Source organism: Hibiscus syriacus, unplaced genomic scaffold, assembly GCF_006381635.1.
Source record: "Hibiscus syriacus cultivar Baekdansim isolate YM2019G1 unplaced genomic scaffold, ASM638163v2 tig00116970_pilon, whole genome shotgun sequence".
Classification (NCBI taxonomy): Eukaryota; Viridiplantae; Streptophyta; class Magnoliopsida; order Malvales; family Malvaceae; genus Hibiscus; species Hibiscus syriacus.
In genome coordinates, this window is record NW_024063494.1 from 2,029,234 (window position 1) to 2,101,322 (window position 72,089).

The window sequence follows — 72,089 nt, forward strand, 5'->3', positions numbered from 1 at the left end:
TATCCCTTTGTTATATTTTCCTGTTTTGTCTTTCTCTGCCGTAAAGCAAAGGCATCCAATGCCAATTGGAATCTCTTTTTCTGAATAGCATTTTATAATTGGTGTCATTTGTCTCATAATCATGCATAAAATAGGAATTTACAAACTGTTTATCATAATTTAAATTAATAGATTTAAATAAAATAATTTAGTGAAATGAACCCAATTTCATAAATGTTCACAATTTGACCCCTTTGAATCTCTCATTTGATCTACTGTTTTGATTTCAGCAAATTCCAATCCACATGAAAAATAATTGATTATACAAAGTGATTGAAGCTGGATCAAAGCCATAAACATTGGAAGTAAACACAAAAGAAAAAGAATTCAAGAGACAACAACACTGAAAATGAGCCAAACTCCCTCCCCTTTCTTGTACTCGACGACGACGACAAAAATTTCCTTACACAAGAATGAAGAAATCAGGCTGTACAAACAATCTGCAGGACATGCTAAAACACCGACACGAAACAGACCAAGGTATTCTAGACTCGTGTCTTATTGAAAAGAATTTACAGATGGAGATTTCCTATTTATTCGTGTGTTGTTCTTCTAGTTGGAAGGAATACTTATCGTAAGATTGCAGTTGCTGCACCACCATTGGGATTCATCAAGATGGAGAAACATGAAGAAGATGTATTCACATTCTTAAGCTCGTCACATGGTTCTGGAAAGACAGACTCGGAATAGCCAGAAACATTCGAGCACGTCCAAGGAGTGGAACTGGTGGGACTGATTGATAGAGATACATTTAATATACATATTGAGTTGAATGGAGAATGTTTGATACCCGTGAAATTTCCTGCAAAATTGATCTTTCGGCCTGTGATGTTCTGCAGCGTGATCTTCTTGATACGGGAATGCATCAGGATCGAATTTCTCATCCGGATGGGTACCGTAATCACCAATGGCAACAAATGCTGTGTTGACGTTAAGCAAATCAGCATCTGATATGATGATCTTTGATGTAACCACCTCTACCCTGGTTGTTCTAAACTCGATACCACTGAACGAGTTGTAGAGGTAGACATGTTCCACTTGGACATTGGCAATGCCTCCAGACATTTCACTACCAAAGGCAATGGACGCACCAGCAGATGACTGAAGGTAGACCGATCGGATGTGGACATTTGTGGTAGGTCTACCATAGGCAATGCCATATTCATCCCAGCCACTCTTGAGGGCAATTGCATCATGACCCGTACTAATGTTGCAGTCCTCAATGCAAACACTATCAGAAGAATCTGAAAGCAGAATGATAAGAAAATGATTCAGTAATCTTTTGGAAAAGAAACTAAACAAATCCTATAGCAACTTGTAAGTAAAGGCAGATGCGAATAATGAAAGAAGATGACAATAGGTAAATATTTAAATGCAGCCTAGGTTCTCAAAATGAACAAAATCAGATATTCAACATCGCAAACCTGGGACTATGCCAACGGTATATGGTGATCTTGGTGGAGCATAGGCTGTTATGTTGTGTATATGTACATTGCTGCATAAAGTCCAAACAGATAGAATTTGAATTTTAACCTCATCCATTCATTTACAGATAAAAAAAAAGTTAAAAAAAAAACGAGCTCAACAAGCAGAAATGTATTAAAAACGAACCTGCAATAGACTGGATGAATGTTATACGCAGGGGCATTCAGGAAAGTAATGTTTGAAATATGTACATCCTTGGAGGATACAAATTCCACAAGGTGAGGGCGAGTATAATTTAAAGAATGAGATGTGAACCATTCCCACCAAACCGAGCCCTGCCCGTCTATGGTTCCATTATCACCTAATGCAAGAGGAAAGCATGAGTTTATCTTTAGACAACCAAGACAGCATGAGCGGAAATGAAGTTAAGGGCACCTTACCGGTTATTACGACATCACGCAACATATACCCAACCAAACTTCGATATCGCCCTCCTGGAAGTTCAATTCCTCGACCATATGATGGTAAGGGTTCAACAATACCCCAACGAGATGGATCCTTAACAAGCAAGAAAAGCAAGTCTTCAAAGAAATTGAAGCTAAAAATTGCGCCTAGCAACACGTATTATTGCTATCAGACAATCACCCGTAAATCAAGTGAATCGAGTAATGGACAAAGAAACAGGAGCAAAATAAATACCAGAGATCCAAGAATGACAGCACCCTTTTCCAAGAATAGGGTGAGATGGCTAGTAAGATTGAAGCTTCCTGTAAGCCATCGTCCCGGAGGCACGTAAAGTTGGGCGCCGCCCTTGTCGGCGAAAGACTTGAGATAGAAAATAGCATTTTGAAAGGCAACAGTATTCAAAGTTTTGCCATCTCCGACAGCACCGAATTCCAAGATGGACACTATGGGGTCTCGGTTGCAATTCCAGCTTATTATCACACCTAAGATTGCTTCCTCCTCCATTGACTTTGATCACATTGCACAATGCCAGCAGCACCAGCAACGCCACCTACGACGCCATGAAAATACACACAGTGAAGCTAGAGAAATATCCAATCAAAACATGAAAAGAAGAATAAATTTCAAATTGAAAGGATGCAAGAAAGCCTCGAGAAATATCGATATGACGTATCGAAATTGTGTAAAAACATCACAAAAAGTACAATACTAGAAGCACAAAAACAAACATAGTTATGCCCTTGTAATGAAGTAATGCCAAAAAGATAAACATTGGACACATTACCATTAAAACAAATTCCCAAACAAATCAAGCTAATTAAGGATGAAAATGACTAAATCTAAACTTTGACTAAAATTAAGGAATTACCAGGAAATTAAGCAACCATTAATTGGGAAAACTAATTAAACATCTTAAATGTCAATGTCAAAGAAAGGATCTCATTACTCTAAATGCAGGGATGATGGGGAAGTCTATAGTTTTAGAATCCAATGAAACTAAAAGCCTAAAATTCAAAGAGACTAAACATCAAATAACAGGAAGGCAATCCACATATGCATATATATGTAAGTTGAATATCACCATTGATGATGAGTAAATCCAATAACACAAACAACCCAGAAATGCAGTCAGTTCTGTTCATAAAAATAGATTTTTAAACAATTCAGTTTAAGCAAATATTTAATTTCCTTTTTAAATCCAAAGAAGCAAAACCCATAAATCAATCAAAGAAACATACTTACTGGCATCTTCATATGTCGAAGTCTTCGGCAATAGATTACCAGACAGGCAAAGTAGCAAAAAAAAAATCAAAGGAAAAATTGATACAGCAAAACCCTAATATAAATAAAAAGAAAGGAAAAAATGGAAGGAAGGAGGAGGAGAAAAGAACAGGACTTCCCTGTAAGCATATTAATTATGAGCCTTAATTATATTTATATTATATGACAAAATTCTAGGAATTCCTTTTCTTTTAATGAATTTTAACTAATTAGGAGCTAATTTACTTAATATAATTACATTTTGTTATATAATACTTAACGTGAACTAATAATATTAAGAAAAATAACAGAAATTAGTTTTTTTAATTTGATGAATAGAAATAACCTATCAAATAGGGTTCTCTTTTTTTTTCTTAACTTAAAATTCTCTCAATATTTTTGTATTGTTTTCTTCATTCCTTTTGATTTTTGTTTAATCGATGATATCACTAATCTTAATATTAATTGTCGTTCATCGATGATATTATTTTTCTAAATTTATCTTTATGACACGTTTTTTTACTTTTGTTTAAAAAACATAATTTACTTGTGATAGAATCATGTCTAAATCAATAATCCAAGGAATTCAAAAATTTAAAATTTAATTAACTTTTAAAAAGTTTGAGGACATTAAGTCCATTTAAGCCAAAAAAAATCATATATGATAACATATTAAAATATTTAATTTTTATATTAAATATTAACTTTTAATTATCATATTAATAAAAATTTAATTCCACACAATTTTCATGTATTCTTAATTTATTTAAAAATAGACGAATATTTTACAAAAACAAATAGAAATAACAACCATAAAGCAAGTGGTTAAAACCATAACTAATATATATAATATTATCAAATTAAATTTAAAATCTTAAGACTTTTTGAATTTTTAGCTTTGACAATGAGATGATGATAAGAAAATATATGTTAGAAAGACTCTCAATTTTTTAATAATGAAAATTCAAATACTTTTATAAATGTTATGTTTAGGGATGGAAACGGGCGGGTAGGGTGCGAATACCCCCTCCCATCCCCATACCCACCTAATATTTTCAATCCACCACCCGCCCACCACCCATGATGGGTACAAATTTTCAAATCCACACCCGCTCACACGGTTACATTTTCAAATATATCCCCACACTCATTACCCACTAGCGACATACCCATCTAGACCCACCTGACAGCAAACTAATGGGATGTTGGAGTTGGTTCCAGACAATTCGTGATGGGTAGCAGCGCATGCTTCAATTTGTCAGATGAGTGGCTCTACGAATGTTATGGAGACAGATTGTAGGGAGCATGTAGTCACAAAGCTGGATTGTTGAGTTGCTTTCATGTTAATGCTCATAGTGCGCCTAATATGAGTTTTGAGGAGCTAAAGAACATGGAAACTGCTGCTTTTGATGTTAATGCATATAGTACGGCTAATTTGTGTTTGGATGGACAGCATGGGCTAAAGAACATGGAAAGTGACGTGGTTAGTGGGATTATGAGTTTAATCAAAGAGCCGAATATTTCCCTAATTAAAGACCAGATTAAAGACTAAATATCCTTAATATTTTGTTAAATTATATGTTATATTTACAATATTAAAATTTATAATTAGTCTCTAAAATTACACCTAATTCATAATGGTCCAAAATTTAATAGATATTTAGCTGAGTGGGCGGATGGGGCGGGTAATGTCTCAAACCCATTACCCGCCCACACCACGACGGATACCACTTTATAAATCCACACCCGCCCACTACCCGCTAAAATTATACCCATCCCCGCTCCAATTGGAACGGATGCGGTACGGAATCTACGAACTGTACTGTTTGCCATCCCTAGTTATGTTCAAACTTGAGACCTATAGATATAACAACCACCCTTTAACTACTTAAATCGCTTAATTCATTCTTATTATATATATTGATTAATCTGGGGTAAATAGAACGTAATATCTATTCCAAATAACTCACAACCATTTGACATTGAATACTCACACTCCTAGTATTCTTGGAGCTCGAACCCAGACATCAAAGAATAACAATAATTCTTTTATTACCGAGGTCGCTTGATTGTTACTTATATATTTTAATTCAAAGGGTTAGGGATAAAATAAGAAGTAAAAATGGATCAAAGAGAATAAATGAGACACACCTTTAAAATTTTAATTCAATATATATTTTAAATATTTTTTATATTTTTAATTAATAACTTATTTTTACTTCTTAAAATTTTATAAATTTATTTTTTAGTAAGATTTTAAAAATTCGCTATCTTAACCTCACATTTTGCTTCTGTTCCGACACGGGGGAGTTTTGTTTTTGTTTTGTGAGAGTGTGTTGGAAGAACGACACGTAAGGGGAGGACAGAATTTGGGTGAAATGGTGGGTGAAAGAGTGCATGGCACGTGGTGGACTGCTAGGGCAGAGAATGTGGGTCCCATGTTCCAATCATAGCGGCAATTGCTAACCTGGTGTGGCGTTAGTCATATGACAGATAAAACTAAAACATAAAAAATACGTATGAAATATATTATACGTATACATATACATTTTCATATATACATATGGATTTCATATTTTTTGGTGAATTATACGTATACATTTATCGACGAGTTAAATATTCGCCTATATTTAGGGTAAAACTTTTAATTTTACCTTTTTATATCTTCAAATAAATGACAAAAACGATTAATATTTTTTATTTTTTATTGTTAACCTAACTATTTTAAAATTATACAAAATTAAAAAAAATACCATATAAATGAATTATCCTTTATTAAGTATGATTAAGTGTTATCTAAAAAATTTCTAAACCGTATTCACTTTAATCTAAATAATAATTATATGTATTGGTAACAACAAATTGGATTTATCGGTCATAAGTATTTCACTTCTTCTGATTTGGGATGATAACCACAGTCAGTGAGAGAATAATTGTTGATGGGTGTCTATCATGAGGAGGAAGAAAGATTGGCCGTGGTAATAAACATTCCTCCCCATTCCAATATTGATGAAGGTATATATCGTAATCTTTAGTACGTATATAAGTCATAGGGTTATTATGACTACTGTTAGGTCCGCATATTAAGTGGATCTTATAGTCAAATTTTAAATTTCATCTTAACGTACGTATCATATAGACATATCTAAAGTTTTATCTATATATCATAATTGATTGTCTGTCCAGCCAAAATTTAGATATCTCTAGAGACCGTATTAAAAAATATAATAACATGAATAAAATAATTTTGAATTTTATAAACTGAAACGATCAAATTCTATTAAATTAATCATAGATGTGGTTGTAATATATGTTTGTGTATATAATAAGATGGAAATTACAGCTCATCAGTGATATATTCTCAACCATGAAAATTGAACGCCAGTTAATGGAAACAAACAAAATAGGGCCTAACCTGGCTTTGGCTACATCCTTTTATATGCATCAACAATGTGGAATTTACTTCACCATCCAAGCTTGGATTTTTCTCTTTTAGGGCACATCAATTACATAAAAACAATACAAGCATTTATTTATTATAATCCAACTTCAAGTTTCAAGTTTAACTCGATTCATTCATAATAGTAAATCAAATATATATATATATATATATATGATTTAATTACATAATAAAAACTTATAGTTTACATAGATTTAAAACCGTTGAATGAGATAAAATAGACATTAGGAATAACAGTAGTAATTACAGATATTTATAATAGGAAACAAACACCTGAGATTAACCCATATGGGTAGGATTCAATTACATAATGTAATTTTTTTTTAATTTATATTGATTTAAATAATGGATTAGTGAAAATAGACTGTTGAGATTAACTCGTTATTTTTTAGTGAATATCTTATTATTTCATACTGTAATCTTAACTGTCTATTTTAGTCATCTAACTATCAAATTTATATAAACTAAAAAAATTACATTATGTAATTTATTTATATATATATATATATATCAAAATTTATTTGTGACAAATGGATTTATTCAATTGAACTAAAAATTATTTATTTATTACATTAAATGAAATGAAATGTATTAGAAGCAATGTGAATGGACAATGTGCAAACTAATAAGTCAATTTAAAAAATGATTAGGACCATTAAATTAAGATACAATTAGAAATAAAATAAGAACAAAAGTTGTAATATTTGAAAAAAATATATTAAACATTCTTTGTTTGAAAATGATACTTTACTTAACATGAGAGACAGCCTGTCTTAACTCCTCAAAGAATTCTTTAAGCTTGTTGGAAGTTTGAACAACTCTTTTAAAATGGTCCATTTAAGACAGCTAATATATGAAAATGACATTACCAAAAACATATTCACAATTGTTCCAACTATTTGAATTAAAATTATATGATTTAATATTTTAACATGATTAAATATAAATTAATAGTCTGGTTTTTCAACAAAAAAATAAATAATAACATGATATTTTAAAATTTATTTATTTTAGACATAATGTCAAAAAAAGGCTTCCAACGTTTGATTAAATAATTATTTTAATTCCTATTATTTTTGAAATATTTTGGCCCAAGCATATCATTTTAGGACAAAAGACTCCTATTTAGAGTGTAGATTTTTTAGTAACTAACGACTTTTATCCATGAAAAAATCCTTTTATCTTAAAATAAAATATTAAGTACCAAAATGCTTTAAAAATTAAAGATCATGAAAGCAATCATTACCCTAAACAAACTAAATAAATGAAGATGGGTGGATTTGGACCTCAAAAAGAGCTAAGAAGCATATATGCAACCCAATCAAATTTTATTAATTTATTCATATGAATCGTGGATTGGATAGCAATATTGTTGGACCAACATCATGAACATGACTTGTTGGGTTTTCCTTTTGATATTGAAATTGATGTTCAAACCTTAACCACATATCAAATTCCAAATTATAACATGTGAGAAACGACAATACAAGACCAGTGACCAAGTTTCACTACTCCCATTAACAAAGTGTGACAAAAAATACCCATCACAAATATTTCACAAATTTAATCTGTTTAAATTATAATTTAAATTTGAATTGCATACTATTTATACAAAATTTTTACAACAAATTATAGATCGATCCATTACATCTACAATCGCAATGTTTATCCAATGTTTGCAGAAGATTTGTCTGTAGAATATTTGCTTGGTCATTAATACGGTTAGGCCTACAGAAAAGGAATGGACAATGTTCCCAAGTTCTCCACCATGCAGTTGCTTTGCACCTTCGTCCGTGGATTACCATTGCAGAAGCAATTGATGAGCGTGATGAGTTCAGTTTGACACTGTCATAAAGTAAAAACAAATTTGTGCTCCGATTCGACCCGAAAGGAACTCAAAACTACCTTCGGATTGTTGAGTTAGGCTCGCGCTTGAAACTGAGCTTCTAATCCCAGGTTATGCTCAAACTTCTTACGACTAGAGCTCAAGTTGATAATGTCCCTAACCCTAATCATGGACAGGATTCAAAGCATGCCAGACGTAAGCTTATAGTATGATAATCCAAATCTTTGAATATCATTCCTGTATCCGACATTCACCTTTGAATCCAAATAACATTCTCTTTCGAGTACCTTCCATAAACGTAAAGGTTGGGATAAAAGGGAAAGGTCAACCAAAATTGTCATAATTGGAAAAAAAGACCAATAAAACAATTCAAGAAGCATCTCCATTTAATAAAACATCGGGTTTTCCCAAAATTCTGTTATTTATAACTAATTTTTTTAACATATACAAAAAACAAGTTTTGGATACTAACTACTACAGAGAAAACAAAACAGAATAACATACAAAGTTTACCGATCTTCACCATTTCGTTCACTTGTTTGCCTTCTCCTTCTTAACCCCCTGCAAAAATAAAGGGAAATCTGAATTAGAGCTGTTGAAAGAAAGATAAGAGCAAAGCAGCAACAATATTATGCATCTTACTCGGCCTGTTGGTTTGCAGGCGCAGGTACAGGTGCTGCCTTCGCAATAGGTCCCTGTATGATGAAAAAAACCAAGATTCAGTCTCAAAGAACCAACTACAGAATAAGAAAAGGGAGGTATAAAACTCATGAAGTGTGGGTGGCAAAGCGAGTATTCCAGGTCAAAATATAGCTTAGCTAGTGAAAGCTTCCAAATTTGGAAAACAATGTTTTTCTATAAGGTAGCTTTTTTATTCAACATAGATTGGTTGCAGACATTTGTTGAAACCAGGGAAAGTAACAATCAATCAAGTGAATACCACATTGAACTTCAAAAGCTTCAGAAACCATGATTCTTTCTCACATGACAATATCGACAAATGAATCAAAACACATGTTTATGTTACCTGTGCAAGGCGTTCCTCTCTTCTGGCCAACTTTCTCTCCCTGCTAGCCTTATTCTTAGCATGCTTTGCGAATACTTTCCATCAAGACACGCTTGTTCTTAAACACATTACCCTTGACCTTCATGTACATGTCATGGTACATTGCATATCAATCTTCTTGGATTCCCTGTACATACAAAGCAAACTCCTCAGAACACGCATTCTCCTCATCCAAAGGACCTTTGTTGGCAACCTTGCCTCTTGGGTACCCTTCCTTTTATCTGAAAGTATTTTAATAGATATCATTATATCTTGCTCATACTGAACTTTGAGGAACAATAGAACAGTAATCATGTATCAAACACTCTGACTAAAAGTTATCGAACTCAGATTAATCATATACCATATCCAGAGTGGCGGCCCTTCCTCTTGGCTTCCTTCATCCTACGTGCACGGGATTGAGAGTGAATCTTTGTAGGCTTCCTGATGATAAACCATCCTTCACTAGTGTCCTAACGTTCTGCCCTGCAACCAGTGATAAAATTATCAACATACATTTCAATTGGAAGAAAGAGGGGAAAAATAACAGCTTGATCTAAACATAACAGGAAAAAAAAATCCATGAAGTTGTTCACAACAAGGTAGAACGCAATCCAAAACAATACAAAATGGTAGCCTGGTTCAATTAAAGATTCATCGGTAGAAGCACAAATGAGACTCATTCTCATATGCTATTCGAGTTCAGCTCAACCATTGTTGTAGCCAGCTCAAACTATGCAAGACAAATTCTAGAATCCCAATGCTTGACTCGAGTAGATCAGAAGCCTAATTGAGCTTTTTTAGATATACATTTGTTTATTGTAAATCAGTATCAAAACTGTTCATCCAACTCAAACTTGAGCATAAATAATTAAGTTTGGAGTAGAGCATGCGAGTTGAGATCTAAGAACTTTGTCACTAAATCTGCTTTCCTAGTAATATTAGAGTGAAATTATAAAAGCATAGGGATCAAAGGACTTAATCCCACATTTGAGCAAAGTAGAGTAACAAAACCAGAATTGACCATTACACCTAAACTTTGTTACTAAATCTGCTTTCCTAGTAATAGATTAAAATACAGAAACCAAATCTATCAGTCCCTTTCTAAGAAACCAAACAAGCACTAAACAATCATAGACGAACAGTAACATCGAGAATACACACGATAAAAGAATATTCGAATAACGGATTTGGATTGAATATTGAGAAATAAATTGAATAACGGATAATAAACTGGAGAGGAAGCAACGTACTGGAGTTGGACATGGAGATCTCATTGATTTCATTAGGATCCAGCCAGACCTTGCCACGGCCGCACTTGAGAACGGTAGCGGCGAGCCGCTTCTGGAGCTTCAAAGACACCATCGATGTTTTCCCCCTTTCCTTCTCCCTCGCTTACGTGTCCGAGTTTAAAGAAAAAACACGAGGGTTTTGGAGAAGGACGGTGGAGAAGGATTTTATTACGACGTATAGAAAAAACATATATTTAGGGTTAGGGCTTTTTGGGTGTTTGAAAATAATCAAAATTGGGGTTTGGCCCAATTTATAGTTGTTGGATAATAATATGGGTTTTGCTAAAAATCAGCCTAAATTATTAACTCTTTCAGTTACCATTGTCGGTAAATCGTTGTTCTTCATCGATATTCATTAGTGATAAGATTAATATTAAGACTTGTATTTCACTCTTTTCTCTCTATTTGGATTGGTTTTCCTTGGAACCTGGTCAAATTCTACAAAAATTCATCTAAATGTTTAGCATTTTAATACTTTGATTTCTTATGACTATTGTTTGAAGAGGCTAGTTTCGAGATATATTATTATTCTTTCTGAAAGAAAATTTCTCGCAATTTAAATTTTGAACAAACATCTCAAATCCATCAAATTTGAGAAAGTTCCTAAAACCTAACAAAATGATGGGATTTTATATTTAATTTCATTAATTTAGAGAGTTTTTGAAAATATCTAAACCAACAAAATGAGGAAGATGATACAATGAATTTATTAGTATTTAAAATGATCAGAAAAAAATTAAATAATGACGATTTCCAACAACAATTAAGAAAAGTTAATTATTGACTTCCGCATCGGCACACATCAACATCAAATTATCACATCATCTAATTATTAAAGTATTAACAACTCAATACTTACATTAAAGTTAAAATTAAAATTCAGTGTTAAAATTGAAGCATTTTAAAGTTTAATAATAAAATTGATATACATTCTAAAGTTCAATTACATTTTAGGGTAAAGTATACAAATAATTTTCCGACTATAGGATATTATTTTATTGAGTCACTCAACTATTAAAAGTTACATGTCGTAACCGTCTTTCGGTTGGGCCCCGGAATTGGGCTTCGACTTGAAAAATGTGGATTGGAGTCGCCACCGACCATTTTAAAACGAATTTAGGTGGGTCGGACACCATCTTACATGATCTGCGTTTTACCAGAAATGTGTCGGGTTCGGGAGTCGGTTACGGTCAAGGAAGGATTAGCACCCTTGAACCGCCCTTTCGGTACCAATTAATTTGTCGGTTGTCTTAGTTGCAAAAATTCGAAATTTAAATTAAAATTTAACAGACCCGATTCAAATTACTTACAATTGATTGATTTGAATGCCCTTAAAAGATAAAAACGTTTGACTCGTAGCGGAGTATAAAATCGAATTAGGATAGCAAGTGTGCAAACGTGAGAATAATAAATAAAACAAGAAAAAATGAAAAAAAAAACACGTAAAAAATAATTAAAAAAATAAAAATAAACAAAATGAATAAAATGTTAAAAAACAAAGACACAGATAAAGAGAAAATATTAATGGAGTAAAAAAAATAAAAAGGTAAAAAAATTAAAAGAAATAAAAATAATGTGTACATATAAAGTAGTATTTACTAAAACAAATAAAAATAATAAATATATAATACTAAGTAAAACAAATAAAAAATAAAGATATACATGATATTAAGAAAAAAAATAAAATAAAGTAAAAATATAATATATATAAATAAATAAAAACAAAAATAGAATATTGAGAAAATATATATATAAAAACGTATAAAATATAATATTAAGAAAATATATATATATATAGTAAATGAAGAAAAATTAATACATATATATATATATAATGATATAAGATATATAATAAAAATATATATATAAAAAAAAGGAATATAAAAATATATATAATTAAAAATATATATAGGGGACGAAATTAATATAAAAGTAAATTAAAGGGTAAATTTCAAGGTAAATTAAAGATTAAGATTGACTTAGGGAGAATATTAAATACTTTTAAAAAATGAACAAGCCTCGGGAGTAGATCTAGGTTCGAAACTTCGAAACCCCACCCATTTTTTGTCATCGGCGCAACCCACGCTTTGGGTTATTCAAACCAAATCTCAAGAAAAATAACATGTACATGCGAGAAATGAACGAATCAATGTAAAAAAAGATGCTACCTTTTATTCCTTTTCGAATCGTTTACAATAGCTTTGCCTTTGTATTTTTTCGTGCGTTCCTCTGTATCTTGTATGTAAATGTGTGTTACAAATGGGGAGGATTACATGTATTTATAGTAAAAAAAACTAACTATTTTTAGAATCCTATTAACAATAGAATCCTAATGCAACTAGACTTCTTGCTCGGTTGTTGCACGTTTGTTGGTGTGGTTGTTGCTTTAAAAGATATGGTGGTGGAAGAGTCCTCTTAGGAGATGAACTCTTGCCAGTTCTATCTTTTAAGAAAATGAGTGTCTACAGTTGCCCCTCTTTGTCATTTTTCGTGGAACGAAAAATAGGACAAAGATAAAAAGACACAAATTTTCGTTCAGTGGAGTTGAAGAATAACTGCCTGTCGAATTGAGTTGCGGATGGCTTCCGTCGCGAAATCGAGTCCATCTTGAAATGATTTGAATCAGAATGTGGCTTCTCGTTGTAGTCCACTTTGGTCTCTTCTCGGTTTAAAGACCTTGGCTAAAAATTCGACTGGAAAGTAATCCATTGACTCTATAATGTGGTTGATATGCTCTCGAGCTGAATGAAACCGAACTCGAAAGGTCTTCGTTGACAGATAGCTTTTTTCGACTTAAACTATGCTGACGGAAAAAAGGCTTCTTGCTACTAAGGCACGGCTAACTCAGATCTTCTTCTCGGCTTGAAAACCTTGATTGTAGCCAGACAATAGTGTGATTGAGGTGTCATCGAGCTGAATGGAATCGAACACGACAATTTTCGTTGACAGATAGCCCTTCTTGCCTTGAGATATGCTGTAAATTTGATTTACCTCTGAGTTGAATTTAATCGAACTCGAAGGTCTTTGGTGATAGATAACCCTTCTTTGAGTTGGATATCCTTCGTCATGAAGTTGAAATCCAATATAGAGATGGATGTTACTTGTGTGTACGATTCCTCTTCGTCGTGAAGTTGAAACCGCGGGTGGCCCCTTCGTCGTGAAGTTGGTAATTGGATATCCTTCATCGTGAAGTTGAAATCCAAGTGGGTAGTATTGTTCCGAGTCCAATATCCTTCGTCGTGAAGTTGAAATTGGCTCTGGAACTGGGAAATTGTTTGTTGACAGCCAACCGCCCCTTCGCTGTGAAGTTGAGCTTGTGTTGTCTCGAGTTCAATATCATTCGCTGTGAAGTTGAAATTGACTTTGAATGAAACTAAAAAGTTGTTTGTTGACAATCAGTCGCCCCTTCGTTGTGAAGTTGAGCTTGTGTTGTCTTGAGTCTAATATTCCTCGCTGTGAAGTTAAAATTGGCTCTGAAACTGGGAATCCCCTTCGTCGTGAAGTTGAGCCTCAAATGGCACGATATCCTCCATCGTGGAGTTAAAATCGTGGATGTGCGGGTACGATATCCTCCGTCGTGGAGTTAAAATTGCGGATGGCTCCTTCGTTGTGAAGTTGAGCCTTGACTTGAATATCCTTCGTCTTGAAGTAGAAATCCAAGTATTGTATGTTGCAGATGGACACGATTCCCTTTGCCGTGAAGTTGAAACCGTGGATGACCCCTTTATTGTGAAGTTTGGCTTCGAGTTAGATATTCTCCGTCGTGAAGTTGAAATCTAATCTCGAGCAAATTGTGTCGCTTTGAGTTCAATATCCTTCGCCGCTAAGTTGAAATTGACTCTAGCTAAAACCTGAAAAAGTTATGCATATATATGATGCTATGGATGCAATGCTCTTAGGTGTGCCTAAAATGCATATGCAACATTTATCTTGGGGCTCTGGAGAGAAATCTCGATCTCTGGTTGCCTGTCTGGAATTTTGATTCTTAAATCTTCAAGTTCTGATCCCTGATCTTGAATTATTCAAATGTTCAAATCTGATGTGAACATTCTATTTTTGATTTGAGAAATGCTTCTCGACCATCTCAAGTATGTGTCTGAGGTGAGTGTAACGGTTCAGATAATGCTTCAAGAGAAGTTGTCTCGAAAAGATAGAATTCGTTTTATGGGAAACGATCTCAAAGATATCTGTTGTTTCATGAAAACAGTCTCAATGGAAACAAAATTTTGTTTTAAGGGAAATAAATTTGAAGATTTTGTGTTTCAAGAGAAACTGTCTCAAGGGAGACAAAATTTGTTTTAGGGGAAATAAATTCAAAGATTTTGTTTCAAGGGAAACTGTCTTAAGAGAGACGAAATTTGTTTCAAGAGAAACTGTCTCAAGAGAGACGAAATTTATTTCAAGGGAAATGTTTTCAATGTTTATGTTTCAAGAGAAACTGTCTCAAGGGAGACAAAATTTTGTTTCAAGGGAAACTATCTCAAGCGAGATAAAATCTTCTTTTTAAAAACAGTCTTGAGTGAAATGAAATGCCTTCTTTCGAGTGAAACAGTCTCAAGTGAGACAAATTATATTTTAAGAAAATTAATCTCAAGTGAGATAATCATCTGCATTAAATGAGACTGTCTCAAGCGATACAAAATTTATATTGGAAATATTGAATCTGAAGATGAATGTCGATCTTTCAATCTGTCGAGTTGGTTGAAGTGTGACTTCTTGCTGCTGAGTTAAGAAACCACCATCAATTTTTACAAACTCTTTTGAATCAAGTATCTTTCGCCTTGAAGTTGAAACTTGACTCTAAAGCTACAGAACTTATGCATGTGAAAAAATGATAAATATGATGCTCTAAAATGTATGCATAATGAATGAGTTCTTGTTTTATTCCTTGGACATAGTCTCATTTTTTTCCTGTTGGTTCCTACATGTGGAGGAAAAGCCTTCGGAAGATCTGATCGTTCGCATCAGGATTTTGAATCCCCGGAGATGCCCAATATTCAATGTTGAATCTCCAAAGCCCCAACATTAAAAGTGTCCCTATTGTTCCTCATTTCTTGCTTCAACATTAATTCTAAGAATGAGATTACTGTCTGAGAGCCACATGTCATTTACCAAGATCCACTCTAGAGAGATTATCTTGATTGAAAAAATGTTTCTCTTTTATTTTCAAAGTTCTGAAAATATCAATTAAAAGAGTTTCGAAAAATGTTTAATCAGAAGTTTTGAAAATATTACCCCTTTCACGGTTTTATAATTGATACGAATCATAAAACTAGAGTTCATTGGATATCAAAGAATTAATTACAATGTTAATCCTTCAATAAATTATAGCTATTTGACACGTGCCAAGATCAAAGCTATTTTTTGGAAATGGTTAAGTAAGGAAAGGATAAAAAGTCTCAGGTTATTGTGTTTGGTCAAAGGTTTGGCATTTTTTGTTTATTTGATGCTCAAAGGTTTGATGGGGTACCTTGTATGCTCCTCTACTAGAAGTGTTCTCCGACTCCCAACTTTCATGGTCATGCTCGGATTGTGCGATGCCTTATCAAGGAATTTGTGCGATCGCCTCAATTGCCCAATTTTCGTATTCGAGCTGCCTTTTCAGGTTTTCAACTCGAATCATCCTTTGGTTTCAAGACATCATTCGTAATTTACGTATTGAACCCCCCTTTGTTATTTTTCTCTATCATACATTAATTACATTGTTTTTTGCAAATAACGATTAGTCCTGATGGGCGGGATGAAATCTGAAGATAATCTATTCTGTTTAGAAATCCATGTATGATTAGAAGGGACTTTTAAGGCACGTAACGTAGGTCATGGTTCATGGTTATGAAAGAAATAGATAAAAGTCTCAGACAAGTGTTTAAAGGTGATTGAACCAAGGATCAATTCATTCTGATGTCTTCAATCATATCTTGCTCAATTTGAATCTGCTCGTATGTGTGTCTCTCTTGATGCTCTATGATCTTCGAGTGGAGTGATTCAGTAATTCATAAATGATTGTGTTTGATCAATCTCATTTGATGCTTTATGATCTTCGAGTGAAGTGGTTCAGTGATTTGATCAATCTCATAGTTTGAATCTCGATGCGTCGTTTGAATCGGGAGAATCTTTGCATATGCATATTGTCTTCTTTTTTCTTCAATTTTCCTTTGTTTTTTCTCTTTTTATTTTCTCTTTGCTTTTTTTCTCTTTTTTCTCTTTTTGTTCCGATTGAATCTTTACACTTGGCATTTGGTTCACCTTTCGGTATCTCATCTGAATCAATGTCTTCACTCATACGAGCAGATTTTCTCCACCTTGCCCCCAGTGTGGAGGGTAATCCTTGGTTAGGGTTGAATCAGAAGAAAAATACTATAGGCTCAAAAGGAGACACAAGGGATATATATTTTCTCCTGTTGTGAAGGGATGAAGAAAGAAAGCCGTTCATCATTTCATACATGGAAGTCCTCACAGAAGAGGTATCCTCAGGGGGATAGATTTTCAGGATTAATTTTATTCACATGAGAACAGTGTAATTAATGCATGGTAGAATTATTTCGAGTGAATTCTTCTTTATGTTTCTTGCCCCCAACATGTCTCAATGTTCAGGCTCCCTGCGAGATGCCCAAGTTGTGTCTTAGAAGAATGCTCATGTTCAAATGAACAACTTAATGCCTTGGGTTTTAATGATATAAAAATGTCAATTTTGAGTCTAAAAAGACAATGATGTGACTTTATTAACTCAAAGAAAGGTATGGGTATATCAAAAAGATAAAGGCATTGCTAAAAACTTTCAAAGGGAGGTAATGTCAAAATTGGTCTTTTTGGTAATGACCATGAGTTATTTTGGGTAAAGAATCAAGGTTTTATTTTAGGGTTTGAGACAGGATAAGAAAGGTCTAACCTTGTCATGTGTCAAAAATCCAATTCTTGAAGAATTAAAGAATCATTAATTCATTTAATATTCGAAAAACTAAAGATTAAGATTTGTTTAATTGCTCCACCTTAGAAGTAACATAAATTCAATCGTTTAAAAGATTAAGCGAACATGAAAGATCAAGACGTGTTCAAACAAAACAATCCTCTAAGTGCAAATGATATATGCAATACCCCTTCTTCGGCTATCCATGCCTCTGAACCCATCAAGTTTTGGATCTCGCGCTTCAGCGCCTTATAGTTCTCAAAGAAATATTTGGAGCATCCTATGTGGCAACTGCAAACAACTTCAACATTGTAGCCCTTAGGATATGTGGACTATTTCTCAGATCATCTTGACAGGCTTAGTCGTACAACCAGCTAATCGAGCTCATTCGTTATGATTTCAGTTTTTCTTTTGATGTTACAATTTTGCTTCCATGTGATGTCATGTGGTTAAAACCACTTCATCGAATTTTCCATGAAGAAATTTCATGTTTATGAAAATGCTTAAAAATGAAATATATATGCAAAATGCAAAAATGCATGAAATGTTCAAGGCATTAATCCAAAAACAGTATGTTATTGTCAATAACCTTTATTGGGACAAAGTGTTTATCTTTTAAGAGACAATAAACATATTTAAAGGTACAACCGGACTAAATCCTCTAGACCCGGAACAGGTTGACTAGTCATTTGCTTCGTCTTTCACCGGTTGAATAACCTGTTAAACTACTCTGGCCTCTCTGGATGAACCGTGAAAATGTTGAGTTATTTTTTGTACTAGTTCCCAAAAAGTGTCGAATGACTGCATCTCTGGCTTTCATCCTTTGCTGAATCGGAAATTCCATTGAAATCCTCCATCAAAGGGATTATCCGAAGTTCATTTGCTTGTTTCTTGAATTTGTCGACTGTGACTTGCCATCTTATTCTTGTTGTCTTTGAATGGACTCTCGAGGTCAGTAACCTTTTTTCTCATCTTGCCTGCCACCTTTGTCAACCCATTTTTGAAAAGTTAACTTTTGATGTACTTGATTGTGGGCATCATGTCTTCTTGATCGAATGTGACACATAGTTATCTTGCAAATTGTCCTCATTTTCTTTCTGAGTCTTTTCTGACCATAGTCGGACCCCTGCATTTTTCATCTCTTGTATTACAACCCCTTTGTCCATTAATGCAAATTATTTATGGTTAACAAACACATTTTTGTGTGTGGATCAACACCTCTTTTGAATGATGCAGATGATGAAAATAAAATAAAAGAGAGAAAAATTGAAAAGAGTTAGTAAGGTAAAGATAATAATAATGAAAAAAAATGTACTACCCCACATGATATCTACCCTACATGCTTTAATTCCTACCGGACATGATCTCTATCCGCATGCTAATTCCACAAATCCTAAGCATATTTATCTAGTTCGCATGCTTTGAACAGAAAGTAAAGCATGAAACAAAGCAACCTAGGGTTTGGAATGAGGTTTTGGGGTGGGCACTAATTCTCTATAGCCTCCCGGTTTAGGTTCTAAAAACAGGCCCCGAGTTCTCCTTGCGTTGCCCCCTTGGGCTTACCAGACCTTAGTCTTAAGCCCATTACAAAGCTTATGTGGACTAAGTTAAACTCGAGATGAATCATTCCCTTATTCTCGCACGGTGAATAAATTCACACGAAGACATAAGGTATATGAATCCCGAAGGCTACTTGCTAGGCCCGCACGGTGAATAAATTCACACGAAGGCGTCGCTTTCACCCCCACTTAAAAGGGTTCGGAGCTCGGGTATAGAGCTAGAGATAGAAACTTTTTCAAAAATCTGAAATAATTGAAAAAATGTCAGGACAATTATTTACTTAAAAAAATAATCAAAGATAAATAATTGGAATCGAATAAATAAATTAAAATTTAAACTTGTAATTTTCGCTAAAAAAAAGACAACCGAAAATTAATTTCGGCCTGACTCACTTACCTGTCCCCAGTGGAGTCGCCAAGTTATCGTAATCGTCTTTCGGTTGGGCCCCGAAATTGGGCTTCGACTTGAAAAATGTGGATTGGAGTCGCCACCGACCATTTTAAAATGAATTTAGGTGGGTCGGACACCATCTTACTTGATCTGCGTTTTTACTAGAAATGTGTCGGGTTCGGGAGTCGGTTACGGTCAAGGAAGGATTAGCACCCTTGAACCGCCTTTTTGGTACAAATTAATTTGTCGGTTGTCTTAGTTGCGAAAATTCAAAATTTAAATTAAAATTTAACAGACCCGATTCAAATTACTTACAATTGATTGATTTGAATACCCTTAAAAGATAAAAACGTTTGACTCGTAGCGGAGTATAAAATCGAATTAGGATAACAAGTGTGCAAACGTGAGAATAATAAATAAAACAAGAAAAAATGGAAAATAACAAAACACGTAAAAAATAATTAAAAAAATAAAAATAAACAAAATGAATAAAATGTTAAAAAACAAAGACACAGATAAAGGTAAAATATTAATGGAGTAAAAAAATAAAAAAGGTAAAAGAAATTAAAAATGAATAAAAATAATGTGTACATATAAAGTAGTATTTACTAAAACAAATAAAAATAATAAATATATAATACTAAGTAAAACAAATAAAAAATAAAGATATACATAATATTAAGAAAAAAAATAAAATAAAGTAAAAATATAATATATATAAATAAATAAAAACAAAAATAGAATATTAAGAAAATATATATATAAAAACATATAAAATATAATATTAAGAAAAAATATATATACATAGTAAATGAAGAAAAATTAATGCATCTATTATATATATAATGATATAAGATATAATATAAAAATAATAATATAAATAAAAAAAGGAATATAGTAAATAAATAAAAAAATATAATTAAAAATATATATATGGGACGAAATTAATATAAAACTAAAATTAAAGGATAAATTTCAAGGTAAATTAAAGATTAAGATTGACTTAGGGGGAATATTAAATACTTTAAAAAATGAACAAGCCTCGGGAGTAGATCTAGGTTCGAAACTTCGAAACCCCACCCATTTTTAGTCATCGGCGCAACCCACGCTTTGGGTTATTCAACCCAAATCTCAAGAAAAATAACATGCACATGCGAGAAATGAACGAATCAATGTAAAAAAAGATGTTACCTTTTATTTCCTTTTCGAATCGTTTACAATAGCTTTGCCTTTGTATTTTTTTGTGCTTTCCTCTGTATCTTGTATGTAAATCGTGTGTTACAAATGGGGAGGATTACATGTATTTATAGTGAAAAAACTAATTATTTTAGAATCCATTAATAATAGAATCCTAATGCAACTAGACTTCTTGCTCGGTTGTTGCACGTTTGTTGGTGTGGTTGTTGCTTTAAAAGATATAGTGGTGGAAGAGTCATCTTAGGAGATGAACTCTTGCCAGTTCTATCTTTTAAGAAAATGAGTGTCTACAATACAAAATGATCCCTAGACTATATGGAGTTATTTTATTGAGTCAATCGACTATTAAAAGTTACAAAATGGTCACTCGACTATTCATTATATTCTAATCTCATAGTTTTTAATTAAAAAAATTAACGGTCGTATGAGTTGGACGTGAACGTCCAAATCAGATTGTCGTTGATTTTTTAACGAAAAAGGACTAGTTTGAAACATAATGAATAGTCGGGTGATCATTTTGTAACTTTTAATAGTCTGGTGAGTCAACAAAGCAATATCCTATAATCGAGGATCATTTGTGTACTTTATCCTATACTTTAATTAATGTATCCAATAATTAGACACTCGAATAATTTGGTATTAAATATACTTAAAATAATTGGATTAAACCCTATGTCGTCGTCGTCACCATATTTTGTATTCTTGTTTTAAACACAAAAATACAAGTTGACATAAGTTATGATTGAAGTAGGATTCAATTTGAGCAATAATTTTAACAATTCTTAGACAAATCTTAGAGTGATTATTAATATTATTTTATTATAATGTGTAATCTTTAGAAAAGATATGTGAACCAAATCCTAGTATTATGCAATGAACATTCCATCCAGATGTTTTGAAAATATATATAATTATAATATTTAATTTATTTTTCCTTTGCAATTTGGATTTTACTCTTTATTGGGGGAAAAATAAATAATGTAACCTTCAAGTGGCATTCCTAGGTTGCTTTTGGGGGTCCATGATGAAAACAAGTTGTGCCCAAATTAACTCCCCAAAAGTATAGTTTGTACTCACCCATTATGATTTGATGACCCCCAAAAGTATAGTTGTACTCGTCCATTATGATTTGATGACCTCTAATTTTTTTAATACATAATTAAATTTTGAATTTAGAAAATTAATCTCTTTTTTTACTTTCAAAATATATTTATTTTTCAGTGTAGATTTTTTATTGGTCTTCTTCTAGGTTTGTGATTCTACATGATTTATTGACTGGTTGCTTTCTCGATGTCTAGTTTCTTTGTATATGATGTTCCTTTGGTGTTCGAATATCTATGTCGGATGAGATTTTAGTTAAAGGGATAACGATTTTTCATTCATTCATTTTGGTTATTCTTCAGGTTTTCTCATCTATGTTTGGTGCTCGACGGCGTTGGAGTGCTCTGTTTCTATACGTCGTTGTCTAAATTGTTTATGCTTTTGCTTATCACCTTTTTTTTATACAAGAAAATTTAGGTCAAGGGCCCCTGTTCATGGTCATGGTATACTTAAGATCCAATTGAGATTTACATGGGAACTTACAGATTGTCCACCAAGAGTGACGGTGGTAAGATTCTAACTTGCATTACAAGCTCAAATTCCATAATCTCAACCCCTTGTACCAATACTTGTTGTCGTCGATTATCGTTATATTTTACATATGATAGTCATATTGTATTTATTCAGTATGTATTTGGCAAGATGATGTTGACAATGCTTTTGACGAATGAATATATCATAGTCCTACTTTCAATTTTTTTTATATGGTCATTTGAGTGACATGAATTATTGTTAAGATTTCAGTATTAATATGTCATTTCATATGTGAGTGATGGTAATAAATGAATTTAAGAGTTTAATTGGGTTTTTCATAAAGTTTAAAAATTATATAATTTTTTTTCTCCCGGTTTCTTAAGGTTTATTCTGATTAATGGGACGTGTTGCACTACTAGATTTGATGGGTGAATCTCCCAACGAGGATTTTCTACATACACAAGACCTCGAATTTGAGACATGCTTAAATGATATATCAAGTTGTATCACTTAAACCAAACTTCATTGATAAAATTTATATAATCTTTAAGAAAAATAAAATTTATTTAAAATATTTTAAAAAATTATTAAATTTTTAAAAAAAATTCATTTTCACATGGACTGTCATATTAACACTATAAACATACTATAGTAGCATTGTGGATCGATACAATCGATTAATTTTCGTCAATTAAAATATATCTTTTATTAATTTAAAGATTTAATTTAATAAAAAAAATTCAAGGTTGAATTGATCTCCCCCCCAAAGTTAAAGACCCCAAAAACCATTAACCCACCCATACTAATTCTTAACTAATACAAGTGTATTAAGCGTTTCAAATTATCATTTCGATTTTAAATTCATCCATAAATTCTAAGACATTATATTTAGTGATGAACATGGGTCGAGTTTCCGGTCAACCAATCCGACTTGGAAATTATACATCCTCCACCCGATCACCGAATTGACTTTTTGAGATAAAATCCGCATCTGACTCAATTCGACCATAAATAATATATTATTAAAAATTTATTTTTATTCAATAAAAATAAGGATTAATTGAAAATAATAATAAACCCTAAATATATAAGGTAAAATTATATCTTTTCGGGTCGGGTGAGATTGGATATTTTTCACCCTAACCCGACCGAACATAACATCTAAAAAACCCGACGTGATCGGATGGAGTCTCGTGCCCATCCCTAATTATAATTAAGTGTTTAAAGTATTAATCATATTCCCTTCAGTTTATCTATAAAATAAATGAAGGTAGTTTAAATCTAACGTGAAGTATATTTAAATATATCGTCAAATTCTAAAATGAGGGTACTTTCCACATGGATAACTTATGTTAAAAACAGAATAAAACTTTTGAAAGATAAATTATTTTTAACACGACAAATTCAAAATATCCACGTAATAAGTAAAAATATTTTAAACATATTTTGTGCTAAATTCATTATATGAAATCAATTAATATTATTTTAACTTAATATGAATGTTTTTAAGTTCAAATGGTTGTTGAACCATTACTCATATATAAACCAAATTAAATTAAGCCGGACATTAACCTAACTTATATGAGTTAATTTCATCATAACGTCCTCAAATTATGATCTTTTTTTTCCAAATTAATCCCTAAACTTTTAAATGTTCTATCTTCATCCTAAACTATGATTATCATTCTAAATTATCCTCAAACTTTGACCATTTTATTTTCATCCCCAAACTATGTCATTTATTCTAAGTTAGCCTTCAAACTTTGTCAACATTTAAATTTCATCCCAAATATGTATATACTAAAGTTCCATTTTAATGAAATTGTTAGGCCAAACTATATTATTATATGTTTGAAAAAAATATCGTTTAGGTTAAACTATGGTTAAACTAATTACATATTTGGATGAATTTGGGGATAAAAATTAAAAGATTTAAAAGTTTGGGGCCAATATAGAATGAGTGTCATAGTTGAGGATATATTAGAACGTTCAAAGTTTAAGGACTAATTTAGAAAAGTATCATAGTTTGAGGATGAAATTTTTAAATATTCAAAAGTTTATAGATCAGTTTAAAATGAGGATCCTGGTTTGAGAAACTCAAACTATATTATAATCTCTTTCAATCATGAATGATTTGTACACTTTTTTACAAATAAAGACAAAAATTGAGGGATTGTTATTTGAAATTTGGAATGTTTCGAAATATATAAAATATTTAGTTATTCAAAGTTTCCATGACGCACCATTACATTTGGTTCATGCATCTGCCCTATGAGCCCCCAATTTTAAATTGCTTTCCCACCTATAAATTCTCATTCCATTATTTATATATTGTCAGATGATGGAAAAAATTCATGTTATCTCGTACTGATTAAATTGTAAATTTATAATATTCGTTTACTTAAATTGGATTATTATCTATTCAATATAGTACAAAGGTATAATGCCAAAAAATAATCCCAACATTTATAAAAAATATTATTTGGTTCATATTCTTTTTTTTGGAGCATTTTGGCCCCAACGTTCACTTTGAAACAAAAAGCCCCCTATATAGATGTAAAACTATTAGTTAACACACGATTAATGTTTAAAAAAAATATGAGTCAATTTTAACTTAAAATGAACGTTGAGGGTTAAAATGTCCCAAAAAATGAATAAGAGAAGTGATTATTCTGTCAAATTTTAGGGGTCTTTTTGCCCTAAAATGAAAACATTAGGGCCAAAATGCTCTCAAAAATAGAATAGGGGGCAAAATGACCATTTTGGTAAATGGTGGGGGTAATTTTGACATAAGCCATATACAAATTATATATAGATTCTACCAAGTGCTAAGTAGTTTGATATCGCTTAAGGAGGTCTCGAGTTTAAAGCTTTATATATGGAGAAAATCACCGCCAAGAAACTCACCCACTAAAACTAGATGTACGACTCAAATCGATCTAAATGAATCATAAAAAGTCCCTGAAAAACCCGGAGGGTAAAGAAAAAAATTATATAGATTCTTGTCAGATATTTCCTACTTCAAATTATTTTGTGTGCATGAGATGTTTAAAATTATTCTAAGTTAAATTTCGTTTATATTATAGTTTTCTTTGACCGCTTTTAAAAAGTTAATATATTGAAGGAGGGGTACTAAACTAAATTATATTATTTTAGTTAATTATAAGTAAATTTTATTGAACAATTGATCATGGCATTTCACTATAATTAAAGAGATAATCTGATTAAATAATATCAAAATGTTATTTGTAAAATTAAATGATAACTATAAGTGGGTTCTTTAGTGCACGAACTATCGTGATTTCTGTAGTAAACTAATATTTTTATTCTTTGAGGTATCAAATTCGAGCATAAACACATGGTTTTCAGAACTGGATTCAAAGACCGACCGTGCTATCGGTTCCCTAGTTCAACGGTCGAAACCGGTCAGACTAGTAATGAACCGATTGAATCGGCCGGTCCGGTCCGATTTTCAAAACACTAATAAAAATGTTAGTGATATAAACGTTTAATGTTAAATTGTTGAGAGTACTTTGTAAATATATTACCTTATACTTACCTTAGTTTAATAAAAATAAATAAATTTCTAATCATTGATAACATATACACACAAGCCAAATATAAATGTTCGAATCTAAAACCTTTAAGAAAAAAACAAAACTCCCTTTAATCATAAAGACTATTGAATGATTTAATTATTGTTTGTATATTAAGAGTATAACAAATAATTCAATTGAACGTATATATTCCGCCATATGAATTAAGTAGTTGAGTAACTATGCGATGGTCTAGTTTAATTGTAATGACGGAAGGTTAACGAAGGTCATATATTAAAGACCAGACAAATTAAGGAAAGACACAAACAATAATTGCTTTGTTTTATTTTCTTTCTTTCTTTTTGGTGTGTTGATGGTATCGTTGAAACTCGAAAAAGAAGCATCGAGCAACTTGCGATATCACTTGTCTTTCCTCTAGGTGCATGCATGCTCTTTGTTTCGAGTTACATCTTTTACTTTCCTATGCCAAAAGCATATATAAGTAATATTTGGTCTGTGCTTTCGGTATTAACGAATTTAGAATTTTTTTTATATGAACACATATATATGATAATAAATTTTTAAATAAAATTTTAAAATAAATACAAATAATTAAATTTATAATTTTATGCACTATTGAATTCACATATATAATCACGTTGGTTCTATGCAGCATCATTTTCATTTTTGTAATTTGGATTTTTTTGAATCTTAGAGTACTTAGATCAAGTACCGAAGGGTCATATTCCTTAACTTTAAGGAAAATAAAAATCTATTAAATATTTAAGTAAAGTATACAAATAGTCCCCTGACTATAAAACATTACTTTGTTAGGTCTCTCGAATATAAAAGTTACAAATTTGTTAATAATATTTATATATCTAAACTCATCATTTTTTGCTAAAAAATCAACGACAATCTGAGCTAGACATTAATCTGGTGACTGTGATATAATAAAATATGATCCTGAAATCATTTGGGTTATATTTTGTAGATTGTCTCTCCATTTATATTATGTTGTCGAGCTAATGCTTATAATATTATGTTGTCGAGTCAATGTTTAAAAGCGACAGACATGTCAATAGATATTAATATGTTGATTTTATCGCATTTCGAGCTTAGACAATAGATATCATTAATATGTGATTTTATCGCATTTCGAGCTTAGAAGACTGTAATTTTTTTAATGTAAAAGGACGAATTTGAAATATATAAATAGTCGGATGATATTTATAACTTTAGTAGTCGGAAACTCAACAAAACAACATTCTATAGTTGTGGAACTATTTTGTAACTTTAATAGTCGCGATTTAACAAACCAATGTTTTATAATCGGTGAACCATTTATATTTACCCTAAATATTATAATGAAAAAATAAAGAGAACAACTTAAATTAAATAAGATATGAATTAATAGAAACTAAAATTGTCGACCAAAAATACATGTAGATGTCCATGTATACATGCATCCATGTACTATAATTATGACATTAAATTAAATTTTATTTATTTGTATGTATTAAATTGAATAAAATCATATTTTATTTAATTATTTTTATGTTTTAACGAAAATATATTTTTTACAAACTCTATTAATGCATGATTCAAACATTAAACTCATAAACATATCATAATATTTTCTTATAAACACTCATACATATACATATACATATACATATACATATACATATACATATACATACATATACATATACATATACATATAACATATACATATACATATACATATATACATATACATATCATATACATATTACATATAAATATACATATCATATACATATACATATACATATACATTACATATACATATACATATACTATACATACATTACATATACATATACATATACATATCATATACATATACATATACCTATACATATACATACTATACATATATACATATACTATACATATACATATACATATACATATACATATGCATATACATACATATACATACATATACATATACATATACATATACATATACATATACATTACATATACATATACATATACATATACATATACATATATATACATATATACATATACATATAACATATACATATACATATACATATACATCATACATATACATATACATATACATATACATATACATATACATATACATATACATATACATATACATACTATACATATACATATACATATACATATACATATATATCATATACATATATATACATTACATATACATATATACATATACATATACATATACATATACATATACATATACATATAATACATATACATATACATATACATATACATTACATATACATATACATATAATATATATACATACATATACTAACATATACATATACATATAACATATACATATACATATACATATAACATATACATATACATATACATATACTATACATATAATAAACATATACATAACATACATAAGACACATGATTAAAACTGTAATTAACACATAACATTGAAATAAATATGTTATCATTAAAATTTTCTTAGCATGATAGACAAGCTAGTGCTGTGCTGTACTGTGTCACGAGGTCATCAAGCGTCCAAATCTCCAGTGAGTCAGTCCCACCGTTTCCACTCGCTGAGTCATAGTGATCTCATTATCATGCTCTAAGCCAGGAAAGATTCCAAGCTCGAGATTTGCTCTTTCAGCTCCAACTCACTCTCCACTATAATCGGCCTAAAAACTTCACTTCCATACCCAAACCCATATGATAAGCTGTGGTGGTGGCGGTGGTGGTGGCGGCGGTGGTGAGTTGGTGGTTCTCTCGAAACTTGGCTGAGTGAACTCAGGACCCATGTCCTTTCTTAGCAGGTGGCTGAGTGAGGGCGGGTGGTGCTTCTTCGGCTGGAGCTTGAGGGAAGTTGAGCTTGGCTTTGTCCCCACGAATGCGCTTAGCGGCTTCATCGTAGGCTCGAGCCGCTTCTTCGGCTGTGTTATAGGTACCGAGCCAAACTCGGACGCCTTTGTGAGGGTCTCGAATCTCAGCTGCCCATTTACCCCATGGTCTTTGCCTGATTCCCCTGTAAACGCTCTTTCCGAGTTCGCAGAGTCTTCTCAACTTTTTCGGTGACTCTGCCTGTCTTTCTGAGTCACCTCGCTTTGCTCTACTCAGCAATCACCCCAAAGAAAATCAAAATATTAATCAAAATAATATTCATGGATCAATTTTTTTCATCATGCATGAACTTGAAGGCTGAATATTGTAGCTTATGCTCGACAAAAGGTCTAATTAAGAAACTAGTATCTTCCCTTATTTGTTCATGATTAGTCCTTATATTTCATATCATTGATAAATATATGAACTGAAAGACGATTTTGCAATTCTCTGCAGACTAATTTTTGAATTACGATTTAATGAAGAGGTTAACATGTAAAATAACACCAAATTCTAACAACTCAAGTAGTGCAATTAACTTTTAAATCTTCGGTAAAGTAAAGGGATGGAAGCCAGAATTAAGCCTTTTATGTTTGTTCTTGACTGTAACGAGTTAAGCTAAGAATATCTCAGCTTCAAAGTTCATGCAAGAACAAGAACAAAACACACACAGACAATTTTTTTGTGTGTGAAGAAAAACCAGACCTTTGTTAAGTTGATTGTCTTTAGGATCGATCCGCTTATTGTGTTGTTGCTGGTGCTGCGAAGTGATGTTGAAAGGGTTTTTGCCATTGTTGTCCAAACCTAGGAGGTCAGAGAAGTCAAGTTCAGACCAAAGATCATCGCGGTCAGATTCCGGCCATGATTCACGGCAACAAAATCGGAATAATTGCACCTCCACATTTTTTTTGGTGGGTTGTCTAAAAAAAGTTTCAACTCAAAAGCTTTGCTTTTGGGGTCTCCGATTTATAAACTTGACGGTTACAATACAAACCTATATATGAAAGAAACCGACAAAGTATATACATACACATATATGTATATATATTTTAAAACAAATATGAAATATAAAAAAATAAATATATAAATTTAAGAATTAATTTTAACTTTTAACTTGTATATATGAATTATCTAATCTTATTAATATTATACCATTATAAATATTTTTTATCGGTCTAAGATGATTATAAAGTAGTATATCATAATATTCTTAACAAACAATAATAAGAAATACACACTACAGATATAATTATACGAATTTAAAATCATAGAGAAAAACACTCTTTTAACTACCATGAGTTTTATAAAAAAATCAAAAAAAGTATTTTACATATGCATATTATTATTTATTATTATTAAATGAAACTTATAAATAATGCACTTTGGTCTTTGGTGGGGTATAAGATGATGACGTGGCAGACAGTGATTGGAGGAGGAAATGAGGGCGGGCTTCGCTTTCGTGTAACGTACGTCAAAATAGGTCCAAAATATAACGGCCGTGTGAGAGTCATTTGGAGTGGGATGTTGTCTAATGTCCCTAAATTTCCCACTTATTTACAATATTGCCATTTTTATTTATTTAAACTTATTTTAAGTCCATTTTTAAAAACACAAAAAACAGATATAATGCTTCTTTTTATATTATTATTAATTTAGGACAAATATAAGGTAATATCTATTCAAAAGATTTTTAATCATTTGATATTAAATACTCGTACTCTTAACATACATGATGCTCAAATCCGATACCTCTCAAAAAATAATTACAATTATTTAACCACTAAAATCATTAATTCTTACAAGTATAATTACCTTAAATAACAATGGAGTTTCAATTTTGAGATTTTAAGTTTAAATTTACTAAATAGTGCAATTTTGTTTCCAGTTAAGTTTATGACTATTTGATATAAAAGATAAATAGATGTGTAAAAATAAAAAAAAAAAAAAATAATTATAAATCTTAATAATTTGATTAATAAATTTTCCATTCATTATTTATCATATTTCGTATCAAATAAGTTATGCGTTGGCATCTGAGTATTTTATTTTCATTTTTTAAAAAATTAATCATACTTTTAGAAAGTTTTTGATTGATAACAGCGGGAAATAAGAAATTTTCAGTTACATTAAAAGAATAAAAACAGGGATTGTCTCAGGAAAGGTAAGTTAATATACGATTAATATACGGCGTTACCGGATATATTAAAAGATATTTAATAAATTTAGTTTAGCGCTACCGGAAATGTTGACTAATAATAAGTAGGTCTAAGTCATGAAGAAATATTAAAAAATTGTGCAACCGACAAACTTAACTTGTCGGTTCGTGTCGATCCAAATTAAAAATGTGTCGATCCAAAACGATATAACATGTAAAACTATGACAAAACCTGTATTGAATGATAAAAAACCGGTAAGCGCTACGGATACATTTAAAGTGTCGTACTTAATATAAGGATCGACATTTCGTGAATTTAAAAGAGAAACGGAAATGTTGACTAATAATAATGTAGTAGGTCTAAGTCATGAAGAAATATTAAAAAATTGTGCAACCGACAAACTTAACTTGTCGGTTCGTGTCGATCCAAATTAAAAATGTGTCGATCCAAAAACGATATAACATGTAAAACTATGACAAAACCTGTATTGAAATGATAAAACCGGTAAAGCGCTACCGGATACATTTAAAGTGTCGGTACTTTAATATAAGGATCGACATTTCGTGAATTTAAAAGAGAAACAGTTTTAAATCCTATAAAGTGTCGATACTTTTAAAAAATGTATCGATTCAAAACGATATACCAGGTAAAAATATGATAAAACCGATAAAAATATGATAAAACCGGTAACAAAATGATAAAGCCGGTAAAACGTTACCAGATATATTGAAAGTGTCGATACTTTATATAAGGATCGACACTTTGTGAATTTAAAAGAGAAGCAGTTTAGCGCCTATAATGTGTCGATACTTTAAAAAAATATATCGATTCACAACGATATAACAGGTAAAAATATGATAAAACCAGTATTAAAATGATAAACCGGTAAAATGATACCGGATATATTGAAAGTGTCGATTTTGTAAGTACGTGTAATAAATTATCGACACTTTCAAAGAAATAGGTAATTATCCTTTCGAAAGTATCGACCTGACATAAAAGTATCGACACTTTTGTATTTGTATTAAATATAAATAAAATATCCGATGAAAATAAATGCCATATCTAAATATCCTCTAAAAATCGATAGAACGGACGAGTTTTTGAAATCGAAGCGTAATTGTTGTTGCATTTCAGAAGGCGTTTCTAAAGCGAAGTTTGTTTGTTGTTGATGCAGTCGAATCGAAAAGTATGTTGTCAAAACCCTAGTTTTTTATTATTACAGTAATCGCGAATAAGTTTTTTATGTGTTGTTTGGGGTTTTGGAGTAAAGAAGCATTTGGGACCGATTGCAAGTAGAAAGTGATATTGAAGGTAAAATATAAATGTCGATACTTTTATTAAATATTATAGGTAGAAAATGATATTATAAGTTGTATAAATGTGCCGACACATTTTGGTGTGGCCATTCAAATCTTTTGAAGAAAACCGTTTTGTAACAGACATGATTGCGGCATGTATGTGATGATGTGGATGGAATCGATCGGTTCTACAGGGGCAACTGGTGATTTTGTAAGTGGAAAGAAAAATTCGTTTGTGGTAAAATTGTTAAAAGTCGTAGATTGAATGTTGTAGTTTACAATACTTAACGTTATGACAATTTGAATATAGGTTGTTGGAGAGTGGAATCGATCGCGAATATTAAACGATCTCGTAAGCCACAATCAAAATCAACGAAGACAGGAGATAACAAAAGCTGCCATGATACATAAGAATAACAAAAGGATGCAATGATGTAAATGTAGGGTTAATTTTGTATAAGATTTATAATTTTGTATACGATTTATAATTTTGTATGTGAATATAATTATGAATGAGATGAGAAAGTTAGCAGTATGTTGTTGTACATGTTTCTTATACAAATTAAGGGTCATGTTGATACTTAAAGTAAAAGACAAATTTACATATGGCAAACATGGTGTAACCATAAAGTGTCGATCCATATAAAAAGTGTCGATCTCATAAACATCGAAACCCAAAAGTAATGTAATAGGTAATTTTTCAATCTATTCGGTACAAGTATACGGTTTATGAGAATATGTCTAAATAATGTATCGACTTTTGTAGTTTGTGTCGATATTTTGGTCCAGAATGAATGGCAAATAGGTGCAACCATAAAGTGTCGATCCATATATAAAAAGTGTCGATCCCATAAACATCGAAACCCAAAAGTATAATGTAATGTGTAATTTTTCAATCTAACCGGTACAAGTATACCGGTTTTATGAGAGAATAGGTCTAAATAATATGTCGACACTTTTGTAGTTTGTGTCGATATTTTTGGTACAAAATGAATGGCAAACAGGGTGCAACAATAAAGTGTCGATCCATATATAAAAAGTGTCGATCCCATAAACATCGAAACCCATAAGTATAATGTAATAGGTAATTTTCAATATAACTGGTACAAGTATACCGTTTATGAGAGAATAGGTCTAAATAATGTGTCGACACTTTTTTAGTTTGTGTCGATATTTTTGGTCCAGAATGAATGGCAAACAGGGTGCAACAATAAAGTGTCGATCCATATATAAAAAGTGTCGATCCCATAAACATCGAAACCCATAAGTATAATGTAATAGGTAATTTCAATCTAACCGGTACAAGTATACCGGTTTTATGAGAGAATTGGTATATAATATGTATGGACACTGTTTAATGTTTTGTCGATACTAATTTAAATATCAAGTGTTTTTCCATCGTTCATTTATATAGTACTCTAAATCGAAAACCCTAAACATAAAGGCAAGCAGGCAGAAGATAACTCTTCCTCTCCGAAGAATACTAGCGTATCATAACAGTGACGATCAGATATTCAGGTAAATTTATCGATATTTTATGGGTTTGATTGATTTCTATACTGGAGTTTTTTCCTGAATGTGTTGTGTTCTATTGTAATAGCATCCAACCAAAATGGCTCCAAAACGTCAGCGTCAGAAGCGCGGTCTTTCTCAAAGCTCTTCTCAACCCAGTTCTTCTCAATCATAACTCCTTCTAAAACAAACGATTCTTCTGAGGAAATCAGGTCCTTCAAAACTCTGAACTTTAGATCCGATATGGAGAAACAAAGATGGCAGACGAGTTTTAAAATAAGGAAGATTCGTCCCGAACGTGTCATTGACCTGGGTTTCTTGTTTGATGATAAATATGCATTTAGTTTTAAATCCATATTTACATCTTGGGGTGGCTTGAATTCCTTGGTGTAGAACCAAGATATTATCCCAACCTAGTTAGAGTCTTCTACAACAATGCTTCCTTACAGCACGAGCCTAATAAGACTAATATAATAGGAATTAATACACATCATGGGGAAGGATATATATATCTCTGGAAACTATTGCGGAGGGTTTAGGTGTAGCGAATAAAGGGGATTCAAATGAAAATGGTGTAGATTGGTCTACAATTAAACGGGTTGCTAGAAATAGCCCAATTCACCTCGATGTAGAGTCGAGAGTGTTTAACAAAATGCTCAAATGGTATATCCGGCCTAGTGGGGGAAAACATTCAACGCTTTGAGACAACGATTATTGATGGATAGCAAAGTATAAATCCAAATCCAAAACGGCTCCAAACATTGCAAAACTCATATTTAATACAATTGTATATATGGTCACAAAGGGAGCAACAATTTCAACTACACTACCATATGGATGTGTCATCACCCATCTGTTGAAGAAGAAGGAAGTTGATTTTTCGCATGACGCCCTTGTTCGATTAACCCGCAAGATTGACATGGTATTTATTAAAAAAGCGGGATATGATTTTGTTGAAAAACTCGGTTGGAAGCGTGTCAAGGAGGTCGTATTAGATCAAGAGAGGGAGGAAATGGACCCCGTTGGCCATGAAGAAGAGCAACCAAGTGGAGACGCAATGATGGAAGAAGCTCCAGTTGCAGATGATGTCACAATTAAGACCGTGATGGAATACATGGTCAATTTTCGGGAGCATATTGATTCCCTTGTGAGTGGAATGCGATTCGATATTTCATCATTGCAACATGAAGTCTCCATGTTGCGTGACGAATTACGTTAACGACATCAAACGAGTTAGGTAATTCATTATTTATGTTTCTAAACATTTACACGTTCTGAACTGTATTTTATTTTCTTTTAACAGATGTGGACAACCAAGCGGTCAATGAAGATGAAGCTGACGATGAAGATGACGATGATGATGATCCAAACAAGTATATCGTGTCTGCAACGCCGCCTTCAAGAAAACTTTTAATTTTTGATCTCAATGGTCTCCTTGCCTACATCCCAAGACTGCCTGCAGGTTTTAATTATATTCTTTTGTATCCATTATTTTAACATATAAGCGTAGAACTTTAATCTCATTTTCTTCATGTTGTAGATGTTGTCCTCAGAATATGATTATTTGAATTTATGCAATTTTGTATCGACAATTTTGTTGTTGCCCTTTGGTCTTCAAAGATGAGGTTAGAACATGTTTGGAGCAATTGAATTACTGTAGTCAAAATCGTTAATATACATTTGAATGTTAACATTCAAACTTGATTACAATCTCAGGCATAACGTCGACCGTGTACTTGAGAAACTACCTTTATTTTCTGAGCATTTTCTATTCGTGTGGGTAAGATGAATATCATTACAGTTTGTTGACTTTTCGTTGTCTATGATTCCTACATATTTATGTTCGACTGTTTGTGAACATGATCAAGAAAAATGTAAAACATACGATACTGTTACCTACTGTTACATACTGTAAAGATCTCAATGATGTTTGGAACGCGTGTCCAGATTTTAACGAGCTAAATACACTTTTGGTCGATGATTCAGCAGAAAAATGATTTATAATCCGGTAAGTTGCATTTATGCAATATGTTTTTCCAGTTGAACAGGTGTTCAGACATTGATTATTTTAACAACTTATGTGTTTATATAGAAATACAATTACATATGTCCACATACCTTTGATGCTGCTTCCCATTCGAACGACAATGCTCTAGGTATGACACAAATTTATTCATGCTTATGCGAATTTAGTTTATTGTTAGCAAAATTGCCTCTAATGTTCCGGACTTCGTTAGAAATAACCCTATTTCATCGGATTAATTCGTTTGTCGGTACATTATTTGAACATTCTTGTGTATGTATATTTTGTGTGATTATATTGTGTGTATTTTCATAATTATTCCATATTTGCTTCTCTGTATACATATACATTTGAGGATTGTTGAAATATCAATACTAGTTATTAATGTATTTTACATCTGCTTGCAATGTATCGAAACACATTACTATATCATGTTTCCATGATATCCACAACAAAATTTTCAGACTTTTTAATATTGTGTCGGTACTTTATGTCCAGAATGGAAGAAAAATGTGTCGATACCTTTTCAAAAAGTGCGATTGAAAAAACATCAGAACCAGAATTATAATGTAATAGATAATTTTGTAATATAACGGTATAAATATACCTGTTTATGAGCGAATAGGTCTACAACCTATATCGACACTTTTAATATTGTGTCGGTACTTTATGTCCAGATTGGAAAGAAAAATGTGTCGTACCTTGTCAAAAAGTGTCAACATTTACACATCGGAACCCAGAATTATAATGTAATAGATAATTTGTAATATAACCGGTATAAATATACTGGTTTTATGAGCGAATAGGTCTACAACCTATATCGACACTTTTTAATATGTGTCGGTACTTTATGTCCAGATTGAAAGAAAAATGTATTGATACCTTGTCAAAAAGTGTCGACATTTACACATCGGAACCAAGAATTATAATGTAATAGATAATTTTGTAATATAACCGGTATAAATATACCGGTTTTATGAGCGAATAGGTCTACAACCTATATCAACACTTTTTAATATTGTGTCGGTACTTTATGTCCAGATTAGAAGAAAAATGTGTCGACATATATATTACATATTTATTATTATCTTTGGTTAATATTATTAAATTTAAATACTAAATAATATTTTATAAAATATCAAAACAATCAAATAATTTTTTGTGTAAATGAAATTATTAAATTAATATTGTAGGTAGAAAAACATGAAACACTATTAAAAAAAATTGAAACATAAAATTACATAACTTTAAAAAAGTATCATTTTTATAAAAAAGTATGGACACTTTCAATATAATAGGTAAAAATATGATGTAATAGGTAGCACTTATATAATGTAATAGGTAGCGTTTATATAATGTAATAGGTAGTGCTTATATTGTAAAGTATTTATCCTTTTTATAAAAGTGTCCATACTTTTTTCACTGTGGAAAACATTAATTTAAGGTTATCTTTTGAGGTGAGTTTTAAGATATTAATTTAGTAATTATAGGCGTCTAATGATTATTTTTTACGTTACGATATATATTATTATTAAATTAAAAACAATAAACATATATATTACATATTTATTATTATCTTTGGTTAATATTGTTAAATTAAATTCTAAATATTATTTTATAAAATATCAAACAATCAAATAATTTTTTGTGCAAATGAAATTATTAAATTAATATTGTAAGTGGAAAACATGAAACACTATTAAAAAAAATTGAAACATAAATTACATAACTTTAAAAAAAGTATCGATCATTTTTATAAAAAGTATGGACACTTTCAACATATTATAATATAATAGGTAAATTACAATGCTATCGGTAAAATATACGGTTTACTTATAAAATAGGTCAATATAAGCGCTACCTATTACATTATATAAGCGCTACCTAATATGTTATTGTACTTTAATATTTTCGGTTAAATAATATAACATAACCGGTTTAAATTTTAACCGGTCACTTGTTTAACCGATCACACCGTATATTAGTTGTTTTTTAGGCGCCGCAGAACTACCCATAAGAAACATCATTTGATAGGTCTGCTGATTCCAGTGCAATAAAAGCATTTGTAAAGGCAAGAATCTGGGAGCCTGTCCATGGATTAGGGTTTTGATCTAAAAATGTGGTCAATGGACTAAATTTCAGTTACACAAAATACAATCGAATTCATAATCGAAACACATTAGAATGGAGACAAAAATAGTTTTGGTCATCTTGAATTACATGTTCAATCATTCTAGATTTGAATTGGCCGAGTTTAAGTTCGAATTTGAATTAATCTAATCAGGTTTTCAGGCGACATATCTAGTTCATCGAGTTGATAAAACAGTTATACTCATCCGTCGAACTTGAGTCGAATATGTTATCGACTTATGGTTCAACCGATCAATCCAATCTAGGTTTTCCCATCATGAAAATGTAGGTTCTCAACATGACCATTTGACAGTTTTGTCAACGCAATCAAGCACACAACTAAGCTACATTATCCAAACTCAATATCCTCTGAAGAATTGTATATAAATATACTCGTATCCGACACTTAATGGTCCATATAGCATTCAAACGCAAAGGAACCAGTTGTTTATAGACAGTCTCTTGACTGATTTTGAGGCAACGATGTTGACAAAACAAGCATTGGAAAACAGATTGATCACCATCAAACAAGATATATGTGAAAAACCTTCGCCTCAACTAACAACTTACGGAAGGGAAGATGATGTTGTTGATGGTGATAGTGGACTGGTTGTTCCTTGCCGTAGTCTCAAAAAGATTATCGACTGCGTCCTCGAATTCTGCTGCTCGATGGCTGAACCGGACCTGTATATTGTGGCCTATGGATGACTTTCCCATCAACAAACAAATCCCCTGATAATCAATCACACATAAAGTTTTACGGATCAAAATTTGTAGAACATAAAGGGGATACAATAGCAATAGCACCAAACCATCAAGCTTTAAACTCTCAAATTCGGAAACAACCCACCCCCGTAATCTTTGTTCGGAACATCGAGATACGAATCGGGAAAAACCCAGAGTACACGAGGTAATCCTATACACAAGCAGAGTGTCAATTAGAAACAAAATCCCAATTGTATAAAAAGGATTGATTATTTTAACAATTTAGTATAAAAAGTCTAACATTTGGGAGCTTTAAAACCCTAAAACAACTAAAGAAAACATCATACAACAATGAAAATCAATGTTAATTCTTACTTTTAACGAAAACCCTAAACCACTAATAAATGGAATTACCTTTAACTTTATAAGACAACTCCTCAGAAATCAAAGCACCGAACCCAGTATACCTCGTCGTACAAACAGAGTATATCCTCTTCTTCGCTTCCTCTTCACTGCGGCATCAAAAAACAAGCAAAAATAAGAAAACCCAATTCTCAAATTTTGAAACCCCACCAAAGATTAATGAAATTTAAAGGATTTTTTAACCTGCCGACAAGAGAAGCAAGAGTTTTGACATAGGCATCGATCATTTCTTCTTCAGAAGAGTTTGGGTCTTCTGTGAATTCCAAAACAATAAGCCAATGCTCATAATCGCAGCCATCGAGAAGGATGGTTTCCTTTGGCGGTCGGTTGCTCCAGTTCGGAGATGGATCGTCAAGGGAGTGTAACAGGATCCGGATGTCCTGGTACGGGTCAGGATTTTGAGTGCATCGGGGATTAAAACTGGGGAGTTTTTGAGGAGAACAAATGTGAGGCGAGAACGAGAAGAGAGAGAAGAGGAATAAAGAGGGGAAGGAGGAGAAGAGAGATTGCGGCTTAGGAGGGTTGATAGATACTAAAAATTATTCCCATATGGAATGGGTTGGGTTGGGTTGTGTGTTTGGGATGGTTGGTTTGAGTATAAGGGGAGATAAGATAGTAGGTTAGAGTAATTTTCGTGGAATACTTCTGATAATTATGAATTATTTACAGTGAGACTTAATCTCACAACCACAAGGTTAAGTGTTTTGTGTTCTACCAACTGAGCTGGACAAATAATTTTTCACACTATTACTAATTAGGTTGATATTAGGGATCGATATGAATAGGGTTTCGTTAACCCGATTCTATTGGAAAATTATGCATTATTTATCCGACTTGTCTTGAAAAATATATATCATTCATCTGACTCAAATTTAATCTGACTTTTTGAGATAAAATCCGAACTTGATCTGATCCAATTTAAAATAATATATTTATTAAAAAATTATTTTTATTGAATAAAAATAAGAATTTAATTGAAAAAATAATAATAGATGGGCATTATCATAATTATCTTTAAATATATAATGTAAAATTATATTTTTTTTTCGGGTCGAATCCCATGCCCATCTCTAGGTGATATCCTAACTAAATATTTTGGAGTCTAATTTTTTTTTGGATAAAATACACAAATGAAAGTATTATTTTGTTAAATCACTATACCATTAAAAGTTATAAATATACTTTTTAAAAAGGATTAATTATAAAATAAGTGTTTAAACTATACCGTTTTCACGAATAGGTGCCTATAATTTTTTTTGAATAATCTTGGTGCCCAACATTACAAACATTACCACTTTAGGTGTTCGGACTATAACTGTCGTTAGTTTTCTCCGATAAGTGACACGTTCTACATTATGGTAATTTTATTTTTTTAAAATTAAATTTATTATAATATTTATAAAAATCCCTAATTTCTCTTAAATTAAAAAACCCAAAATTCATAAAAATCCTAAATCCTAACCCTAACTCATCGCTACCCTTTTCGACCATGACAATCACCTTCGACTTAGTCCCTGCCATTGTCATAGTTATATGCCACCGTAGGTGTTGTTGATTGGCCTTCAGAATCACGTGGGATCGCGATTTTCATCATAAGGTTCGTGGGGTACAAAACGTCGATCGACCGCGATTTCATAGGAGTATTTGTAACACCCTGAATTTAAGTCAAGGATTAAATTACGAAATATTAAAGTTTGGAATTCAAATTAAAAATGAATTAAGAAAAGTTATGGACTAATGGCTTTAAGTGTAATTTACCCATTCTTGTTGGAAATTTGAATTCTGGCAAAAAAAATGGAAAATGGAAATGATTAAGTTTGCATATAATGAGGTTTAAAACCATAACCTAAAGGATATCTAACCCGATCCCTTACCAACTAAGCTATATCACTATTGAGATAAATAGTAATACTAATGAGTAAATTACAATGGTAACTGAATTTTACTCTATTCTATTTCATTCACTTTAATTTAAATTTTTTCAGTTTTCTCACTGAACTTAATACATTGAGTTTTTTTTTGTCATTCACTGTTAAATAGTTAACGGCATTAAAATATGTTGTTATATAGATGCAAAACGATGCCGTTTTTATAAAAATTTTGTTTTTTTAAAACAACATCGTTTTTAATATCGTTAACTATTTAACGGCAGGTTGATCAAAATAGGAGATAGAATAAAGTTTAATGACCAAAAAATCCAATATATTAAGTTTAGTGAGGAAATTAAAATTTTTTAAAGTTTAGTGAGCAAAATAGGAGAAAGAGTAAAGTTCAGTGATGATTTTTTTAATTTATCCTAATAATAATATAAGACCCTAAAAGCCCCAACATTTTTTGCAAACTTTGTCTTGAGAATTCTAACTCACCTTCTTTTCTAAAACTTCAACCATTCTCCACGGCCAAACTCCATCACTGTTAGTTTGTGATCGTCATCGACAATGCTAGTATGATCGTCTCTTCACTATGACCAAAACATCATCCTCCACTCTCGGTGAAATCATGCCAAACGTCGTAGAAATTGCCCTAAAGGATCTCCCGAAAATCAAGCATCTACTCATTATTTTTTCAACGATTTGTCTTCGTCTAGTAGAGCGTTTGAGTCACCTTTGGCATCAACGAGTTCCCCTTGTCATCCTGATTCAGTTGGTGTAGTCACTATTGTCGTTATCATTTTCGTTGAGGAGCGTGGGTTATGGTGTTCAACTGTTGGAGGAAGTGGGTTTTCGTCGTTCTCCGCTGCTTCTCGTCGTAAACCAAGCATACAAAGTTATTTAAAATCGCACGATCTTCGAATCTGGAAATTTTGGTCGCTGTTTGACCACCGAAGCCGCCACATGTGCTGCTTTCTGTGCGTGGGCTTTGTCTGGGGGTTTGGTGCCTCGAATATAAAGTATGGTAGGTTGACAGCTTGCAGGATATTAGGCGAGAGTCGATTGTATTGGTTGCATTTCATGATAGTTTGTGTGTGTGTGTGGAGTATAAATAGGGTGTTTTGCCTTTGTAGTATTCTTGATTTTTTTCCTTGTCTTTTGTTGGTATTATTTCTAGGTTCTAAATACAGTCTTGGCTGTATTTTTTTTTTCGTTTGAGAGATGTTTCAGATGAAAGATAAGGGGGTAATAGTGACTCTAATAAAGGGATTTTTTGGGAGTTTTTATCTTGCCTTATTATTTTTATTTAGGTGCATACCTTATTTAGATTTCCTTATAAGTCTTTCTATATTATTGGATTTTATATTAAATAAAATATTTTCTGAAAAAATATGTGTGATTACAAAAAATTCAATCACGTCAAAATATAATAAATTTTAATAATTCATGTAATTTGATCTTTAATTCTCTTACTATGACCAAAAGAAATAAAAGTATAAGGGCATAGATTATTTTCTTGAAGTGTTTGAGATTCTCTCTTTACCTATTTGGAAAGATATGCCAAACGTTTATTTTCATGGTCTTTTACTTGGGCTGCCCATCCCTTCTTTAAGAGGTAGGGTTTAAGGATTTTGTAAGTTAGGAATCAAATGTTTTTGTAAAATGAACTCATTAAAAGAAACTATTTGTTTTTATTTTATGATTTTTTTTCTAGGACAATATGATTTTATTAATAATCATAAGCCATCACCAAATTGAATGCCTCGTCAAAAACCTCCCTAGACGTAAATGGAGGAAAAGAGTACATTCAATCTGGTAAAACAAGAACAAAACTAAAACTAAACAACCCTTAATCGAAACAAACCCACCCTAAGAAAAAAACAATTATAGTACATTTTCCTCCCATCGTCTTCCATACCTATTGAAATTCTTTTGAGTAGCTTTTTTTTTCTATTTTCTGTGACTGAGATTTGTTTTTCCTCAATTTCCATTATAGATCCATTTTTTTTCAAGAATCATGCGTTTTTTCTTAAATTGAAATCTTGGATCTTTATAAGAAAAACAAGCATTCCAAGTGGAAGAATTGTTAAGGATTCCATTTCTGTGTATCTATTAACTTCCCCAAAGCCAGATCTACAATAGAAAGGGTTTAGCTTTACGAAAGGAGGAACATTTGGCTATGGTGAAAAGAGTTATGAGCTTCTTCAAAGAGTAAAAACTCATCTACATCTGCATCTGATCTGTCAGATTTTCCCAGATTTGCATCTCCCTATAGCTGTTTCGTCTCATTTTCCCCTTGTCGTAACCGGTTTTTGTCCGGGCACGAAATATTTATTTGGCGGGAAAATTGATGTGAATAAATGGTTTTGAAAATAAATAACTTGGGAGTCGCCATTGGCCTTTTGGGTTAGGTAGGTCGAATACCTAAAAATTATCTTTTAACAGAGTTTTTAAGAAAACATCAGTTAAAAGATGAACTGATCTGCGTTTATAACCAAAAATTCGTTCTTTTTAATAATAAAAAGAGATTCGTGGTCGGTTACGTTTAGGGAAGGATTAGCACCCCTACAACGCCCAAAAATTGGTACTTTTTAATTATAAATTGTCTCTATTATTAGAAATTTAAAAATTCAAAATATATTTAATTTATTATCCTATTATTTCAAAATTATAATTATGAGAAAAAATAATTTATATATATTTATAAATAAAATGTTTATTTATTTAGAAATATCAGAAAAGGACTTCTAGGTGTCTTAAGACAGCTCTTTTCTTCGATATTAATAACTATTAATATAATAATTTAAATAAAATTAAATTATAATTTTATATAATATTTAAAATACCAGAATAGGACATCCAGTTGTATTAAGACTGCCCTTTTCCTCGATATTGAAAAATAAATATTAAAATAATTTATGGAAAAAAAATAATAAAAAAATATTTAAATATATAAACAAGTAAAATTAAAACAGTAAAAATACAATTAGAACTATATATCTAAAAGCAGTAAAATAAATGAAAATATTTAAAATTAGTGACTAAATTATAATAAAATTAAAATTAAAAACCTAATTCAATATTAATTATTTAAAATTTCAGGGATTAAACATGCTATTTTCCTTATTTATTAATTTGGTGACTAATTTAAAACTATATAAAATTCGAATATCATATTAAAATAAATTAAAATATATATACTCGGGATTAAAATATTATTTATTAAAATTAAAGGACTAAATATGATATTTATCTTAAATATATTATTAATACGGTTAATGGCTAAAATATAAATAAATAAAATGTAGAGACCAAATTAAAAGGATCAAAAATTTGATTCAGTGACTAAAAGGTAAAGATTACAAATTAAAGGGATGGCGGACGAGATTAATCTTTTTGTTAATTACGGACAGATCCCTCCCCAAAACGGCGTCGTTTGGGGAGGGCTATTTAAGCCCATTCATAGCTGGCCCGAAGGGCCAGCAGCTCATTCTTCTCTTCTTCTTCTCTCAAAAACGAGAGAAGAAGCTCTCTCTTCCTTCTCTCTTAATTCCCTCACCGGAGGGAATTCCGGCGCCGATAGCCACCGTCAACCTCACCGCCGGCCACCGCCTCCGGTGGCCGAAAAATAAAACTTTATATCATAACGTAGATCGGATCGTCCTAATGACGATTCCGGTATTTGTTTACCTTAAAAAGCTCTCAATCGGAGCAAATCTTCAAAAATACCTTCGGTTTTCGAAGGTTTGTTGTGGAGCGTGGAGGCGCGTGGTTACTCCGGTGGTGGTGTGGCTTTCCTCGGTAAGGTTTCTTTCGATTTTTATCTCGTTATTTTGGTGTTTGATGGTGGTTGGATTGCTTGCTGTTGATGTTGTTGTCTCCTGTTGCTCTCTGTGGCTGTCCTCCTTTCGTTTTCTATTTTTTTTTTCTGTTTTGTTTGTTGTCGTCCTCTGTTGCTCTCTGTGGCTGTCCTCCTTTCGTTTTCTATTTTTTTTTCTGTTTTGTTTGTTGTCGTCCTCTGTTGCTCTCTGTGGCTGTCCTCTTTCTTTCTTGCAGGTGGGGTGGCTTTTATAGCCACCACCGAGGCTCTCGTTGGACCGGTTCCAGAGATGAAAGGCCGGTGAGTCACCATAGCTATGGTGGTGACTCACCATAGGGCTCAACGTGGGTAGCTTCGTGACGTTCTGGAGTGTCGGCAGCAGCTGTTGGACCACCTGGACTCATCGGAGGCGGCTGGAAGCATCTAGAAACGGCTGGCTGCTAGGGTTAGAAACCTTAGGGTTTCCCATCTGGATCCCTTTTGGGCCGTTGGATCTTGCCAGATCCAACGGCTGATGATGTTGACGGCGGCTGGCCTTCTGGGATCTTGGAAACAGCTGGGGACTAGGGTTTGAAAACCCTAGATGAAACCCTAAATCAGTTTAGGGTTTCCATTTGGGGTATGGGTCGATTCTGGTTGGGCCTGGGATTTGGGCTTGTAAACGGGCTTCTAGTTTTGTAATTATTTATTAAATAATAATAATATATAATATTAATAATAATAATAAATAATAATAATAATTATTATAATAATACTAATACTAATAATAATAATAATACTAATAATAATAATAATTTTAATAATAATAATTTTAAATGAAAAAAAATTGATGTCTACAGCTGCCCCTCTTGCTCATCCTTGTGTTAACAAGAATAGAGCAAAGACGAAAAAGACAATAATTTTTTCATTTGGCTTTTGTTTGAGCAGGATGGAAATGTTGAAAACATCATGCACTGAAGGACTTACAGATGACCCGAAGGCTTTTGTAAATATCAAAAAGTTCCCGAAGGCTTTTTGGAAACATCATGCACTGAAGGGCTTACAGATGACCCGAAGGTTTTGAAAACATCAAAAAGCTCCCGAAGGCTTTTTGGAAACATCATGCACTGAAGGACTTACAGATGACCCGAAGGCTTTGAAAACATCAAAAAGCTCCCGAAGGCTTTTTGGAAACATCATGCACTGAAGGGCTTACAGATGACCCGAAGGCTTTGAAAACATCAAAAAGCTCCCGAAGGCTTTTTGGAAACATCATGCACTGAAGGACTTACAGATGACCGAAGGCTTTGAAAACATCAAAAAGCTCCCGAAGGCTTTTTGGAAACATCATGCACTGAAGGGCTTACAGATGACCCGAAGGCTTTTGTAAACATCAAAAAGCTCCCGAAGGCTTTTTGGAAACATCATGCACTGAAGGGCTTACAGATGACCGAAGGCTTTTGTAAATATCAAAAAGTTCCCGAAGGCTTTTTGGAAACATCATGCACTGAAGGGCTTACAGATGACCCGAAGGCTTTTGTAAATATCAAAAAGTTCCCGAAGGCTTTTTGGAAACATCATGCACTGAAGGGCTTACAGATGACCCGAAGGCTTTGAAAACATCAAAAAGCTCCTGAAGGCTTTTAGGAAACATCATGCACTGAAGGGCTTACAGATGACCCGAAGGCTTTGAAAACATCAAAAAGCTCCCGAAGGCTTTTTGGAAACATCATGCACTGAAGGACTTACAGATGACCCGAAGGTTTTGAAAACATCAAAAAGCTCCCGAAGGCTTTTTGGAAACATCATGCACTGAAGGACTTACAGATGACCCGAAGGCTTTGAAAACATCAAAAAGCTCCCGAAGGCTTTTAGGAAACATCATGCACTGAAGGACTTACAGATGACCCTAAGGCTTTTGTAAATATCAAAAAGCTCCCGAAGGCTTTTTTGGAAATATCATGCACTGAAGGGCTTACAGATGTGGGAAATAGTTTACTAAGTAAGAAACTATAAAAATTATTTTCTTACTTTTCAACAATTTCATTTTTAGAAAAGATTGAATGAGAAACTATGGAAATCGTTTTCTCATCATTTTTCAAAATAACATGTTGATTGGGTAACATGCCCCAATCTCAAGATAATTTTCATTCATGTGGATTGCATTTATCACTTCTTCAAATGTTTGCATGATTCCTATATTTGCGGTTTTGAATACCTTCTTCTTATAAGGTATTTCTTACCATAAATCTTCTTGTTCTTCCGAAGATCTGTAAAACTTCATGTTTGAATGCACTCAGATGTATCAATGTAATACATTGTCTATTGTGTAAATGATATTCTTATGAATGCATGAATGTTGATGCAATCTTCATTTGACTTCAAAGTGGTGAACTTGGTCTTCCTCTAGTTCATCATTTATTGCCAGGGTTACCTCTGGATATCAATGTAGCAACTTATGCTATCAAGCTTGCATTTCTGTAGAATCATCTGATCAACTTGTATCTTTGCTGTCTTCTTTGCTTCATGAAGGTCTCAGAAGAAATGTTTCATTTGTGGAACTCTTGCCGTAGTCAGAACTATGACCTTGATGTCCCATTTTGTCTTGGATAAAACCAACTTTATTTGCTTGGACTTGTGTGTAAATCCCATAAAGCTTTCATCTTTAAAAAGAGAATCTATCATCTTTGAAGAGTGTAGATGTAGATATGCCTGACTCAGCAGGGATTAATTAGGAGAGTAGAGTATGTTCTTATTTAACTCTTGAAACATCACAAGGAAGATTTATTCCAATTCCTTTCATGTCTCCACATATAATCAGATCTCGAATAAGGCAACTTGGACTAATATCATGTCGAGATACTTAACAACAACATGTAGTTCAACCTTATTTGACCCCATTAGTTTCTTGTTTAAAATTTCAACTTTCCTTGGAAAGAAATCTTCATTATATCTCACTTCTAATCTTGGGGTTGAAAAAGACAAACTTCATCTTAGATCAATAAATGAAAACCATATGATCGTAACATTGGTTCAGCATAAGAATAGCAGGTTCGTAAAACATTTGACAATACATTCATCTTTTCTTGTGGTTTCTGCTCAGATGTTCGTAAAACATTTGACAATACATTCATCTTTTACTGTGGCTTCTGCCAAGATTTCTCAATCATGTAAGCTCTTTGCCTAATGTTCAAAGCTTTTGAATAACGTCACAAGACCACTTGAGAACAAAACTCAGTGGGGATTCAAGTGTAATGTTGGTATGACCAAAAAGTTGGTCAAATTCACAAGATATGCTGGTGTTGAATTGAATAGGAGACACTAACTAATCTTGATATCATCTCGGGCAAAGACAAATGTAATACTGATCACGTTTTCTTCTGTAATGAGCTTTGTAGAAAGTAGAAGTACTTCAGCTATAGGATCCATGTACAAAAAGATATCTGTGGAATTCTTGCTGCTGGGGATGAAACGCACATAATAAAACCCAAAATAGATAAAAATTCAGTTCATTCCTGGCTGGCAATAAAAACCCTAGTAACAACGAGAATAACAGTAATATAAGTGAATCGAGTCTCCCTTTCCAATGTCATCGATTAAGCGAAAACTATTGTGAAAAACAGCTTCGTAATTCCAACAGTATGGTATGAAACTAACTGCCAGGAAATCTTAAAGAAATATTTTCAATTGTTACCGACACAGAGAATACAAAATTCAAAGCTGAGATCTCGAGGAACTGAACCCTGGATCAAATAGTCTGTATGGGGACCATCTTTATTCATGCAACCATGATGTAGCTTAACAAAGAACACGCTGTCATGTGATACATGGTTAAGAAGATTGGGTACTTGAAACCATACTTGCTGAGTAGATATTGTTCAACAACATGATCATAATATAACTGCTTGATGAACGAAGCAATTATGTATAGTCAGCTCGATTATCACTGTTTCACCATTTTCATTCTTCACACCTTTCTGTCTCATTGGAAATATTTGTTCAAGTCAATGATCTTGACACAAGATGTTGTGGGCCTTCAGCATGCCCAACATTGGCTAATACAAGTGTTCAAAATGCCTCAACAGTTCTGATTCTGATTGAAATGGCTTTCAGCATGCACCAACATTTGCTTCTTGTTAATATGAGCCTTCAAAATGACCCACATGGATCTGTCTGAAGGAATCTTTAAAATGCCCCAACATTTGCTGATGCAGATGCTAAAAGTATGCTCAACATTACTTCTTGTTGAGATGAGCCTCCAAGAATGCCCAAATATTCATGAGCCCTCAAGATGTCCCACATGAAATATTTCTATCTGAAATGGTCTGTCGAGATGCCCCAATATTCTGCTTCTGGTTTACTCTCAATGTCTGTTTGACTTGAATATCATGATCCCCGCGAGGTCTAATTTTGACAATACACTGTTGTACTTGTGGCTTTATTCATGCCCCAAATCTGTTTATCTTGAATACTCTCATTCTGGTGTTACTGAACAGCAATGTTGTCAAGTAACTGGAGAAATTCTCTTTATGTTGTCATAAACTTAAGAAGTATTCAATCATTCATTCCAGGTTGACACAGTGGCTTATCATCTTTCAGTGAAGGCCATATCTGATATATACTTTTCTGTGGAAGAGAAACCAATTTATGCAAACAATAATCTGATGCAATGGCAAGACTACATATACAATGGTACAAGCTCATCAAAAATCCGCACCCATGCAACATGTTGATTCTGATAACAACTCATCTGATTATGAAGCGATCTTTCAGGATGATTTCACATATATTGATAGTTCTTCTGATATTGAGGAAATCATGAATTCTGATTCTGATGAGGAGAGTAAATTGTTATACTTGACAAAAATGGGATTCTCAAAGGCTGAAGCTTCAATAACCATGGAGAGATGTGGTTCAGATTCATCAATTGCAGAATTGACAGATTTTATATGTGCTGATCAAATGTCTAGGGTTACTGATGCACTTCTTATGGTAGAAGATAGGAAACCATTATGCAATGATCCCAATTACAAGCAAAGGCAAAACTTGGGTTATGATTTGTGGAAAAAGGAAGAAGCAGAGGAAGCTTGAAAAGAAGCTTCTTAATGAAGATGATCATGCAGTTCATATTTCGATTCCAATGATCGGTTCTGTAGTTCCTACCAAACCAGATCAAATAACTCAAAGAACACTTCCAGAAGATGCTATTGGGTCTCCTTATTTCTACCATGAGCAAAATTCATCTTTCAAATCCAATGATTGATTTTAGAGTTCATACCAAATCATATCAGATAATTCAAAGAACACTTCCAGAAGATGCTATGAGCACATTGTCTTCCAAATTCAATGATTGGTTCTGTGGTTCATACCAAACCAGATCAGATAACTCAAAGAACACTTCCAGAAGATGCTATGAGCACATTCCTCTTCCAAATTCAATAACTGGTTCTGTGGTTCATACCAAACCAGATCAGATAACTCAAAGAACACTTCCAGAAGATACTATGAGCACATTCCTCTTCTAAATTCAATAACTGGTTCTGTGGTTCATACCAAACCAGATCAGATAACTCAAAGAACACTTCCAGAAGATGCTATGGGTCTCCTTATTTCTACTATGAGAACGTGGCACTTGCTCCAGTTAATGTTTGGACTGGAATATCACAGTATTTATTCGATGTATAGCCAAAATTTGTAGATTCGAAGCATTTTCATGTTGTTATACTGAAAATAGGCTATATTCATAATCTGCCAATTGAGAACAGATTTCCTCTTATCTTGTTTTCTCCATGCACTATACATGATATTTTTCCATTGACAAAGAAATGATAGTCTTCATGGGATCCAAGAACAAAGTTGAACTGCTTACAAACATGTACAAGAAGTTCCAGATTGACAGAAAGGATCTGTAAGGCTCTTAAAGCTTTATGACGATGAGCTACCTTCGAGCGTCCAGAAGTATGTTCTTGATGAGTGCCGAAAATGGAATCTGGTATGGGTTAGAAGAAATAAAGTTGTTCCACTTGAACCTGATGAGGTAGAAATGCTTCTAGGTTTCCCTAAAAACCATATATAAGGAGCTGCTAGAGACATGTTCTCTGGTGATATCAATGTCCTGTCTCTTTTTTCTGGGATCAGTGATGCAGATGTCTCCTTCTATTGTCTTGGCATACTTTTGAAAACAGATGTGCAAGAACTGAATGATGATCGGTTGGAGCAATTGATGAGTAGATTTGTCGAATTCGACCTTGTTGTCGGTGACATCCAGTGTAACAACCTTACTGGAAGAAATAAACATCATCAGGATGAAATAGAAGATTTTTGCTGGTGCATTTTCTTGCAATGACTGCCACAATGACTATCTCTTCTGCTGCTCCAAAATACACACTGTCTTATCCCCCTCTTCCCTAACCATGGAAAGGTTTATTTGATGGTAAAACTGGTTATCTCAACTTTTGGAACCCTGTACGGCATACAAATGTAGAATTTGTTCCAATGTCTTATTCTGTGCCATAAGTCCTCAAATTCAAATTCAGCAATCTTCTGAAGGACATAATGGGTATCCTCTTCACAAAGAAAGTGATCGGCATAGAAGAAGTATCAATGATGTATCAAGACTTGAGCCAGCGTCATAGTATAACCAGAGTGCAGGTAGTGACTTGTTCATGGTTATAATGTGATCTTCTAGAGAACATAAATTGATGGTTTGGGAAAATAATCTGTCTGGTGATGCTTATCGCCCTCAGCATGAGATAATCTTTTTTGATGAGTTGATAATAATGTCATAGGGGAGTGTCACAAGTTCAATTATCCAGACTTTCTGGCTTCTTGGACCACTTGCCTTCAAAAATGTGAAGTGCTTCATTATTCTGGCCTCGTTCATTCTTTTTCTACTACAGAGGTAAAATAAGCAACAATTGCTTCAAGAATCTTCCTCATTTGAGACTGTCCTGTTTGAAAATGTTTTTTTTTCTTTGTTTATGAAAGACTTTTACAAAGTATTGCCCTTCTTAGGTTCACAATAGAATCCGATCATAAATAATGAGTTTAATAAATATCAAATAAATCAACTACACTTTTAAATCATTCAAAAATCATAGTCCTATGGCAAATGTCAAAATTATTGACTGATTTGAGGTGTGTGTGGATTTTGGTAAAGTAGGTTCTTTCAAGTTGGTTCAGTATGTCGTTTTGGCTTACACTAACTTGAAGAAATGGTTGTTATGCCCATCTTGTAGAGATGCTTCTTGTTTCCCTATTCTCAGGAACGTCTTTGGGATGTGCGGTGCTTTATTAAGAGCTTAAAATCGTCTCTTATGTCGTTGTTGCACCATTCAATATTCGAGCCGCCTTTTCAGGTTTTCAACTCAAATCCTCCTTTGGTTCTAAGATATTATTTAAAAATTTACATCTTGAACCCCCTTTTTATCATTTTTCATATCATGTATTAAAGATTTTAAAAACCAATTTTTGCAAATAAAAATCAATCTTGAGAGGCGGAATGAATTCTAAAGATATTCTCTTTTACTTGGAAATCCATGTATGATTAAAATGGACTTTTCAGGTACGTAACGTAGGTCATGGCTTATGGTTACGAAAGAAAAGAATAAAAAGGCCCAAATAAGTGTTTAAGGGTAATCAAACCAAGGATCAATTCATTCTAATGCCATCACCTTGCCTTGCTTAACTTGGATCTGCTTTGTTGGGGATTTTTCCATCATTTGGATCCCTCTAGACTGCCAAATTTTGGATTCATTCCCATTTTCTCATATCTTCAGCATTTCTTGCTCTTCTTGTTTGTACTTGATCAACCTTGTAACTTGAGGCTCAATAAATCACCCATCTTGATTCAATTTTCCCTTTTTTTTTCTTTTCTTTGCTGGATGAGTATAATACTTCAATTGCTTTGAGCACCTCCTTTTCCTTTTGCATTTTGGAGGTTTTCCATTATTCTTGATTGGATGGATCTTCAAGCACTCTGTATTGGACATACTTTATAGTTCAAAACTTTCATGACTTGTCTTCGTAATAAAACTGTATTGACAATCTTTATTCCTGTGAGCCAATATCCTTTACCTTGCCCCCCAATGTAGAGGGTGATCCTTGGTTAGGGTTGAATTAGAAGAAAAATTATTCAGGCTCAAATGGGGACAACAAAGGATATATATATATATATATATATATATTAAAGGATAAATGAAACAATGCCGTTCATCATCTCATACACAGAAACCTTTGTAAAAAGAGGTATCTACAGGGGGATGAATATTCAAGATTAACTTTATTTACATGAAAAAAATGTAATTAATGCATGATATATTTATTTCAATCAATCACTTTCCCCTTCTTCTTTGAGTATGCCCTAATCACTCGAAATTATCATCAATGAGTTGGTCCATGATGCCTCATCTCGTCTCTTCTTGTAGTAAGATTCACGGATAATTGAAAGTTTGGTTCTTTTGAGGTCTTTTGGTTTATGATGGTTTTGTGTTTGAAAGGACAAATGTGTGACTTTTAAAGTCATGTATATGGTGGAAGGTAGTATCATCAATCAATCGACTCTACCCGAGAAGGTAAACATCTAATGTTTGTGTCTCAAAAACAGGTAGAGACATTTCTTCAGAGTCTCAGATAAATGTAGTGTCAGGATTTGGTTTTGGTACAGGTCGAGTAATTGGTGTTGGATGGGATATTGAAGATATAATTTTATCACTTGCCAATAAATCTATAACTCTTGAAAAATTAAAAGGATATTTAATCTATTCGATACTCAATAATCTTAAGGTTAAGACTTGATTCTTTGCTCATAACCTTAATAAGCAACACACATTTATTTATTGCACAAAAAGCGGAGAAAGGAACAAAACAAGTTCAAACAAGATGCTGAAAATAGAAAAGTACTACAGTGGTAGATAACACTTCCACTTATTTATTTATTATGCCTCATTACTCCTATAATGGTATGTAATAGGATCAGGGTTCTTTTCTTCATTTGCCCCCCCATTTCTTGATCATTTCTTGTGTCAAAACCCCTTTGTCAACAAACATCTCAATTTCTTTTAACAATGGCCTACAATTTCCTGTAGAATGCCCCTTTACCCCTAAGTGGAAATTACAAATACTATTTTGATCATAGCTATGAGCAGAAGGGTTTGATGTCATTTTAGTTGGTCTTGGTGTGATGTATTGACCTTTAACCAAATGAGGATACAAGTCTGTAATGGAAGTTTGGAACACTTCCAAAGTTTTTCTTGATCGTATGACTTTCTTTGGTCGATCCGAACAGTTACTTGCTCTTTTTCTTTTGCAGTTGGGGGGATTCTGGATGTGACATACATTCATATCATCAGCTTTTGTTTTCTGATCAGTCGGGCTCTTGGATGTGACTTTTAAGTTTTCTTCACTGATTACATTCTCAATTAAATCTCCACTTGTCACAAGATTCTCAAATTCCTTTGTCGGATTTGCCTGCATCAACTCGCGGAAAGGAGCAGGAAGGGAATCACGAAACATACGTGATATCTCTTCTTCTATTATGGGAGGTTGAACTTGTGCTGCTATTCCTCTCCATCTTAGGGCATATTCTTGAAATCTTTCATTGATTTTCTTCTTTATTCTTCGAAGATCCATACGTTTTGGAGCTAAGCCTTTAATATACCGATATTGTCTCAAAAATGCATCAGCTAGATCTACCCATCTCTTGATCTGTTCTTGGGCCAACTGATTATACCAGACTACTGTTGGGCCAACAAGACTATCATGGAAAGAGTGAATTAACAGGTCATCAGAATTTAAATATCCTCCCATTTTTCTGCAAAACATTCTCAAATGGATTAAGGGACAACTGGTGCCATCATATTTCTCAAAATCAGGCATTTTGAATTCATGGGGAATAATCAAATCTGGAACTAAGCTAAGCTCTCTTGCTTCTAATTCTTTGTGGTAGGTACTAACATCTTTCATGTTTCTGATTGCTTTCTCTGTCCTCTTGACTTTCTCCTCATATTGTGAATAATTAATGAGGCTATTCTTTGGGTTTGAGTGGGATGCCCCAGGGTATGTTATCTTTCTCGACTCTTCAATCTGATAGCACGATTTCTCTATAACAGTTGTATCTTCTTTATCAGATTCCATTCCCTGGATAATTTGATCTGATCCATCTGGTACTGAATCTGAAACTTCTTTCCTTGTATCCCGAGGTAACCCTGTCAATGGTTCTGGCCAATGGTCTTGTAGTCCTTCATAAGATTGCTCCATTGTTTTCATGATGATGGTACAGTAAAATAAATGAATGATCTTGGTTTTTACTGTTACAGAAACCTTTCATGAATTATTTATATGTTTTTATAATTAAAGTACATGACAGTAATTAAATAAAAATATGAAAAATGCATAAATGGAAAAATAAGAATGCAAAATGTGCAATTCAAAGATATAAAAATACAAAATGAAAATGCACAGATACAAAATGTAAATGCATGTATGAAAAGGTGTTACTTAAGAGTGATCATCTTAGAACAGATTTCATTGAACACAAAAGCTTCAGTACATCAAACAAAACTTTTACATGTAGGGGACAACTTTTAATCCTAACTTCAACAAAACTTTACATATAGGGAATAACTTTCCCATTTTCTTCTCTAAAACCAAGTTAGATTATCAGCTTATGGGCCATATTGCTTGTCTGGACTGCAGCTTCTTTCATGATATTCTGGGGTTCTTTCATCTCCTATGTTAATTCTTGGAGTTGATCATTTTCCTTTGCGAGAGAACATTTGTGTTCAAAAAGTTTTTGGAGAAGATCTTCATGTATGCTGCAACTTTTTTTCAGTTTAGTGACCCCTGATATCCATTCTTCTGGGGTATTTCCTATTCCAGCATTTTGAAAAGCTTGACTGACCTTCTGGAAGTCTTCATGTATGGTTTCCATTTTGGTGCACAATTTATTGTTTTCAATCTTCAAATGACGTATTTGAGCTTCACACCTCAGCAAATCTTCTTCTCTCTGGGTGCCCCTAATGATATTCTTACCTTTGAAGACTTTTGGTATTAATCTATCAGGACCCTTGGTTACCAAACCAGGTCGATCATTTACCATAAATTTTAAGGTTCCATGATCCAAAAGACTTTGGACTCGGCGTTTGAAGGCAAGACAATTTTCGATAGTATGTCCTTGAGCTCTGGCATGATATTCACAATGAACGTTGATGTCATACCAATTTGGATATGGAGGTTGGAACGGTTTTATATAATATGGATCCACTTCTCGTGCTTCAAGTAGCTTTTCATACAAATCTTTATATGATATAGGTATAGCATCAATATGAGAACCGCCTTTTATCTTAAATTGAACCTGAGTTTTAGACGGCGGGAGCAGACCAAACTTTGATGATTTCTGATTACATGATTTCTTCTCTTCTCTGGGAGCTTGTACAGTCGTCACCATTTCTTTGGTATCTCCAGATAATTTGTGAATACGAATAATGACTGTCTGTAATTTCTCAAATTGGTTAAGAATCGAAATCTCTTGCGTATCTGAAACTGCAGAGTTAAGTTTATTGAGCTCTCTCTCTTTCTGTGCTGGAATCTCTTTTCCTTTGGCCAAAACAGATATTTTATCCACCATCTTGGTCATCTGCTCTCTTATTTCTCGTATCTCCTTTTGCTCTTCAATGGTCATACGATCTTTGGGTGCATAACTCGCTTCTATCCTCAGAGTTTCCTTAAGATGTCTTTTTTTTGCCGCATCATATTTTGTTTGATCATAAAACTTTTTGTCCATTTATGATTTCTTTCTAATTTGATGAACAGTCTTTTCAGTTAACACCTTTTGTTCATGATCATGCAATGCAAACAAAAGAAATGAAAAAAATAAAATAGTTAGTACCAACTAATGAAAAAATCTATCTATCAAGGTATAAATCTTAACTTCATGCTTTCTAGTTCCATGCTTTGTTTGGAAAATTTAACCTAACCGCATGATTTTTAATTCGCAGGCATTTATTCATAAAATAATAAAATAAAAGCTAAAGCTTTATTTCTCCTTTGTGTACACCTAAGAACAGAGGTTCAGTACTGTCTTAGATCAGGAGGAGTTCTAAGTTTTATTACATGTAGGGTTTTAGTTCTAGGAGTAAGGTACTCGAGTTATCCTTGTTAGTGCCCCCTTGGGCTGTCAACCCTCAATCCTAGTCCATTACAGACTTAAACGGATCGAGTTCAATTCGAGGGGATACATTTCTCTATGACTAACACGGAGAATAAATTCTCACGAAGACATAGAGCATATGAACCCCAAAAGTTACTTGCTAGGTCTGACACGGAGAATAGATTCTCACGAAGACGTCGCTTTCACTCCCACTTAAAAGGGACAAGCTCAATTATAGAGCTTTATGTTATGCAATGCAAGTGTTGTGTGTGAGGAGAAATGTTCAAACCTCTAACAGAAAAAAAATAAATAATGAAATAAAATACTTGCAAATAAAATAAAACATATAAATATTATAAAAATAATAAATAAATAAAAAATTTGACAAGAAAGAATTAAAAAATAAATATATAAATTTTTAATTTTTAATTAATAGAGACAATTGATTTTTAAAAGTTTGACCGTCCCCAGCGGAGTCGCCAAGCTGTCGTAACCGGTTTTTGTCCGGGCACGAAATATTTATTTGGCGGGAAAATTGATGTGAATAAATGGTTTTGAAAATAAATAACTTGGGAGTCGCCATTGGCCTTTTGGGTTAGGTAGGTCGAATACCTAAAAATTATCTTTTAACAGAGTTTTTAAGAAAACATCAGTTAAAAGATGAACTGATCTGCGTTTATAACCAAAAATTCGTTCTTTTTAATAATAAAAAGAGATTCGTGGTCGGTTACGTTTAGGGAAGGATTAGCACCCCTACAACGCCCAAAAATTGGTACTTTTTAATTATAAATTGTCTCTATTATTAGAAATTTAAAAATTCAAAATATATTTAATTTATTATCCTATTATTTCAAAATTATAATTATGAGAAAAAAATAATTTATATATATTTATAAATAAAATGTTTATTTATTTAGAAATATCAGAAAAGGACTTCTAGGTGTCTTAAGACAGCTCTTTTCTTCGATATTAATAACTATTAATATAATAATTTAAATAAAATTAAATTATAATTTTATATAATATTTAAAATACCAGAATAGGACATCCAGTTGTATTAAGACTGCCCTTTTCCTCGATATTGAAAAATAAATATTAAAATAATTTATGGAAAAAAAATAATAAAAAAAATATTTAAATATATAAACAAGTAAAATTAAAACAGTAAAAATACAATTAGAACTATATATCTAAAAGCAATAAAATAAATGAAAATATTTAAAATTAGTGACTAAATTATAATAAAATTAAAATTAAAAACCTAATTCAATATTAATTATTTAAAATTTCAGGGATTAAACATGCTATTTTCCTTATTTATTAATTTGGTGACTAATTTAAAACTATATAAAATTCGAATATCATATTAAAATAAATTAAAATATATATACTCGGGATTAAAATATTATTTATTAAAATTAAAGGACTAAATATGATATTTATCTTAAATATATTATTAATACGGTTAATGGCTAAATATAAATAAATAAAATGTAGAGACCAAATTAAAAGGATCAAAAATTTGATTCAGTGACTAAAAGGTAAAGATTACAAATTAAAGGGATGGCGGACGAGATTAATCTTTTTGTTAATTACGGACAGATCCCTCCCCAAAACGGCGTCGTTTGGGGAGGGCTATTTAAGCCCATTCATAGCTGGCCCGAAGGGCCAGCAGCTCATTCTTCTCTTCTTCTTCTTCTCTCAAAAACGAGAGAAGAAGCTCTCTCTTCCTTCTCTCTTAATTCCCTCACCGGAGGGAATTCCGGCGCCGATAGCCACCGTCAACCTCACCGCCGGCCACCGCCTCCGGTGGCCGGAAAATAAAACTTTATATCATAACGTAGATCGGATCGTCCTAATGACGATTCCGGTATTTGTTTACCTTAAAAAGCTCTCAATCGGAGCAAATCTTCAAAAATACCTTCGGTTTTCGAAGGTTTGTTGTGGAGCGTGGAGGCGCGTGGTTACTCCGGTGGTGGTGTGGCTTTCCTCGGTAAGGTTTCTTTCGATTTTTATCTCGTTATTTTGGTGTTTGATGGTGGTTGGATTGCTTGCTGTTGATGTTGTTGTCTCCTGTTGCTCTCTGTGGCTGTCCTCCTTTCGTTTTCTATTTTTTTTTTCTGTTTTGTTTGTTGTCGTCCTCTGTTGCTCTCTGTGGCTGTCCTCCTTTCGTTTTCTATTTTTTTTTCTGTTTTGTTTGTTGTCGTCCTCTGTTGCTCTCTGTGGCTGTCCTCTTTCTTTCTTGCAGGTGGGGTGGCTTTTATAGCCACCACCGAGGCTCTCGTTGGACCGGTTCCAGAGATGAAAGGCCCGGTGAGTCACCATAGCTATGGTGGTGACTCACCATAGGGTTCAACGTGGGTAGCTTCGTGACGTTCTGGAGTGTCGGCAGCAGCTGTTGGACCACCTGGACTCATCGGAGGCGACTGGAAGCATCTAGAAACGGCTGGCTGCTAGGGTTAGAAACCTTAGGGTTTCCCATCTGGATCCCTTTTGGGCCGTTGGATCTTGCCAGATCCAACGGCTGATGATGTTGACGGCGGCTGGCCTTCTGGGATCTTGGAAACAGCTGGGGACTAGGGTTTGAAAACCCTAGATGAAACCCTAAATCAGTTTAGGGTTTCTATTTGGGGTATGGGTCGATTCTGGTTGGGCCTGGGATTTGGGCTTGTAAATGGGCTTCCAGTTTTGTAATTATTTATTAAATAATAATAATATATAATATTAATAATAATAATAAATAATAATAATAATAATTATTATAATAATAATAATACTAATAATAATAATAATACTAATAATAATAATAATAATTTTAATAATAATAATTTTAAATGAAAAAAAATTGATGTCTACAACCCTCATATCATAAATAATCAAATAATCTTATTAATACATCAGAAGCAGATCTCCGCCTTTTGTTCCTCATTTCAATTCTCCCAAAAAATTCTTTCCTTTTCATTTTTAAGGAATGTCGTTAATTGTCATATAGAGTATTTTTTTTAAATATACTATATATATATTTTTCTATTGAAGTTTAGTTTTTAGATTTCTTTTATTTTGGCTAAAGGAAGAACATAATCCATAAGTACTCTAGTTTTTGTGATTGATCTGGTTGCTTTTGCACTTGCTGTTGCTGCTGAGCAAAGGAGAAGCACTGTCAGTCAGTTTTTCTTATTATTCTCTTTATATTTACTGAATTGCCTTTTGTAGTAACGCATTGTTGTTTCAATTTTGGTTTCCTTCTCCTAGGATAATCCTGTTTTAAACCGGCTAATTTCCAGAAATTTGGCTACTTTATTTTGTTTAAGATTTGCAAATTCGGGATTTTGATTACCTTCTGTCTTCCTTGGATTCTTTTTTCATAGTTCCTCATAACTTTGGCTATAGATGATTACTTGAGGTCATGTCTTTCTTTTAGATCCCATAGGGTGTATAGGGGGCGGGCTCGACAGAGTGGTGTCAATGAGACTAGACTTAGAGTTTGTACGTTGAATGTAGGCACATTAAATGCTAGGCTGCTGGAGCTGACCGACGTACTAAGTAATAGGAAAATAGATTTTGCATGTATTCAAGAGACTAGGTGGAAAGGGGCTCGCGCCAGAGAGTGTAACGGGTACAAGTTATGGTATTCAGGCGTAGATAACACTCGAAATGAGGTGGTTATCTTGGTATCCTCTAGGCTCAAGGAAAATATAGTTGAAGTTTGTAGATACAATGATAGTATCATGATGATTAAGGTTATTATAGAAGTGGAAGTGGTGAATATCCTTTCAGTGTACGCCCCACACATTGGCCTAGGGGAGGGGGAGAAACGTTGCTTCTGGGATTCGTTTGATGATGTACTTAGGAGTATTCCGGAGGACCAAAGAGTTTTCATAGGGGGAGACTTTAATGGCCATATAGGTAGTGCAATCGACGGGTATGACGGTGTTCATGGGGGTTTCAGTTTTGGTAGCAGGAACGAGGAGGGGCACACGTTGCTTGATTTTGCTACTGCACACGATATGGTGGTCACTAACTCCTTCTTTAACAAGAGAGATATGAACTTGATTACGTTCCATAGCGGGGGACATTGTACCCAAATCGACTACATCCTGGTTCGAAATCGGGATCGATGTGCTTGCATTGACTGTAAGGTGTTCCCTGAAGAGGCATGTGCATCACAACACAAATTGTTGGTTTTGGCGTTCCGCGTACGCAACGGGCGGAGCACTTATAGGAGGGCTAAACTAGGTAAACCTAGGATCCTTTGGAAGAACTTACATGGAGCGACAACTGATAACTTTAGGAGTAAGGTTTTGTCTCATATAGGTTTTGGAACTACAAACTCAAATAATACAGATATGTTATGGAAAAATATGGCAAATTCCATAAGAGAGGTGGGCAAAAACACCCTTGGGTTATCGACAGGAAAGGTCAAGGAACATAAAGAATCGTGGTGGTGGAACGACGAAGTCCAAACTAAGGTGAAGACAAAGCAAACTTGCTTCAAAGAGTTTCTACAATGCAATGACGACGATGAAAGATCGAGAGCTAAACAAAGATACAAGGAAGTAAAGCGGGAAGCCTAGAAAACAGTGGCTATATCAAAGGATAAGGCATACGAGGAAATGTACAAGAGATTAGACACCAAGGAAGGACAAAACAACATTTTCAGGCTTGCAAAATCTAGGGAGAATAGGAAAAAGATCTAGGTAGCATTAGGTTTATTAAGGACAACAATAATGTTCTTTTAGTGAAAGATCATGATATTAAGAGGGTTTGGGATAGTTACTTCTCCGGCTTATTTAATGACGATGCCTCTACCTATAGAGACAGTACCGTTGATGGGTCATCCGACCATCATACTACGGACAATGACTGCCCTATAAGTAAGTTTGAGATTGAGGAAGTCAAAATAGCTCTTAGAAAGATGGGGAGGGACAAAACTGTCGGTCCAGATCAAATTCCTATCACTGTGTGGTTGGCCCTAGGAGAAGATGGAGTTAAGTGGTTGACCAATCTTTAATATTATTTTAGAGACTGCCAAGATGCCAGAGGAGTGGAGAGAGTCTACGGTGATACCAATCTATAAGAATAAAGGAGATCCCTAATGTTGTGGTAACTACAAAGGTATTAATCTACTCAATCATACCATGAAGCTATGGGAAAGGGTAATAGAGGCTAGGTTGAGATAGATTACTAGGGTTTCGAAAAACCAATTTGGCTTTATGCCAGACAGGTCTACTATGGAGGCGATTCATCTTATTCGACGACTTATGGAGAAATATAGGGAAAAAATAGAGATCTTCACATGGCGTTCATTGACCTTGAGAAGGCGTATGTTAGCGTTCCCCGCGATACGATCTGGAAGACCTTGGAAATGAGACGGATCCCAACTGCTTATATCTGGGTGATTCGTGATATGTACTGTAGATCTATTACATATGTCAGGACTATAGTTGGTGACACCGAGGCTTTCCCGGTGGAAATCGGACTCCACCAGGGGCTAGCTCTTAGCCCTTACATCTTCGCCTTGATTATGGACGACATCTATTGTGCGACACCAGACGTTGTTCCATGGTGTATGCTTTTCACTGACGACAATGTCCTAGTTGCTGAAACAAAAACAGAGCTCAATAGTAGACTGGCTACCTGGAAGACTTCTTTGGAAGAAAAAGGTCTGAGGATCAATATTGAAAAGATAAAGTATTTATGTTCAAACTTCAGTGGGAACCAAAACGATGAAGATGTAGAAATATGCATCGAAGGACACAGTCTCCCCTCAAAGAATTGTTTCAAGTACCTGGGTCTATGATACATAAAGATGGGGGTATAGATAATGACATTACACACCGTATAAAGGCGATATGGCTAAAGTGGAGGGCTGCAACTGGAGTTTTGTGTGATAAGAAGGTGCCTCTAAAGCTTAAGGGAAATTTTTATAGAATAGCAATAAGACCGACGCTGTTGTATGGATCAGAATGTTGCGCAATCAAGAAGGATCACGTAAGGAGGATGAAGGCCGTAGAAATGAGAATGCTTCGATGGACATGTGGTAGGACTCTTTGGGATATGACACCAAACTCTACAATTAGGATGTCCTTGGGGGTGGTGCCTGTATTCTAAAAATTGAGGGAGGGAAGACTAAGGTGGTTTGGGCATGTCCTTAGGCGACAACCGTCGGATACGGTCAGGAGGGTAGAGTCGATTACAGTCGACAATGCCAGAAGGAGAGGACGACCAAGGAGAAAGTGGGTAAACTGCTTGAGATCTGATTTGAAGGATTTAGCCCTTACCGAGGACATGACATCTGATAGGAAAGTATGGAGACTTAAGACCAGGGTAGCCGAGTAGTGTGGGTCACATCCATAGGGTGGTGCAACATCTCTGTCTTCTTTTTAATGTCTTTGTAGTAATTTCCATGTTTTCTACTTTTTATACGCTTCTGTCATTGGAATTTATGAAGGCTTAGAACTAGGGTAGCGGAGTAGTGTTGCCTTAGTTTAGGTTTTTAACCCATTTGACTTTATTCCTTCTAGTCGCTTGCTATCACTGACTTCTGGTTATCATTTTCTTCATATTTCCTCTTTTTAAATTTAGCCGGGACTTACGTTTCTTTCTATATACAGAGATTTTTACATAGGAATTTATTTGCAGGGATTACTTCCCAGTACAGATGCGCATATGAAGACTGTTCTACTATTTATTTATTTATATATGAATTGTATTTTATCTTTATTTTTAATTTTCTTACTGCCGGAGGTCTTCCACTGAAGCTGCTCTCAACCTGGCATTGGGGGCAGCCTACTACCCTACCTCCCCTTTATCCCATTACATATGGAATAGGGTTTTGTTGTTATTATTGTTATTTCAATTAATGCAAAAATAGAATGAAACTCCCTAATTAAAGACCATCTAGTTAGAAAAAAATGAAACAATCATTCGAGAAGTTTACCACCATGCTTTGAACATTTCACTCATTTTAATGCCTTATTTTGCAAGAAAATCGACCATGGAGTTAGTAGACACCCGTTTTTGTCAATGTCTTTTTTATTATTATTATTAGTATTATTATTAGAATTTACTAATTTTATCTTTATTTACAAGTTACAAAATTAACCCAAATGGAACCCAAATACAACAACCCGAAGCCCCAAACATCCCAACCAACCCAAATGACAACAAAGCCCAAGACCAAGCCAACCTGAACCGACCCAACAAGGGAACCCGACCCGACTAGGGTTTCACCCTATGCCCAGCGCCACCTACAACTCCAGCCGTTGGATATAGACCCAAATTAATGGTCCAGATCAATGGCTATTAAAACCCTAAACCTATAAAGTTATTACCACCAATATGTGCTGTTGCTATCGTCAACCGCCTCTGACGTCGCCGTTTCACCTACAGTGATAACATATCAACATCAACAGTGAAAGGGCAGAGAAATTAGAAAAAATAAAATAAGAAAACAAATCAAACCCATAATCCCGAGGAAATCTAGAGGAAATGATGCCCCTTACCAGAGATATTACCAAGCATCCATCAGTCACAAATGACACATGCAAGTAGATAAAAATCCTAAGAAGAGGGGAGAGTTTTCAGAGAGAATTCGGGGAGAAAAAAGGGGGAGAAAACATTCAAACAGAGCAAATAAAAAAAAATAACAACAACAAAAAAGAGACATAAAATCATTGGAGAAGAGAAAAAAGAGAAAAAAAGAGAAAAACATCGAAAAGAGAGAGCATACCTTTGTTCTTGGCCGGAGCTGTGGTCTCCATCGAGACAAAGCTTTCGATTTTAGAAGGTAACCTCTAGTCTTTTTTTAGATCTAGGATGAATGGTTGTGTTTTAGGGGATTTAGACTTGATTTTTGGGTTGAGGGCTATGGGAGGAAGTTTTTGGGGGTGTTTGGGTCTCTTAAGCCGCCGTGAACTGCCGTGAGCCACCGTGAAATGCCATCGGTGAACAGCGGTTCCCCCTCCTCCCCGATGAGGGAGTTGCGATAATTGGATGATTCTCTCTCTTCCCTCTACTGAGTGAAACGAAGAAATGAGGAAAGGTTGGGAATAAAAGCCTAAAATCAAGTTTATATACCTTCCCCTAAACGACACCATTTTGAGAGGGGTCGGGTTGCAATTTCAGCGCATGAGTTGATTCTATGGGAAGGGTCCCGATTATGTAATGTTCTCATTTCGGTCACTTAATGAAAGTTTCACATTTCCATTTTAGTTTCTTCCTTTATTTTATGTTTTATTTCAGTCCTTATAATTTGGTTATTATATTTGTTCATATTTAGACTTTTGACTGTTGAATTTATATAGCATTTGATTATAGTCCTTTGTATTTGCAGATGTTTAAAATTATGTATTTTGTGCTTTGAAGCGTATGTTTTGCTCCGTATTAATTGTAGTCACCATATTTAGTGCTTTAGTGTTTTGGGTTAATTGCTCACTAGGTCCTCTCTGTTCTGTTTCTGTTTTTTTATTTCCTGAAATTATTCTATAAAAATATTTGTGTTTCATTTTCATTAACATTGTATATGTAGTTATAGTTGTAAGCATGTATGTATATTATGTTAAATTTTTTACTTTACATATTTATGTATGTATATGTTAGTTATTATAATATGTTTATTTATTAACTCAATTTTATTCGATGTGTCATTCGAATGTTTTCAAGAACTCGATTTGTAGAATGGGCGTGGAAAACATTGCTTGATCGAAGTAATGCGATCTGATATGACATTTGAACAAAATGTGAACTTGAAATAAATTGATTTTATTTTTCTAATTAATTCATTTTTATTTTAAGTTGGACAATGCAATGTATGTTTCTCTAAATAGCAATTTATTTTGTTGTATGCAAAATGTCGATTTATAGTTTATATTCGATTCATAGTTTTTTTTATCGACGAGGGAATATTCTTTTAGACAAGAAATAGACGAGATAGCCTTCCCATTGGAGGATGTGCAAATCTCCTGATTTCTTCTCGAATAAAGGAATTCTCCCTCGTAAATAATTTGAGGCAAATTAATTAACTTTAATAAATGGATCATATTTTAATTATCGATGCGAATTCATGATTTCCACTACTACGACAATGTGTAAGCAATTGAGTACCAATTTTGGGCGCTGTGGGGGTTCTAATTATTCCCCACACGTAATCGACTCCCAGACCCATTAAATCAGTTTTTTGGTAAACGTAAACCAATTTTTTTGCCTTAAAAAATGATTTTTCTTAAAATTGTTTTAAAACACGTTTTTAGGTATTCGATCTACCTAACCTAAAGGTTTATGGAGACTCCTATCCAATTGAATTTAAAATCACAAAATATTCAAATAAAGTCATAATTATTTTTTAAATAATATTTAATTTTTTTTTTAAAAAATGGTTATGACAGTTTGGCGACTCAGCTGTGACACTTTAGAGAGTTAAGCTATAAGTCGCTTACACATTGTCGTTATGGTGGAAGAGGAAGTGGTGAATATCCTTTCAATGTACGCCCCACATGTAGGCCTAGGGGAGGGGGAGAAACGTTGCTTCTGGGATCAGTTAGATGATGTACTTAGGAGCATTCCGGAGGACCAAAGAGTTTTCATAGGGGGAGACTTCAATGGCCATATAGGTAGTGCAACCGACGGGTATGACGATGTTCATGGGGGTTTCGATTATGGTAGCAGGAACGATGAGGGGCGTACGTTGCTTGAATTTGCTACTACTCACAATTTGGTGGTCACTAACTCCTTATTTAATAAGAGAGATGCGAACTTGATTACGTTTCATAGCGGGGGACATTGTACCCAAATAGACTACATATTGGTTCGAAATCGGGATCGATGGGCTTGCATTGACTGTAAGGTGTCCCCTGAAGAGGCATGTGCATCGCAAAACAAATTGTTGGTTTTGGTGTTTCGCGTACAGCACGGGCGGAACACTCATAGGAGGGCTAAACTGGGTAAACCTAGGATCCTTTGGAAGAAGTTACATGGAGCGACAGCTGATGACTTTAGGAGTAAGGTTTTGTCTAATACAGGTTTTGGAACTACAAACTCAAATAATGCAGATTTGTTATGGAAAAAGATGGCAAATTCCATCAGAGAGGTGGGCAAAAACACCTAGGGTTGTCGACAGGGAAGGCCAAGGAACATAAAGAATCGTGGTGGTGGAACGACGAAGTCCAAACTAAGGTGAAGACAAAGCAAACTTGCTTCAAGGAGTTTTTACAATGCAATGACGACGAAGAAAGGTCGAGAGCTAAACAAAGATACAAGGAGGCAAAGCGGGAAGCCAAGAAAACGGTGGCTAAAGCAAAGGATAAGGCATACGAGGAAATGTACAAGAGATTAGACACCAAGGAAGGACAAAACGACATCTTTAGGCTTGCAAAATCTAGGGAGAATAAGAAAAAGGATCTAGGTAGCATTAGATTTATTAAGGACAACAATGGTGTTCTTATAGCGAAAGATCATGATATTAAGAGGGTTTCGGGTAGTTACTTCTTTGGCTTATTTAATGGCGGTGCCTCTCCCTGTAGAGATAGTACCATTGATGGGTCATCCGACCATCATACTTCGGCCAATGACTGCCCTACAAGTAGGATTGGGTTTGAGGAAGTCAAAATGGCTCTTAAAAAGATGGGAAGGGACAAAGCTGTCGGTCCTGATCAAATTCCTATCACTGTGTGGTTGGCCCTAGGAGAAGAGGGAGTTAAGTGGTTGACCAATATCTTTAATATTATTTTAGAGACTGCCAAGATGCCAGAGGAGTGGAGAGAGTCCACGGTGATACCAATATATAAGAATAAAGGAGATCTCCAACGTTGTGGTAACTACAGAGGTATTAAACTACTCAGCCATACCATGAAGCTATGGAAAAGGGTGATAGAGGCTAGGTTGAGACAAGTTACTAGGGTTTCAGAAAACCAATTTGGCTTTATGCCAGGCAGGTCTACCACGGAGGCGATTCATCTACTTCGATGACTTATGGAGAAATATAGGGAAAAGTCTAGAGATCTTCATATGGCGTTCATTGACCTTGAGAAGGCTTATGATAGAGTTCCCCGCGATACGATCTGGAAGACTTTGGAAACGAGACGGATCCCAACTATTTATATCCGGGCGATTCTTGATATGTATTGTAGATCTACTACATACGTCAGGACTACAGTTGGCGACACCGAGGCATTCCCGGTGGAAATCGGACTCCACCAGGGGTCGGCTCTTAGCCCTTACATCTTTGCCTTGATTATGGACGACATCTATTGTGCGACACCAGACGGTGTACCATGGTGTATGCTTTTCGCTGACGACATTGTCCTAGTTGCTGAAACAAAATCTGAGTTGAATAGTAGATTGGCTACCTGAAAGAATGCTTTGGAAGAAAAAGGTTTAAGGATCAATATTGATAAGACATAGTATTTATGTTCAAACTTCAGTAGGGACCAAAACGAAGAAGATGTAGAAGTATGCATAGAAGGACACGTTCTCTCCTCAAAGAATTGTTTCAAGTACCTAGGGTCTATGATACATAAAGATGGGGGTATAGATGATGACGTTACACACTGTATAAAGGCGGGATGGCTAAAGTGGAGGGCCGCTACTGGAGTTTTGTGTGACAAGAAGGTGCCTCTAAAACTTAAGGGAAATTTTTATAGAATGGCAATAAGACCAGTGCTGTTGTATGGATCAGAATGTTGGGCAACCAAGAAGGATCATGTAAGGAGGATAGAGGCCGCAGAAATGAGAATGATTCGATGGACATATGGTAGGACTCTGTGGGATATGACAATAAACTCTACTATTAGGATGTCCTTGGGGGTGGTGCCTGTTTCCGAAAATTTGAGAGAAGGAAGATTACAGTGGTTTGGGCATATCCTTAGGCGACTACCGTCAGATGCGGTCAGGAGGGTAAAGTTGATTACAGTCGACGGTGCCAGAAGGAGAGGACGTCCAAGACGGAAGTGGGAAGACTGTTTGAGATCTGATTTGATGGATTTAGCCCTTACCGAGGACATGACCTCTGATAGGAAAGTATGGAGACTTAAGACTAGGATAATCGAGTAGTGTGGGTCACATCTCTAGGGTGTATCATCTCTGTCTTCTTTTAATGCCTTTGTAGTAATTTCCATGGCTTCTACTTTTTATTCGTTTCTTTTATTGGTATTTATGAAGGCTTAGAACTGGGCTTGCTATCGTTTGACTTCTGTGTATCATTCTCTCCACTTTTAATTTTAGTCGGGTCTTAAGTTTCTGCCTATATACAGAGATTTTTTCGCAGGGATTTTTTTGCAGGGATTACTATCCATTACAGACGCGCATATGATATTAATGATATTAATAACTGCATATGAATACTGTTCAACTATGTATTTTTGTATTATTTATACATGCATTGCATTTTATCTATATTTTTAATTTTCTGACTGCCGGAGGTCTTCCACGGGAAGCTACTCTCAACCTGGCATTGGGGGCAGCCTACTACCCTACCTCCCCCTTACCCCATTGCATATGGGAATTGGGTTTTGTTGTTGTTGTTGTTGTTGTAGTCTATAGTTAGATTATGATCCATTTATTGAAGCTTTTCTAGTTTCTTTATTTTTTGAATTATCATACTAACATTTTAATTTATGTTTTCAGCTTTGTCAAGATTTTTGTCAATTTTTTTCGTTTTCCTTTTGAGTCAAAGGTTTGTTTGTTCCTCCTCCAGACATCAAGTGCATTTGAATGAAATAAGATCAAGACCTGAGCTTCGTTCCAAGTAAGTGGGGGTGAACGCTTTACTCTCGTAAGAATTTATTCTTCGTATGAGTTTTAGCAAATAACCTCTGGGGTACACATGCCTTATACCTTCGTAGGGATTTATTCCTCATATGGGTATAAGGAAGTGAATCCCCTCGAATTGAACTCGATCCGTTTACATTTATAATGGGTTAGGATTGAGGTTTTGGTAGCCCAATGGGGCACCGATATCAAGGACAATTCAAGTATCTTTTCCTCATAGAGATAAAACCGTACATATAGTGAACTGTAGAACGAGAGCGTTTCTAAACCTTTATCTTTTGCTTTAAATTTTGTTGAATAAAAGCATGAAAACTCGATATCATGCGGTTAGGATCATTTTCTTGAAAGTAAATCATTTTGGGTAGAAAACATGTCTGGGTAGGATTGCTATCTAATGAAAGCATACTCGGGTAGATATCATGATTGGGTAGGTGTTATATTTATCTTTAAATAACATCTTTTAATTTTATTGATTATCTTGCTCGTACTAACTTATTTCATTTCTTTTGTTTGTGTCATTTTTTTATCATTTTTTGCATTGCATTTCATCAACATAACATAATGTGAAAGTGTTGATTCGTAAGGGGATATTTAAGGGAAAATTTTTACAAGGAGAGATAAAAATTTTTCAATCAAGCAGTCGCATACACAAACATCAACCGAAGGCTAAAAGGAGTTCAGAGAGTAGAAGAATGAGACATGCTCAAAGATTGCACATCATTTGAGATTGGAATGATGATCCATGGATCCGAGGAGTAATCCAACAGTAGAGTCTTATCTATGATCATTTCATCCCTAGTCATTAAGGAGCGATGCACTAACTTCAACACCGCCGGGCATTAACTGAGATAGGTTATATAGCGCTTGAGGGGTATAATTTTCAAGTATAAATATCTGAGACAAAATATCGACCCATTTCAGACTCAGTATCCAAGCAAAAACATGTATGTAAAATGGACTATCTTGTAATATGAAGGCTTTTATCTCTGGTGAAAATTGTTCTACGTTATTCATCATTGGGATCAATACTTTTTGCATCTGTATTTGCATATTTACATTTTGCATTATATTTATTTAAACATTTTCATATGCATCATTCATGAAGACATGAGGGTTAATTCATGGAGAATTCAATGGAAGTGGTCCTGATCATGTGACACCACATTGATAATAGAAGAAATATTCGAAAAAGTAAAAGAAGAAGATGAAATCAGTACGGTGGGAGCCTATTCAGCCAGCCGTAGGGCTGAGTCTCACAGGATGATCCGAGAAGAGAGCCAATTTGATCCAATTCCAATGACCTATGGGGAATTACTTCTAAAGCTGGTTGAGAAGAATCTTGTGACTCCAGTTCAGTCAAGAAAAAAAAAGTCCCCATATCCTGAGGGCTATGATGTTGACACCATATGCAATTGCCACATAGGAAGCTCCGATCATTTCACTGAGAACTATGTGGCATTGAAGCAAGGTCCAAGATCTGATTGATTTAGGGACATGGACATTCTATGTGTAATGGGACATTCTAATTAGGAGTAGGTTGTGACATCCATAAGGAATTTTGTTGCATTCCCATAAAAACATGTCATCTCGTTTGAACTTGTTTTTCTTTTTCCTATGTTTGAATGTTGTAAGTCATTTGACATTTGAACATTTTAAATAAAATGCTTCCTTCTGAGGTAATGAGCAATGAGCAAATTTTAATCTTGAAATTCTTTGAATATTAACTTAATTAAAAGCTCTTTAAAAATTGAGGTTTTAAATCTTTGACAAATGACAAGATTGAACCCTGCAAAGCAAGAACCCCTAATCCTACTCTAAAATATACACTAGAATACATACCCTTCTCCTGCAGAGACCAAGCTAGCTTTCTCATCGCATGTAAAGTGAATCAAGGGATTGGTATTCATGTATGTGTTAGGAGTGGACAAAATGAGGCATCTAGCATATGAGATTGCAAAGCTAATTAGTTTTCACTTTCGTTGATGACGTTCAATGATGATCATGATCTTCATAGATGGAATGGTCGAGTAGGTGAATCTAGTTAAGGTCAGTTGGTTGGGAAATGAACTCTAACGATGAGATTTTCTGACTTTCAACAAACACATGGACTAACAGGTTCTTCTTGACAAGCTTAAGAAATGGAATCCGTATGCCCAGAATATATATATAAAGTTGAGCTATTCCGCTAAAGCAATTGATTATAGAGGAAACTCGAAAGCCATGGCTTTGTGAATAGATTACATTCAAACCATGACATTGATTAAGTACTTGGTAATTCAGTGTTTGCTCCACTGTGATTGTCAAGTCGAAGACTTTGTGGCGACAT

General features: G+C 33.7%; 4 pseudogenes; all 4 read right to left on the minus strand.

The window, feature by feature from the left end:
- Positions 1-392: 392 nt before the first annotated feature.
- LOC120191506 lies at positions 393-3,300 on the minus strand (annotated as a pseudogene).
- A 5,608-nt stretch (positions 3,301-8,908) lies between these two features.
- On the minus strand, positions 8,909-10,984 carry LOC120191467 (annotated as a pseudogene).
- A 17,677-nt stretch (positions 10,985-28,661) lies between these two features.
- LOC120191618 lies at positions 28,662-30,226 on the minus strand (annotated as a pseudogene).
- Positions 30,227-38,424: 8,198 nt separating this feature from the next.
- On the minus strand, positions 38,425-40,701 carry LOC120191619 (annotated as a pseudogene).
- Positions 40,702-72,089: the final 31,388 nt, after the last annotated feature.